Raw genomic sequence first — 61,720 nt, 5'->3', positions numbered from 1 at the left:
ATAATGTCCTGTCATGTACAGCACATGTTACTGCAGCTTCAGCAACAAATATAGATGGCTGTTAATGCCCAGATTTACGTGAGCATTTTGCAAAAGGAAACAGAAACTGCTGGCATCCGTGCATAGGTGATGATCAGATATTTAAATGGAGCCTAGAAATGGAAATAGCCACCTGATATTACTCTAGAGGACAAACACAATTTTTAAATTCAGAATCTTAAACCCCTGTTATTCAGAGCTATGCCTGTATTGTACAAAGTGACAGGGTGTAGAAATATGTCAAAGAAGCTGCCAGGGAGCCCATGTTGCTGGCCTCAGGTGCTATGGAGGTTTTTCTAGCAGTAAGTTGGAGGCTAATCTGCTTCACTCTTGAAGTCAAGGAGTGACTCACAGCTTCCAGCCATTGCAAAGTTTGCTGTGAACCTGCTAGGAAGCTGGATACTGGTGACTCCCTCCAAACTCCGAAGCAGCATACAAGTATTTATATGGTAACTGGGAAAGTTTCATGTCTCTGACAGTCCCTTTCCCCAGAAACCTGGGGGATAAGCCATGACAATAACCATAGGCAGATCACCTTCAGACACTTCAAAAAGATGAGTAGGTGTTGAATTTGTGGTGAGGACTATCAGAAACAGAAAGACAGAAGCTTGCTTCTTAAGAAGAAAGTACAAATGACAAATTGGCTTGGGTCCAAAGTTCAGCCTGCAGTGAGCAGGAACACCAACGACTTAACTAGCAGCAAGGTAACAGTAATCAAGAACTAGTTTATGGCTGCCCAACCCACAGAGCATCCGCTCTAATGAGCCTGTAATAAAAGCCTTGGTGCTTCTCAATGGGAAACTGGAGTTCGCTCTGCTCGGATGTGAAACACCTACCAGCTCAACGCACAGTCAGCGCTGAACACACCACATTTTTGGCTGAGTGATGCCAGAGTGTGACCATTTCAAACCGTAACATAGAGCACTGCAGCTTGCGTCTAGTATAGCTCAGAGGAGTAGAAAGCACACTGTGCTGACGCAGTGTTCACTGCATAAACCCCTGTTACCAGCTGAAGTATGAAAACTGGAAGTATTATACAGACGTGATGGTCACAGGTAGCCACACAGAGGGCATCTAAAACCCCATCTGATCTACGTGAAGTTAGCTTTCATGAGGTTTATTTGACCGCAACCTACAGAGAGGTGTGCAAATCTCAAAAAGCTTATTTTTGTTCTTTAGCCATGAGGTGTCCTTGGAGTTAAACCCTGACATATGCCATGATACAGAGGAGCATGATTTAATTTCTTCCACTGAGGAGGTGTGGCTGTTGCTCCGTAGAGGCCAGAAATTAAATAAAAACTACTGACAAGTATGAGAGCTATTCTGCCACACTCAGAGGGTGGTTGCGCACTGAAGAGTAGCAGAGCATGTTCCTGGATAACAGGTGACAAGTCAGTCACTGGGGTACCAGGGCATACCCTTGTCAAAAGATTTGTACCTGCTATAATAATGAAGCTTTCTCTAATGTGTACTCCTGAGCCACTGAATTCTGCAAAGAGGAACGTAAGACCCTCTTTCTGTCTTGTTAATGCACCCTGTATAACATAAGGCTCATAAAAAAGACTCCATATGAAGTGTCAGTTAAATATTGGCTTGGTTGGTAGAGTCAGTCAGGGCACAAGTGTTGACACTGATGGTTTGTCTAGTTGTTGCAGAAAACTGTTGTGTGTGTGACAAACATTTGTTTTTTATTAATTAAAATAGATTTATTTTTATTTGTTGCAAATAGAGAAAGAAGGGAGGAGATGGAACAGAATGGGAGGAAAAAACCCTTTTATGTTGCTGTTAATCTGTAAGTTGAAATAGAGTAATATAACGAATGATATTTCTACATCCAGTGATATGGTTTATTACAGGGGTGGTTTTTTTTTTATTTTTCAGAATGCCTATGGCTAATTCTTTTCAAATTACAGAAGGATATGGGCAAGATTTATGACTGGAATAAAGTGGGTGAATTTGAGTCATGAAGAACAGCTGTGAGAAGTGAACATAGAAATAATATCCCAGTTCCATACTGAGAAAACTTAACTGAAAACTAGATTATTGTGTCACATCATCTGAGGTCAGACTGTACAGTAAAGACCCTTAGTGCTTGTTTGCCCACCAACTGGCAGCATATGGTTCTCCTATACCATTTCTTTGATATTTTTACTCTAAGATGTTCCTGCACTCCAAAGACCTGACTGGTTCTCATGGTGAAGTTCTCTGTCTTCTGTAACTTGCCCACAGTAGTGGCATTAGTCAGTCTTATTTAGTCCAGCCCCGTTAATCTGTGCATCCAGTTTCCTTCTGGCATCTTTACTGACCTCCATAACCTCTGTTTACTCAAGCTCCTACTATGCCTGTTTCCTTGTTTTACTACCATCAATTTGCTACTTCCTCTACTTTTTTTTTTTTTTAATCACCTCTCGGTCATGTCATCTGTATGGAGGAGTTCCTGCCTCCTTTTCCCATTAGATTCTTTTGCTGGTGTGGATCATCAACATACTGACCGTAATAGTCCATACTGTGATCTTTTACTTCAAAGAGGTTATATTTCTGTTTGAGTCACAATCTGCAGATCTACATCATCCATTTACTAGACACAGCAGTCTTTATACTCTCCGCAGCTCCTCATCTCCCTAGCCACCTTACTGATGCTACCTCTAGCCAATAAAAACTAGTTGGTACTTCTCTATTAATGCTAAATGGCAAACATAACATGGTCTTTAGCCCTTTCCTAAACTAAGCTTGTTTTATTTGAGTTATCAGGATCAACTACTCTCTTGATTTTAACATCCAAGATGTACTTCAAGATGTTGATTCCACAGCGCTCCACTTCTTCCCTCTTCCAGTTGTTGCCATTTCCTTTCTTATGTACTAGGGCCAAGCTTTATATTGCCATAAATTTTTTTTTTTTGACCAACTTGTGAAAAAGCAAAAATGCCTGAAGAAATGAATAACATATTTCAAAAGTGTACATGCAGATGTATGATTTTTGTGAGAAAGGATTGCAAAGGGTATTACATAGCAACATGCAGAAAATGAAATAAAAAGGCTGAAGAGCTAGAATTACTTGCATATTTTATGGTGCGTTAGGATTCTAATCTCTTGTTGCAGAAAACAACAAGAACTAGAGAGAACCAGAGTAAAATTATCCCTACATCAAAAATCAGTCTTTGATGAAGTTGAAGCCCAATCCAGAAATTAAGCAGATGCTTAAATTGGTATTAAAATCTGAGTGGAAACCATAGAAAGAACTTGAATGCAAGATTAATTTGATTATGCTGGCCTGACCCAGAGAGAGGACAGGCAGCCATGATAAGTGTTAGAGACCAAACACTATCTTCCATATTACAGTCATCCATCCTAGAAATGATCACAATATGCATCTCCTGATAGACACGTTCCTCACGAGCAGAGAGGGATGACTTTTTTTAGCACACTGAACTTGGGAAAAGAGCATTTGGGGGCCCTTGCATGGTATGAAAATGCCAGGGTCTCTCACTATTTTGATTAAGAGATCTGTGTGCCTTTCAGACGAGCCTTTTCAGAGTAAGCTCTCCTGCCTGATCTCAGCTCACACCAGCTCATCTTTATGCAAAGCCTGATTTCCTGTAAGCAGGTTAATGCAGTCTTGTTTAAATTAGTCAAAAAATCCATAGGTGGCATGAAGTTCATGACACTCACATGGATATTACGAGATTATGTGGATCTCTGCAGAACTTCAAAACCAAGGGCGATTCAAGAAGGAAAAGTTACACTTGCTGTTCTCTCAGTCTTGGGAGAAATCATTGGAGCAATTCTGGTGTAAGGCTGTTTCCACTGTGTCTCCTAGTATTATAAAAATCAGCCCATGCATTGAGCTGTGCACCTCTGGACAATACTGATCTCAAAGTCCAAGGTAAGCACTTGAGAACTAGGAACAAAATGTCCTTTGTTGAGTAACCTCAGTAGAGAAGGTGATAAAGCCTTGAGACTGACAGTGTTCAGGAACAAGAACAACTCTCTACATTGATGCGTAATGAATGCTCCCTTGATAAGCAAGACTGGCGAACTGGTAACAATGGATGAGGAGAAGGCTGAGATAATCAGTGACTTCTTTGCCACAGCCTTTGACACAGTCCCCCACAACATGCTTCTGTCTACAATTGGAGAGATATGGATTTTATGGGTGGACTGTTGGGTGGACGAGGAATTGGTTGCACGGTTACATCCAGAGGATATTGCTCAATGGCTCAATGTCCAGATGGAGACTGGTGACAAGTGGTCCCTCAGCGGTCTGTACTGGGACCAGTACCCTTTAATATCTTCCTCAACGACATAGACAATGGGATCAAGTGCACCCTCAGCAAGTTCACTGATGACACCAAGCTGAGTGCTACAGTTGACACACCTAAAGGATGGGATGCCATCCAGAGGGACCTGGACAAGCTCAAGGAATGGGCCCATGTGAACCTCATGAGGTTCAACAAGGCCAAGTACAGACTCCTGGGTCGGGGCAACCCCCAGTATCAGTACAGACTGGGCAATGAAAGGATCAAGAACAGCCCTGCCAAGAAGGACTTGGGGTACTGGTGGATGAAAAGCTGGACATGAGCTGGCAATGTGTGCTCGCACTGCAGAAGGTCAACCATATCCTGGACTGCATCAAAGGAAGAGTGGCCCACAGGCCAAGAGAGGTGATTCTGCCCCTTTACTCCGCTCTGGTAAGACCCCACCTGGAGTACTGCGACAAGCTCTGGAGCCCTCAGAACAGGAAGGACATGGATTTGTTGGAGAGCATCCAGAGGAGGGCCACAAAAATGCTCAGAGGATTGGAACACCTCTCCTATGAGGACAGGCTGGGAGAGTTGGAGTTGTTCAGTGTGCAGAAGAGAAGGCTCTGGGGAGACCTTGTTGCAGCTTTCCAGTACTTAAAGGGGGCTTAGAAGAAAGTTGGGGAGAGACTTGTTAGCAGGGCATGTTGCGATAGGACAAGGGGTAATGGTTTTAAACTAAAAGAGGGCAGATTTTGACTGGATATAAGGGAGAAATTTTTCACAAGGAGGGTGTTGAACCACTGGCAGCAGTTGCCCAGAGGGGTGGTAGATGCCCCATCCCTGGAAGTATTTAAGGTCTGGTTGGATGGAGCTCTGATCAGCCTGGTTTAGTTGTAGATGTCCTTGCTCATTGCCGGGTGGTTGGACTAGATAGCTTTAAAAAGTCCCTTCTGACACTAAGATTCTGTGATTGAGACAGCCTTTTTGTCAAAATTGTTTCCTTTCAGATATACCTTTCCATTTCCAAATTCTAATAGCTTCCTCACTCCCCAACAAGAGAGATATCTGAACTGAAGAAAAGGAGCCTGAAAATCCTTAGTCTTGCAGTACATTAGGGATTTTGTCATTGCCATTGGTGTCATCTGTGAGGCACTCAGATACTACTGATAAGTAGCAATATCAGCAACTAGTTCGCCATAGATGTGTGCAAGTGTAGGAAATATCATCATCCAGTGGAAGATTTCTGTTCCTTCTCTCCTACACTCCTCCAGCAGAAAGACAATGTAATAGTAATGATTTTTTCATTCATTGTTTCCATCACAGCTAACACAATCAGTGAAACAAAATCCAAGGTGGTAAGAGTGGAAGGGACAGGAGAGAGAAATATGTCAAATTACTTAGCTAGGAACTGAATCCTTGGACATTCCTGAGATGGTCCAAACCCAAAACCTTGAATCTGAACTTCCTCAGACCTTGGAAAAACAAGAATCTGTATGTGAACTTTGTGGTTTGGCCCCTCTCTTAGACCCATCCCACCTCATGATTCACAGAGGCAAGAAAGTGCAGGAGGATCATTACATGCCCTACAATCTTAAAAGAAAATAAATGAATCAGTTAAACCAAAAAGAAAAACAAGTGTGACAGGCTTATTCTCTTCTGGGTTTCCTGTGTGTCAAATCCTGCTTTGAAACACAGGGCCTGAGAATACGTTCAGTTTGTCAGAGCAAGCAGAACCTTGTTGTTTTCTCAAAAAGACAAGGATGAAAACATATAACATTGGCTTTTAAAGCGTATGCCAGACACCTTGGGGGGGGGGGTGGTGGTAAATAAGAAGCAAGAGCAGAGAAAGCAAAGCAAAAAATGATAGGAGTTTCTTTTCTTTAACCAGCACAGTGTTTTCCATGTCCTTATTTTCCTAATTCAACAGTTCTAGTGCCCACAATTCATAATATTAAATCGCAAACTGAGAGCATGTTAATGCGAGATGAACTAACTTGAGAAACCCAGCTCATAATTACGAATATTTGTGAGGTACTTGAATGCATGGGAAGGGCTTTTTCTCTCTGTCTGCCTGCAAAGTATTCCTCTAGTGTCAAACTGCCCAGGCCTGGAGTCTTTGCCCGTGTAGTACCCTGCCCTTATTCATGATGGGCACGGTGGAGCTTATCATTCCTATAGGGCAGCACTCAGTCCCATGTCGGCGTGAGCATTCGGAGTGGGAAGCACTGAAGGATCACTGCGATGGGGTGTGCTGTAAACATGCAGCTGATCGTCAGTGAAGATGGTCAGAAATGTTCCAGGGGAATGTGATACCCACCCCAAAACGCTGATTAATCAAAATCAGAACATTCTGTGGGAATGTGTCTGTTTTAACAAATCTTCCGACAAAACACAGGCACATTTCCAAACTCGCCTGCCAGGCAGGTTTCAGTCAAAAGCCTGCCCCGTTTCATGCCAGCTTGCCAACCCAGCTCCTTAGCAGTCTGCCCAGCAGTCTGCTGGGGAGAAAAAATGCCAGGCCTTCAGACTTCCCAGTGCTAGGGCAGCCTGTTGAACACAGTGCCTCGGGGCTGGGGGACGCTGGGCTTGCAGGCTGTCCATCACAAAGCTGTATCGGTTATCAGCCTTAAAGACAGGCAAGACCAGGGCAGCCTGCCCTGAGAAAGGCAAGAAAGATGTTTGCCTGGGACTTCGGTAACGGGAGCAGAAAATGAGAGGTGAGGAGGAGTAAAGCTGCAAGAAGGACAGCAAAGAGATGTTTATTTTTGCCCTGGTTAGTCCTGCAACTGGCCCTATTTTGGGGGAGTTCCAGTTCTGGATCTGACACCCATTGAGGAGGGGAGCACTAAATTGGCTCCTCAATGTACTGGGGAGGACAGAGCAGCAGAGGCCCTTTTTGTCATATGCTGGGCTTGTACGAATCCCAGCTTATTGATGTGTACTGCAGAGTTGCTGCATTGCATGTGGATAGTAAACCAAGTTTGTCCCGGCAGCAGAAGACACTCAATGTGCCTGCTATGCTGCACAGGCCTGTGGTTGCCCCAAGAAACATCCCAAATGTTAGTGGCAATTCAACCAACCTGTCTCTACCAGTCCTTTTTTTTTTCTCTAAAGAACAACTCAGGAACATAAAAGGGAATAGGGCATATATTGGGTGAGGCATTCTGGAAGCAGTAGTCTACCTTTGTTTGTAACTTTGAGGTCTCTTACTGTGTCTTTCAAACTTTAAAAGATGTATTCTTGTCATGTAATGAAAGAAAACATGAAGGATCTCCACAAAACTGGTGGGTAACAGTGGGGTTCTGTCAGCTCTCAAACTACTCGGCTCCCCATCGCCCGCTTGCCTACTTGATCCCAAGTTTTCTCCAGGAACCCAGTTCACAAATTATGTGAGTAGGTCATCCATGGCCTGGGGTAGAAATGAGGACTGAGAACCTGTGGCTGAGAAAATGGTCTTGCTAAACACTTCATTAACCTTTCTTTTTAGTAGGTTTTATTGTTTTCTTTCTATTCTGTGAGGGAACAGATTTTATTCTAAGGATAATATCTGAGGAACAATAAACAAAAACGACAAATTGGGGATTTGGATGAAAAGTGTTGTTGTCCATTTTACTGCATCCCTGCTACTGGCCACTGGAACTAACACCAGCTCATCTCCATGAGAATTGTTGACAGAAAACTAAAACAGCTTTTTGTTAGAGAATAATGTCAGTCTGGAAGGAATTGTCCATGCTGATTCTTCTGAGACTTGATGACATTTGTTTATGGCTAATTAGCCCAAGCAGAGTTTAGCTTAGGTATAGTAGGCAGGACTACAGCTTCACCAACTACCACTTAGCTGACTTTTGTATCAAAACTGTCTTCCTAAGCTCATATAGCTCAAGATAGCATGTGTCGTGCCTTCTAGACATATATTCAGTTTAAAAGGGAAAAAGCTCATGGTTGAGAAGACTATTTGTACCAAGGAAATAACATTTTTCTTCTCACACATGTTTTGAGCCAAACACAAGTAAAATAAAATTAAAAACATGGCCTTGTCCTTATGACTTACAAGGACTATGGAGACAAATTCTAGGCTTATTTTCACCAATTACATAGAGACCATTTGGGACTTGGCCTAGAAAAAGAAACAATCTCTTACTCTTTCCATGTTTACTCACTGTTAAATACCCTCAGGAAGTCTTGCTTCATTGATACCTTGTTTTCTTCTGATTTTTTCTAGTGACATTTGAGACAATATTTAGTTTCTTGATCTTTTTGTACCCCTTGTCACCAGCAACACAAGCCTGGTCCCCTTGACCTAATTCTGGACCATGATTCTCTCACCACTCGGTAAGAAGTTCACAGCTAGTGTTTAACACCTCAAACACAAACCCATGCGGCTACATCAGGTTTTGCCCCTGGGCAAACACCAACTCTCCTCAGCTCTGTCCTTCTCCCTGTCTGGTGTCTCCTTCTCTGTTTGAACATGAAAGGCACCTCAGAAGCTAACTTAACAAATCTTGAGATTTTGCTATAGGATGTGTCATCACCAGCAGACATAAAGGACAGATTCTGCCATGTTCTGAAGGAAGGTTGGGTGGCTTGCAAGAGTGTATGCCATGTGCAGGCAGTAATAATAGAGATGTCAGGGAAAAAACTTCCATCCCTTTATTTTGTTGCCCTGCCACAGCTCAGCTTTTAGAGATAATTCAAATAATTTCTCTAGTTGGTCTAACATAAAAATATTTCACTGGAAAACTGGATAGCTAGCAATACTATCTAAAGCAAGCTTGCCACTAATGCTGCAGGCTTTTTAAACCATTACTTGACTTACTGCATTATTTCAAACCTTTGCCCTATGTTTCAGACAGTTCAATGTAAAAGCAGGTTTACAGTCAAGGTCAATGTTTTCCTGTGTTGCTATGACTTGTGTTAGCAGCAGCTCTGAAGTCATAAATGAATTAATTTTTCTGGAGAAAAGATACTTGTAACTCTTTAAGTGTTCCAGCGACATAGGTGTATGGAACTCAGGATTCCCTTTTCTCTAGTTCCAGTTTAATTTCACAATAGATTTTATCCACGTCTACCTTTCTAACATAAGAGATTTGTACTGAATATTGTTGAGGGATTGGTGTGTATGCATGAAGAACAAGAGTATGGTAGTTGAAATAGATTAACACACTAGACTTCAATCTCCTATCTAAAGAAAAGGCACAGGCATTAACAGATAAGATACCTGTGAAACAGCATTGCTGACAAACTGCTGAGCCTTGCTGGCTTCATTGCACTACATATTCTCCAACCCCACTCTCTTACTACATTCAGATCTTTTTTGCATTTGCCATCTGTTTCTTGCATGAAACAAAATGAAGAAAACTATGTATATATTATTGTGTAAGTCTCCATCATACTTATTTTTAGAGAACTATTTTTGAGCTAGCTAATAAGTAGTTTTCTGCATGTGGTGCTCTATGAGGGAATCAGGACAGTTCAGAACTGAATGAATGCAACATGTTTGCACAAATCCACAATGACTATCTATTTATCCCAGGTAACACAGGATGTTCTTCACAGTTGGGTCCAGCCTGCTCAAAGCATAAACTGTCCTTGAAGTGAGTAGTGAAACACAGACACCCTTCTCCCATGGTGACTGTCCTGATGGCTATGCTATAAAAGGCAAGCTCACTTTTGCTCTTTGTGTCTGCTCTGGTGTCTTTATAACTCTTTTTCTGCATATTAGGCCACTTGCTACCCACCCAGTTGGATGCCAGTTTTAGAACTCTGCAGTCCAGGAGTTAGGAAGCCACCAGTGCAACAGGGGTTTACACCAGTAGTAGTTGGTAGACATTTTTCCAAATGTCTATCAGACAAAGCCCTGCTCTGGACTTGAGTAGAAGAGGTCCCAGTTTCCCACATCTCTAGGTCCCAGTTGGACTCATCTGCAAGAATGACACCTCCCTGATGCATGCACAGAAGGAAAAACTTTAGTCATCTGAGCATGTTAAGGGTGAAAAGGAATTATGGCAATGTTATTTCTAGTCCTCCAAGGTTACCAAGTAGCTAAGCAGAGAATTTGAGGAGCAAAAGTTTGAATTAAGCCATCTGCCTGACTTTAAATTATGAAATCCATGCAACAATGGCTGTTGAACAACGAGGATCATGATTTTCCATGATCCCTGGGAAGGATGTTTTCTAGACTCTTTACAGTCCCTGAGAGCGTGGGTCTAAGACTCCATTCTCTCACAAGGCTATGATTAGCCTGCCCAGTGCTTGCACAGCTTTAACGTACAACGACCATAAAACAGTAGCACAGACATCCCCTGCACAGAACAAAGGCTTCTTCTTGTCTTTCTGCTAATCATTGTTGTGTGACAAACTTTTTATAGCTCTTGATGTCTTTAAGTTTACTACTCAATTTTCACATCAATAGAACACATTTCCAACTATTTTGCAAAGCATAGTGGCTTCAGCAAATGACTCACTGATAATTATTGTGATAGGAGAGCCAACCGCTCAGTATTTTAATACGCATTTTACTATTCTTAGTTGTTATGCTGGCTGTAAAAATCCATCATGCAATGTTAGCTCTCAGCATCATAGCTCAAAGCACAACATCATAGAAAAATGTCTGTCCTCAGTGTTTGTCTGCCTTCAGTGATCAAGCATACTAGACTTCCAAACATTTTGGTGCAAATCAAGTGAGGTACATTTCTTATAGATTTAGTGCTGTCACTTAAGTAAGGATTACTCACAAATGTAAATCATCAAAGTCAGTAGGATGACTAATATGAACAAAGATTAAATGGCAAGACCAAGTCTCAAACATATATAAGAAATGACTGCGAAAAAACATCCCACTGGTTTGTTTACACATCTCTCACCTTGGAGTATGACAAATGAAGCAAAAAAGGAGATGACTGAAAAAGTAGTGGTGAATAGTGTTAGGTCATATTTAAAAAACTCTGCCTAAGAGTTTTGACTTTCCCTTGTCTTGGCTCTGCTGGAGACCAACCTGGTGGTGGTAAAGTTTTTGACTTGTATCATCGTTTTTCAGTAATCTCATTTAGATGACTAACTGAATCAGGCTTCTGTTAACTCTGTCATTTGGTTAACTTTTATGCAAGGAAATTTTCTTTTGTTTTGTCGATAAGATTGCTCATATCCATGTGGACAGAAAACTGTCTTAAAGGGGAAATATGAAAACATGGCGGGTTTTTTGTTTGTTTGCTCGTGTGGTGGCAGGACGTTTCATTTGCTGGGGCTTTAGAACAGAACCTTTCAGCAATTGCTTCCAGTCACTGTAGACCTGGATAGCCTCTGGACATGAGGGACTTTTGGGCCCTCTGTAGTGGAAGCGGTCTTACTTCTTCTCAAGAAATCATCGCTTCACATCAGAAATCCTGTAAACTATTGGTCTGTCTCATTTAATGGGAATGATTCAAATGTCAGCAGCAAAGCAGCTCTGAGTAACTACACGTTTCAGACCTCTCTGGTCCTTGGCAACCTCTGAGCAAGGTGCCATGAAGCTGGAACTTAGCACGCTGCCTGGTGAGCTCATTTCACCACGGGCTGAAAACAGCTGTTCCCAGTGGCATTGCAACGTCACTTGTCTCCCTCCTGCACTGTTGGCCGTGAGAAATTACTGGTCTCCCTACCTGTGTGTCATCTCCCTCTTCCTTTCAAATGTGTGTGGGTGTAAGGTGTGCCTCGGCTCCTCAGCCATTGCAAGGTGCCTGCTGCTTTCCTTCTCCAGCACTTTTATGTGATGCGCTCCAGATTTCCTGCTCATCACGTCTGCTGCTCAGTCACGTGTAGAGGGAAGCTAGGACTCATCCTTTTTTTTTTTTCCCGGGGATATTCATACCATTTCCTGTTTTTTATATACATACTATACACTTCATAAAATGGCACATTTTCACATTCTTGAGGGCTTTCCAGTGATTTTTTTTTTTTCAGTCTAATCTTGATAATGAATGGTGATAGATGTTTCTACTTTCCACAGTTTTGGCAGCACTACCTCAGAGTTTCAGAAATGGCAGTGTTATATGCATTGGTGGCATATGTGTTCATTAATTAAAAGAACCTTTTTGAAAATACTTATTCTCTTTGTGTTTAAAATATTCAGGTGAAATCAGATACTTCCTCCAGTCCTGAAGATACTGCTCTTCTCTAGATTGCCTCTGAATCTAAGTAGCGTAACATACTAGTGGCTCTGAGAGCAGAATTGCTATCTGTGTCCTAAGAAACGGGACATTTTTGTTTGCTTTTAGACTCGTCTGAAATATTTTGACATCATAACCTTCTTAACTTTTGTGCTTTACATTGTAGCTCTGCTTAAGAATATGAAATTCATTCATAGTCATCATTTAGTTTGCTTTTGCACTTTCATGTCATGTGAAGGTTATGAATGACCCATCAATCTTAAGTTGGCTGTTGCAGTGCAAAAGTATCATGTAAATTTTCTTTATTTAGTCCATGCACTTATTGTGCAATTTTTGGTGTTTCTTCACATTTAACAGCTCCAGTAAACATTGCCTCACTTATGTCTGCCTAAGTTACAATGTGAACATCTATTTCTCTTGGGTTTGCTTTTAGCAAGAGTACATTACAGCACAAATATTTTTCCATTACAGTTTCCACAAATATTCCCAGATGCATGGAAATATTTTGATTAATACTTTGAACTGTAGTCAAATGACTTGCCTTTTTCTTTAATGTATTTTATTTCTGGCTTTGATCTTTATAAAATCACAGTATAATCTCTTTTATGGAACTTTCACTACTACTCATCTTGACCAGGAAGCCCTGGAGGACTTGGTTAGTATTAAACATTTTTGGGCACTGATCACATTAAATATATAAAAAGATAAGTGAATATATTTTTCTGTGATTGCATTGCTATGTAGTAAACCTCCAACAGATACAAAGAATGTAATGCAAGGAAACAAAGGTTTATAGCAAGTCGACATACCTTCAGTTAACTCCTCTGTGTGTTTGTGTGCATGTGTCTGTATACCCACACACACATATATAAAAATCATTAAAATATGTTTAAGAGATCATAATCTTAAAAAATATTTTATTCTTACTTTGCTCCAAACTATATGTTATTTCAATTATTATGTTGTACTGTATGCGGACTATAATAAAGGTGAAGAATTAAAGCCTTTCTTCTTTGGAGGCACTGGGACTTTTACTACTGATTCTGAATTTCAAGCTAGGTCATGCTCAAAGCTTGTATTACAGAAAGCCCAAGAAGCATGGACACAAGTGAATGCAAAGGAGTCAAGAAGTGTTAGAGATGACACACATTATATTTTTGTTAATTACTGTTATATTTTTGTTAATTACTGTTATATTTTTGTTAATTACTTCTCAGATGCCCCTTTTCTAGATCCTCCATGTAGTACTATGACTCAGTATAGGCTCAGCAATACTCATTAAGCTAAAATGAGAGGTAGCGTTAAGAGGGTTTAAGTCATGTGGTAATAAATACTGATGAATCTAGAGGAGTTGAAGTTAACATTGTGCCATTCAAAAGCAAGTATAAATCCTACCATGTTAGAGTCAGCTGAGAGTTTAGCTAAAGATCTTCATGACCTACTTCATCCCTCAAATAGGAAAAATCAGCAGAGGTGGATAATCATAGAAAGGTTCTCTTCTTAGAGTTTTCCTGAAAACCTTAGGCTCCCTTTGTGCAAAATGCTAGCTATGGCTTTCATCCATGCTATTTTTTTCTGTACCTCAAGAGAGGAGGAAAAATGATGAATATCATTCAGCCACATCAGCATTCAGTCCTCCACCTCACCTCATCCTTGGATTTACCAAGCACCACTCCAAGGTTTGGAGAGTAAGAACAGATTTTGCTGTAAAAGCTTTTGACTCTCCTGATCTCCACAGAGCAGAAGTGACATGAAATGTAGAAATTATCTTTGTTACAAATCTGGGAGAAAGATCAGGTCTGGTTTTATGGCTGATTATAATAAGTGACAAACGTATAAGCAAATAGGCGGCTCAACTCCATCTGGAATATTATTTCCAGGACTGTCCACCCACGTAGGAAGGATATTATTGCCTTGGAGACTTCTTTCTGTATTTCAAGAATCTAAGTGATGAAGGCAGATTTGAGTAACTGCATTTATTTTTTCTAGATACGAGATTTAAAGTTGTTAACAGTATACGCCCAGGATTCATCACAATTATTTTCTATGGTGAAAATGGCATGTACCTTTCCATTTAAAAAAATTGCCTGAAGTTGTGGAATTTACTTTAGTTTTTGACAGTCATGGGGCCTCTCAGTGCATTGCATTAGCACAATACACATGGTACAGGACCTCATGTCTGCTGCACAAGTTTCCTTGCATAGGTTCTCCAGTGCACCTAAGACCTTCAGTAGACCACTGATATTTATGAGCAAGCAGGTCTTCGAGCTCATTGCTAGAGGTCATGCCTGATGTTTCCAGTAGCATGCTGGCTGTCTTTGTAAGTGTGTGCATCCACTGGCAAGCAGAAGCATGGCAGAAAAATTGACCGTGCAGTCCTCCAGTCGGAGGCAATGGTCCATCTGTTGGACTTGGGCTGCTTTTGCATCCCTGCTTTAGTTATGGTGGACTCCATAGTCTGTTACCATGAACAAGGCTCCATATCATAGAATCATAGACTCTTTGGGTTGGAAGGGATCTTTAAAAGCTGTCTACTGCAACCCCCCAGCAGTGAGCGGGACATCTTCAACTAGATCAGGTTGCTCAGAGCCCTGTCCAATCTGACCTTGAATGTTTCCAGGGATGGAGCATCTAGCACCTGTGGGCAACCTGTGCCAGTGCTTCACCACCCTCGCCAAAAATTTCTTCCCTCACTGTTCAAAACAGGGAAGTGGGGAAAATCAATGAGAGTGAAAGTTATTAGACTCACGTAATAAATAATCTGGGAAGATATACGCAAATGAATTCAAGGCACTTAGATTTATTGTGGAGGGATTGTATGGGTAAGTGTCATAAAAGGTCGAGGGCTGAGATAAACCAAGAAGTATTCAATGAACTCTTCTGGTGTCTGAATTTGCTTCCAGAGGGCTATCTCAGTCAACATATAAATACGGGATGACAGACTAATGTAGCAGGGCTATGTTAGTGAGGACTGTGCTATTTTGGTACGAGTTTAACAGAATGAAATCAGGAATCATTTATGTTCTGGAACTAGGATTTAATAACGGAAATTTTCTGTTGCCTCCATAAATTTTACTTGTGAAAGAAAAAAGTGACAAACCTTCTGCGAGGGAAAAAAAAATAAGCGAGATTTCGCCGACTTTAATCAAACGTGTGTACATTCAAAGACATTCTGAGAGAAGGAAGGGGTTTCTCGGTGGCCATGTGTCATTTTCTAAAACGGAGGTTAAACACGGGTCAGACCAGCACCGGACTCGCCTGCTGAATCTCCGCTCCCTGCCGTGCCCCCGGAGAGACGTGGGGCTTGAAAGCGCCGGGGGGGTGGGGGGGGGGGCGGGGGGTGGTCCGTGGGGATCGCCCCGAGAGGGCGAGGGGCGGCGTGGGCGAGTTTCTCCTGCCGCCTCGGGGGTGAGGGCAGAGACGGAGCCGGCGGAAGAAATTTTTCGGAAGGCTTCACCCTTGACCGCCAGTGAAGGCAAGCAGCGGTCGTGCCGGCAGGGAGCACGCCCAGCGCGGAGCCCGGCCGCCGTCAGCGGGCTCCTTCTCCCCTTTTCATTTTTCTGCTCCCTTTTACGATTATTATTACCATTTTCCGCCGGTCAAAGCCGAAGCGCGAGCCACCGACGGACTACCCGTACGCGTGGCTAGGTGGCAGGTACGTGCCTCGGGAGCACAGCTCACGGCTCTTGTGCAATTGCTCTGAGGCGACAACGCTCCCGCCGGGGCTGCGGGTTTGATTTTTACACGCCGTACAGATACAGTCTGATGACGCCACGCACCGAGGCAGCGGTAAGGCTGCGAGAGCCCCGCCGCCCTCCGTTTCCCCCGGCAGCGCGGGCGGCGGCGCTCAAGCCCCCGCCGCCGAGCCCCGTTCAGCCGCCGCCGTTGCCGGGCACGGGGCGCGGTACCGCCGCGCTGCGCTCATGCTGAGGCTGTGCCGGGCGAGCGCCCCCCTGCGCGCTGCCGCGGGCCGCCGCGACCGTTACGTAAGTGCCGGCGCCCCCCCGCGCCGCGCTCCCCCCCCCCCACCGCGGCGCCCCCCGCCCCGCCGGCGGTTATGCAATCGCCAGCACACAGACCTACTGTACCACACACCGCCCCGCGCCCCGCCCCGCCCCGCCCTCTGCCGCTCCCATTGGTCGTCCTCCGGTAGCGCCTGGCGCCGATTGGGGCGGTGCCGCCGCCAGTCACGGCGCGGCGCGGCTGGCATGCGGGCTATGAGCGCCGCGCCGCGCAGCCCTGACCTACTAACACACATCCCTCCGCGCCTCCGCACGCTCCCGCCCGGCCACTCCGCAGCTGCCTGCACAGCGCGGCATCGCATCGCGCCACCGCTCGCCTCGCCTCGGCCGCGGTCCGGCGCGGGGCGGGGGATGCTCGGCGCCCCGCGTTGCGCTGCAGGTAAGAGGGCGCGGGTACAGGCGCGGAGCGGTGCGCGGTATAAAGTTCGAGTGTCCACCCGGGCTGCGGCGCCCGCCGCGCTTCGGCTGGGGGCGTCTGTTACATAACGCGAGCCCAGGCGGCCCCGGCTGCCGCCGGGCGGGGAGGGGTCCGCCGGGACAGCCGGCTCTGCGCGCTGGCGGGCGGTTCGGCGGAGAGGTGGCGGCGCGGGAGGCAGCCCGGAAGATAGCCGCCGAGGGCTTTCCCTCGCGGGGTTGCTCGTTCCCGGCGTCCTGCACTAGCCTCCTCCGCTCCCCCCCCGCTTCTCCCCACAGCGAGCCCGGGGCAGCGCCGCCGAAGCCGCTCTCCCGCGATTGCGTAACGTGCCGGCGGGGAGCGGGCTGCCGCGGCGGCCGCCGTGCGGGGCGGAGGGCTGGGTCCCGAGCGCCAGCCGCGCCGCGGCCCCGAACCCTGCTGCCGCTGCCTGCCGCTGGGCTGCCGGAGCCCGCCGGCGAGACACCCCCCTCCTTTTTCGGGCGGCGCGGGGGGATACGTTGCCCGCGGGCAAGCGAGATTAATGGCCCCGGCCCGGCCGCCGTCCCCACGCCGTGCGGGGCTGCGCTCGCCTCAGCCCTTTTCGTCACTTTTTGTCGCTGTTTTTCAGGCGCTGCGGGACCCGATCGCATAATAGTTCCTGGAAATGTTGCATTATGTAACCACAGAATTTGCTGGCAGCGGGGCTGGGAAGAGGGAGCTAATTATGCGATTTTATAATCTCGCTACAAAGAAGCTAGGGTAATCTCGCCCTGAAAAAAAGCCCACCTCCCAAAAAAACCCAACAAACCACAACCCAGCCCGTAGCTGTAACAGATTTTGCTAAAGGGCTTTTAATAAGGGAAGTAGACAACTGGGTGAGTGGGGAGGCAAGGCGCGCTCGCCGGCTGCGTGCCGGGTGCCTTAAAACGAGATTTGTGTTGGTCTATATTTAGCCCCATCGCATTTTAGCAATTGTGCCTTCATGTGCTATTTCTGGTCTTTTCTCCAGAGCTGTGCGTGTAGACGTTCGAGGCCATTTGCTGGGATTTTTAACTCCACGCCTTCAGAGACGTTTTGATAAGGCTGTATTTTTAGGAAGGCGTTTCGCCCCAGACGCCGAGCCATCTCTCCGGTACGGGCTTTCACTTGCCATTTCTTTCAAAAAACAAAAAAACAAAAATACCCGACAGCCCCCCCCCAAAACCAAAACCACCCCACCGCCCCCCCCAAAAGCCAGGGAACGTCTAATTTGGGAGAGGAAGGTGTTTAGGTGTCAGCCGCACTGGAGGAGAGGGATAGAGCCGTCCCTCCCGCGCCTTGACGGCCGCGGCGGGCGGGGGATCGGGTGCCGCCGGCTCCCGGTGGGAGGGGGCGGGGAGCGGACCTGGGCCCCCGGGGGGCAGCCGCCAGCACCGCAAGTAGGTCAGTGTGACAGACCCGGCGGGGAGCGGAAGCCGGTACGCGGATCCCGATACCGCGCCCACCTTTCCCCTTCGGCTTGCGCCGCGCGCGGGGGTCGCCGCCTCCCCAACGGCCGTTTGGGAGCCGTTGGTGGCCGTTGGGGCGCGGCGGCGGGCGAACGAGGGTTGGGGGCGCTGGCGCTCCCCCTCAGCCCTTTGTTCTGGGCTGGGGCGGCGGCGGCGGGGGGGGGGCGGGGGGGCGGCGGCGGGCTGATAGCGCGGGGCCGTGCTGAGGGGGGAGCGGGCCGGGCGCCATGCGCCGCCGGTCACGTAGGGGGCCGCCGGGCAGGAACCGGGAGGCCTTTGTGGCGGCTGCGGTGCGGGGCCCGAGCTGCGGGGAGGCGGTGTCCGCCGGCTCTCCGCAGCTCGGGCCCCGCACCGCACCCAGCGGAGCGTCCCCACACCGGTTCTCTCTCCCCCCTTGTCCCACCGTCGCCTGCAGGCAGGGAGCGCCAGACAAAGCACCCCCACACACTCCCGCGGCCCGAGTATTTTCGTGTTTCTCCTTACGTAACGAACAAGCAACAACCGAAAAAAAAAAAAAGAAAAGGCCATTGCCCAATTCTGTTATTTTGCCAAGTCGCTTCGATGTTGCAGTGGCAAAAGCCGTGGCTGGACGTCCCGTACTCTGAGGTCAGCTTGTGCTCTGTCCTCGATGGGAGCATAGCTTTGAAAGTTGCTGATGATAACTTGGCTTTCAAGAGGAGATGATTTTTGTCTGTGACTAAAACGGTCCTCCAAGGAGACAAAACCAACATTACCTCCAAAGTCCAAACGAGTACCCAGCCACCGTCTTTATGTTTCGTATACTTGCTGTAGATAGTAGTAGCAAGGTATTTTAAAAATGTGACATTCTTGATAACATGCATAAACTTTTCTGCTATTTGATAGTTGGGGTCAAGTACAGCTTTGATCGTGATGCTGCTGTCTTAGAGTTCCTGTTATGTTAAAAACAACCCCCCCCTTTTTTTTTTTTACTTCTCCTTGCAACTTGAACGACTGCACTCAGTTTCATTGTGTTCAATTCTGTGTTCGTAACCTACTTTGAGTCATCTTTGCTCTCCTCAGTAATTAATTCAATCCAGAGCCTCGTTTAAAATATTGCTATGTGCATCACTTTTACGGTCCTTATTCAATGACAGTGTTGACTTTGATGGGAAACTTGAATGAATAAGGATTTGGGTTTTGGTCCGAAGACCATCAAGTTCAAGAATTACTGAGTAAAGATCCTTAATATCACTGGCACTAACAGTTATTCTTATAAAAGTTCTTGTGTTACAGATGTCTTTGTTGAAGTGCTAACACTCTTTAGAATGATCTGCCTCTACTTTCCATTTTTATTGTATATTTTTAACTCATCTTATTCTCCAAAGGACTCTTAACTAGCTTTTAAAATCCAGCTTTCTGGATTTGACTTCAAAGCCTCAAGCTTCTCCTGTGTTTTTTTTCCATGGCTTTTTTTTTTTTTTTTAAAGGAACTGATCTGAAAGGTGTCAAAAGCTTAGAGTCTTCCCATGAGGAATATGAACTTACATGACCCACTCACTGCTTATCTCTTCCTAAGAAGGAACAGTATTTGCCATGCTTTGGCCGAAATTTGTAGAATGTATAGACTTTCTTTCTATTGCCATAAAGTCTAAACAGAGTCTGTGAAAGGTATCAGTACCATGCTGCTTTTTTCAATCCTTTATCTTGAAATAAAACTCATAAATAAAATAAACCTTTAGCTCATTTTAAATTGACTTATTTTAACAAATAGTTATGCAAACAATCCTTATGCAATAGTTTTTTCCAGACAGCAATCTCGCTGCTGTTATAACATCACTATGATGCAATAATATGAACAATAAAATCCTCTGTTTGAGTCTTATTACACACTGTTAAGCAATGTATCTGACTCATCAGCTTAATTGACTCTTCTAGGTGACCTTGCCATGATCGTTACAGCCAGTTACGAGATATAAATGTGCTTAGGATATGTAATAGAAAAAAAATGCAAATAGATGGCCAATTCCTGCAGTCTATTCTAAAAGAAAATGACAGTTGATTTCTGTGTTACAGTATTTCACAGTGTTTGAAAATTAGCAAAAAAAAAATCTGATTTTTTTTTTTTTTTTAAATCAAGGTATATGTAACTGTCTAATACTGATGCTAGGCATGACTGTCAAAAATAAGATTATGCAAGCAAGGGCATACTTGGACTTGACTCAAAATGTGATAGAAGCAACATTCTTAAAAGCTTCTTGTATTAAAAGGTAGATCTTTTAAAAAGGCAGATCTGAAATGAATTACTGTTAAGACCTCATTTGATATCCTGGTTTTTTCCTAATTCATGTGTTGAATTGATCCATATTCAAATTAGCATACTGTGAGACAGAATCTAGTGACAGATATTACAGAAATCTACGTTCTGTCAGAAAGAACGCTCTATTTAAGGTGGGAGAGGGGGTGTCCCTTTCCTGAGTTGCTCCATCTTGGCATAATTTTCAGCTGTCCTGAAATATTTGAATAATTAACAGTTTTTTGCCACAAAGGTGGCTGCACAGCAGTTAGCGGTATAGGTGCCAGTGCTGCAAGACCTCCTCTTACGAATGGAACGCAACCCAGCAAAGAAAATGGTGCTCAGTATGTGCAGTGGTCTTCCTGCCCGGACCATCTCACAGAATTGGAGCTCTAAAGATGGCTACTTCTCTCTTCCATTTGCAGTGAGTGGTAGATACCAACATTTTACAAGCGGTGGTTGCTCAACATGTTTGTACTTCTGTTGTTATATAACAAGATTCATGTTTGGAGCGTCAGCTGGGATTAATTGACATAATTCTGCTGCCTTTAAATAGCACTATACAAATTTAGGTCAGCTGAAGGTCTGGTCCATGCTTGGCATTTTAAGATGACAGTTCAATAATAGAAAGCCATTTGTTGTCACAATAATTAACATTTGATTTTTTTTTTTTAACGGTTCTTAACTAGGGGAAAGCTGAGTTCATATTTCAAGAACATTATTACTATTAAGCTATAGCTTCTTGCAGTCTAGTTTTTCCTGCTGTCAAGTAGATATTGGAATGAGGAGAAGCATACTGTCATAGTACTGTAACTTCAGTGACTGTTGTTCCTATTGGGGTTTTATTAAAAATACTGGCAAGTGATGTGATATTTAAAATGGCATGACTTGCATACACACACTATATATATTATGTATATGTAATTAAATGTTTCCATAAGTTATACACACATTTCCTTTCTTTCTCAGTTTTACAGTTTTTCCTGGCACTTTGAGTAACATTCTTAGATTTTGTTTTCCCACCCTTGAATCAGAGAGTAAACAGCTTGTTTGGGAAAAATTCAACAGATCTGATAGAATCATACTGTCTTCCTAAGGAAACGGAAGAAAATATAGGTCAAATTTGCACCTATTAACCTTGACTGACCTTTTTGAGCAACATCTACCTTTAATACATGTTTTATGCTCTCCAAATAATAATTTTATTTGCATAATTTGTGTAATTTACCTTTGGGAAGCAGGCTGTACTTTAATGAGTTAATTTGTAGTTATTAAGATAAACAGTAACTTAAGTAATTTTCCTAACAACGAAGGCCTTTTGTAAAAATTACGTGTGACATCAACTTTCTGGGTACAGCTGGGAGGTGGGTAATAGGAATGTGCAGTAATGTTCCAGGTTCCATGTCAATCTTATTTGTGTTTTTATATTTGATTGAAAAGTGTCACAATAAATGATTTTTTATGTTCCCAGTGGGCCATATTGTGTAGGCATCTCCCAATTTCTTCTTTCATTGAGATGATCGACGCTTTAGCAAAAATGGGTCATCTTGTACAAAGCTATCATCATCAGTGTTCCACTGACCTAATTACATGTTGATCCTGAAACCGTAAGCACTTACGATGCCCATGAAGTTGTAAGAAAAGGGAACTGTGTACAGGATCAATAGTTCTGCATTGCTCCATGCTGTCGTAATGGATTCATGGCCTCTATGAGTGCCTCTATATAATGGCAGTAATTGGTGCTAACATTGGTATTGTAAATGCTTTTCCCCTTTGTGACTGTGGATAAGCTGTCCATCATAGCATAAAATGCAGTTGCCTAGTTTTTCTCCTGAAAGTTTGAACTTCCTTTGCTGTACATTGCCTAGACTCTCTTGCCCACAAATCTATCCTAGGGATAATGTCACTCTTCTGGTTGAGCCAGTATTAAAGATTTTTTTCAACAGGAACATAATTTTACTTAATGGTGCTAGGTAAAAGGCAAGAAAAAGTATGTTGAAGGGTTTCAGTGGAGGCTGGAATGGGGCCACATCCTCTGTTGAAGAGGATTTCTGAATTATGATAGACCTGATAAGTGCAGAATTTCATGGCATAACTTTTGTCTGTGAAAAGCAGTAGTGGTAGAGTGGCTCCACGCTATTGCAGCAGTGTTGAGGCAGGCTGCGTATTCACCACCTAACCTTAAACTAAGCCTCTTGTCTTGCATGTACAATGCAGATGATACTTTTTCTGAACGTCATTAAAGTCTTGAGAGAGATAGCAGCTGTTTTTAAAACACTTTGAAGATAAATTCGAAATCTGGAATGCAAACTCGTCATTTTGGTATCAATAAGCAGGTTCTACAGCAGCTCTTCTGGTATGTAGACAGATTTTCAAAATAGATAACCTGTGACAGAATGGTAGCAGTAGTATAATTAATGACACCTATGCAAACATGGACAACAACAGCTAAAAATACACACAGACACATATCAGTATGAGCTTTTATTGTCTTTTCTGCAGTTTGCCATATAGTGGTGATGGGGATAGAGGCGTGGTTCTTTTTTAAAACAAGAAGTTGTACTTAGCTGTTATTTTCTTACATTTCTGAAGGACTGAGAGAGAAACTTTTTGGCCACATGGCAGTACAGAATTGAATTGTGTTTGAGCATCCAACTGCTAGAAATGGGATCTCATTCAATTTCATAGAATCTCTCAAAATGTTAGAGCAATATCACAGAATCATTAAGGTTGGAAAAGACCTTTAAGATCATCAAGTCCAACCATAAACCCAACACCACCATGCCCACTAAACCATGTCCTGAAGCGCCACATCCACACCTTTTTTGAACACTTCCCGTGATGGTGACTCCACCACATCCTTGTTCCAGTGCTTGACCACTCTCCCCATAAAGAAATTTTTCCTAATATCTAATCTAAACCAAACCTCCCCTGGTGCAACTTGAGGCCATTTTCTCTCATCCTCTCACTAGTTACTTGGGAGAAGAGACCAACACCCACCTCACCACAACCCCCTTTCAGGTAGTTGTAGAGAGAATAGTATTAAATGTAATAGTTTAATTCTATTGAGTATAATATTCTATTAGTTATCTCATTCTAGGATATGTTTGAAAAATTATGCTTGGACATAGCATGAATTATTTTGCTAAATACAAATAGTAACACGCAGTTACTCTGCGGGGAAACACATACATGGGGAGGCCCATGTGCATTCTCTAAAGGGGAAATGACTTATGTAATTAAATCACGCAGAAAAGAGAGAGAGAGGAAAGATTGTGGTCCTGTCCTTCAGCCTTTTGAAACATTTCAATTATTACAGTGTGAATGCACAACTCCCCGGGATCAGATCCTTAATATACTATTTTGATACAATAAGATCACTTAAGGATTTTTTGAAGTCCATGGATAAATTAACTTTTCATGATCTCTGCATACATAATTTCTTGCTTCAGTAGCATGAGTTCTATACAACAGCCTCATTAATACTTGGATCTGGGATTGTATCCTGCTTCTATTGAAGCCAATGGCAAAATTGCTGTGGGAGCAAGACTGGGTCTGTAATTAAGTTAATAGGGTCGAGTGTTATTACATTGTCGAATTGGCACTCAATGCCATTAACATCAACCAACTAAAAAAAAAAAATCTTTAACAGTGACTAATGTAAGGCAGTATTAAATGTTGGTTTTATAACACTTTATGAGGGAGTGATAAAGCAATTGAAAAATTAATCATAAGGGAAAATATTGGAATTTGAAATATAGTCAGAGGAATCATTACAGTTCATTAATTTATGTGTAAATACTGATGTTTTGCAGTGGAATTATAAAATGCAAGCAAAGTGAAATGGCTGGTTTCATTGAAGGCATTTTGCCATTATCATCAGATGGAATTTAATTTGTTTACAGACTCAGCATTGGGCTGATCCACATGGAGAAATATTAATAAACAAGGGCTTTGACTCCTGTTTGTAAAGCAGCAATTCCAGTTACCATGATAGAAATGCTCTGGGAAGATGTGGAAAGAGCTAAAGATTTGTTGTTGTTTTGTTAGTTCACTAAAGTAATGGCATTAGAAGTAACTACATAAATAGCAAACCAGTAAGACTATGTCCGTGGATTACATGTCTATCTTGACAGCTTTACTGATGGACTGTGGCAGAGAGTAAAGTTGAATACTGCACGCAAAAACATGGTTGTTTTGATACACACAATATTTGCTATAGACTTGCATGCTACTTACGTTCTGTCTGTTTGTGCCAGGAACAATGTGTACAGGAGGGAGGACTGGCCAAAACAGGAGTTATCAGTGCTACAGCAAGCAGACTGTACGCTGGAATAGCCCGAATTGCAGAAGTCCCGTGGAACAAGGGGCATGAACTCTGCAGGTTGCTGGGTTGCTAAGTGCAGATCAGTGCCATTGTTAGGCTACAGGAGATTATGTTTGGACATGCAGTTGAGTTTTTACTGATACGTAGATGGGCATACTGATGAACTATGCCATCCATGTACATTCATTTAGGAAAAAATCCCAAAGCAACAACTTTTTGCTGCTGCTGCTGCTGCTCCATCCATCCATCCATCCATCCATCCATCCATCCATCCATCCATAGTGTTTTTCCTAGATTGCAGCATTGGACAGTCACCAGCGTGGGATCACTTTGAGCTGGAGAACATACAGATAGATACAAAGTCATAGTTCTTACTGTGAAACAGTCTTGTTCAAGAGTAAAACATATTGCTTCTCTATCATGTGCAAATGGAAGATTGGAATATAAGAGGGGGGAAAAAAAAAAGTTGTATTAAATCTGTGTAGGTTTATTTTCATTCTCTAAAGTATGTACACATCCTATGTTTATAACTACTTCCTTGCTGTTGCTACGCTTTCAACTAAGTGTTGATGTTCCAGGGCATATGGCAGATAAATATATAGAAAATAACGTTATATGCATATTAGTATCCTTTTTCTAAGAGAATAAATAATCTTTATTTGGGTTTGAGTGTAGCTCTCTAGCACTGTTAAATTCAGTAAGACCTCTACATTGATAAGGCCCTGAAATTTCACAAAAGTTGTTTTGAACCCTTTTGACTTCAGTGAGAGTTGGCTGAGATGCATACTAAAAAACAAGTGATGATTTCATAGGTATTCAGTACATGTTATACTGCTTCCTGCTTTGTGCCATAGAAGGTGCATGCATTTCCTCAGAACACAGAAGCTGTTAATGATACAAGTGAACACAGTGACTGTAGTATATCAAGACAATTACAGATCAATAGCTGTGCGTTCCGAATGCTACAGGTTAATGAAATAAAATCCCAGTATTTTTCTTCTTTTAATGTAAAGTCATGTTACAGAGATTGAGTATTCTACGAATGCCACAAAAATTCAGGTGGCCTTGTGTTATCTTTTTCTGTTTTTAATTTGTGTGTTCAACAATTTTTTTTTAAATATTGGTTTGCACTAGATTTAAAAAGGTACGCATATTAATTAAAACACTGATTACATGTAGCAGTGAAATGGACAGAATGGCTATACAGTTTCTTCAGCAAATCAAATTATACTGAATGTTTGGACAAACTGATGTTGCTATGTTGTGGGGCTTATTTTTGCTTTTAAACCCGATCCAGCTCCTATTTAACTTGACAGAAAACTCCCTTTGACTCTAGTTTGAATTTTGGATCGGGATCTAAGTATGTAATTACCTGTGTATTAGAGATACATTTCTCCTTTACAAACATGGCAATTTGTGGTGCTGCTTTTGCACTAAAATGTTAGATGCTGTCTTTGGTGTGGCTGGCTTCTAACTATTTTCCATTAAGGCTGTATTATCAAAGACAAATAGTTACATGTCAGTAATTAACCATGGATTTTAGGAAATTCTACTTAGCTGTTCTATTAAATGTGTTAATTTTTCATGACAGAAGAATTGGCATGGTTTGATGGAACAGAACCCAGCTTGAAACCTGAGTCTTTATGACCCTGCTTAATTGTTATTACATCACTCACTACTCTTTGCCTTCTGGAAAAGACAAGAGAAACTGGCGGAATACAACTCATTAATTCTTTTATAACTTTCCCAACTGATAATGTTAAAATTAGTTTCATTAGTCATTGTAAAAACATTCCCAGTAAATAGTGACATTAATCTGAAGTGGCTGATTTTGGTTGGGTTTTTTTTTTTGTTTTTGTAATACAGGCAAGAATCATTGCTGACTTGATAGTAAATTCTAAAAAAGCACTTGGCATACTACATTTATTTTACCAGGAACATGACTGACTGTGAAAAATGAGATATTGAGAAGCTATATCTCGGATCAAGACCAAATGATCTTATGAGAATAAAGTATTTTTGATAAAACAAAGGCCAATTTAAATGCTAAGTTCAAATTTAATGATTAAAATGCCTACAGCTAAAGATTAAGATAGTTTTCCTTTGTTAATGGTAAGACTTTTAGATCTAAACTTCCACTTAAATGCAAGCACAGTTTTCTAAAGGTGCACATGTCTCAATGGTATTAAGCTTAATGGTATTAAGACTATTTTTCAAATGCAAATTATAACTAAATGTTATTTCTTTAATGTATTTTTCAACACTGATTTTAAAGTTTTCTTTGCAGGACACAAGAAAAAATATTATGTGATCTTTTTTCTTTTTATTTTTTTTTAAGTTAGGTGTTTGTCCCAATTATGTGTGTGCATTTACTAGTTTGAATTGATATGATTGATCAATAAGGCATTTTAAAATTCCAAGCACGTGTGTGTGTATAAATGTTCATATAGAGAAATATATATCTATATATATTTTTTTTATAGTAGGCAAAACCAATAATTAAATCTTTAATAGCTTTAATGGATAGTGGTGTTATTTTAAGACAATAGAAAGCACTCCAGCTTCTCTAAATCAGCTTATGTTATTTTTAATCTATGAAGGACCCAAATATATAGCATTTCTAAATCACACACCACAGCTGTTTTCAGAAGAGGTGCTTTAATGTGGAAGAACGGGATACTTTCCAGTGCTGTTCATCAACATGCCTGGTGTCCAGCAGTGTTAAGTGTTGGAGGTTTAGGTTGGTCAGTGATATCATGGAAAGTTCTGTGACAACATTACTGTAGGATCAAAACGCAAATATTTTTAAATTGACTTTTCCTTGGATCATATTGTATTTGTTTTGGAAGCAAATCTGCTACCTAGGTATCATAAAGCTTAGAATATCAGTTGTTTCAGTGTTGAGCTGTCTTCATATTACAGCAGGTTTAATGAACCAAATGCTAGTCTAAGCTTTTTATCAAAAGCTACTTTTGTGTGTCCTGAGCCAGCAATTCCTAAATAGTAATCAAATTTTCTACTTATTCTAGGTTTTTAAGAAGATTCCTGTCTCTCTCAAGAAAATTGGTTCTAGACACTTCTGAGAATATGAAAGAAAAGGAAGAATGTGTGTGGATTTAAAATTACTGTATTTATTAAGTTGTGGAGTGAGAAGTACTGGGGAGATAGCTTGCTCTGTTGCTTACTGTAGATCTACTACAAATTGTTTCTGATGCAGCTGAGGAAAATGCAGACCCTTAAAAAGGAACACGGACCTGTTGACACAAGTAGCAATGTGGACAAAATCATGGTACTTAAGTCTACTTTAGCCGAAGTGTCTGAAGAATTGTCTACAAATGAAGATATACTACTTACTGAAGCAAGTAGTGGAAAAAGCAAATCTTCAGCTTGCCGGAGAAAGCGAGAATTCATTCCAGATGAAAAGAAAGATGCTATGTATTGGGAGAAAAGGCGGAAAAATAATGAAGCGGCCAAAAGATCTCGTGAAAAGCGACGACTGAATGACCTCGTCTTAGAGAATAAACTAATTGCTCTGGGAGAGGAGAATGCCACTCTGAAGGCGGAGCTTCTTTCGTTGAAGCTAAAGTTTGGTTTAATTAGTTCTGCAGCCTATGCCCAAGAGATACAGAAGCTCAGTAGCTCAACAACTGTGTATTTCCAAGACTATCAGAGTTCCAAATCAAATATTAACTCATTTGTAGATGAACATGAACCATCTATAGTTGGTAGCAGTTGTATTTCTGTCATTAAACATTCTCCTCAAAGCTCAATGTCCGATGTGTCTGAAATATCATCTGTAGAGCATACTCAACCAAGTCGTATACAAAGCAGCTGCAGAAGTCCCGAAAATAAGTTCCAGATTATAAAACAGGAGCCCATGGAATTAGAGAGAGAGCCAAGAGATGATAGAGGTTCATACAAAGCATCCATATATCCAAACTACATGGGAGCTACCTTTAACGTGTACTCACACTCTCCTCCTCTCTTGCAAGTTAATAGGTCCTCCAGTAACTCTCCCAGAACATCAGAAACTGATGATGGTGTAGTTGGAAAGTCATCTGATGGAGAAGATGAACAACAGGTTCCTAAGGGTCCAATCCATTCCCCAGTTGAACATAAAAATGTTCATGCAACAGTTAAAGTTCCAGAAGTGAATTCTTCAGCTTTGCCTCACAAGCTTCGAATTAAAGCCAAAGCCATGCAAGTTAAGGTGGAAGCAATGGATAATGACTATGATGCAACACAGAAATTGTCATCACCCATTGACATGTCCTCAAAAAGACATTTTGAGCTTGAAAAACATGGTGCACAAAACTTGGTGCATTCTTCTCACACTCCTTTCTCGGTTCAAGTGACTAACATCCAAGACTGGTCACTTAAACCAGAACTCTGGCATCAGAAGGAACTCAATGTAAAAATTCAGAGTGGTTGCAAAACTGGAGTTGTTGAAATAAAAGACAATATCTACAATGTCTCTGAGTCAGAGAACCTGTATTTGAAGCAGGGCATAGCAAACTTATCTGCAGAGGTTGCTTCGCTTAAAAGACTTATAACTACACAACAAATCTCTGCATCAGACTCTGGTTAAGTTACTACTGAATAAAGGCTTATTGTTTTAAAGGATGTCATTTGCAGTAGATCAATATGTTTTGTATTATGCTGAATTTTCACTGGACTTGTGATGTCATTTCACTGTAATGTTCACATAATGTCTGATTGGTGTCCTTTTGTGCACAAATTATTATGAAGACTAGGTTGTGTTATGATCACTATGCCTTGTGTATAGTCAAGTAGCCTGTACAAAGGCTGTATATAGTGAACTTTATTCTCTTTCTGTTCTTCTACTATAAAGCGTGCAAGTTACCAGTTACAATAAAATATTGGTGACAAACACAGAACTCCTATTCCAGTTCAGTTGATTTTATAAACTTGTAAATAAGTTGTTAATTAAAAACTGGCTTTTTCTTACACTGTGCTCAACTTCACTTACGTGTTTGGTTTTTACAGCCTAACAACCAAATTACAATTTACAACATGTATAACCCTTCTGGCCACCTTTCTCCTTAACATGTTTTTTAGAAAAGAATAGAAATAAAGTTAATATTTATAAATGGAACAGTACCAATTTATAGCCTTAGCCTTCTTTAACTTATTTATTAGTAGAAGTTAACCAAAAACCACACAAATTCTAACCCAGTAACTAATATCAACAGCAACCTTTTTTTTTCCTTCTGTCTCAAATGAGACTGTAATGAGTTTCCTGAATGGTTTATTGTGACGAACCATTTTTTCAATATTATAAGTTGGTGTTTTAGATGAAATTAGTTAAGTTGGATTTGTGCATCTGCAAAGTTTTCAGAGCCTTGCAGTGATAGAATTGGACACCACCATCTTTGTCAAGGGGTGGCTCATGTGTGCAAGGGGTGCAGGCACAGAAAGAAGTATGCACGAAGGCTGCATAAAAGAGTTTGTGCCTCTTGCATACTATGGTTCTTTCTATGGCAGACCATGAGCCACCTGTAGATCAAGGATAAGGCTACTGGATCTGTAAACTCTGAGCTGAACTAGGCAAGTATCTACATAAGAGACAGGCAATAGTAGTAGTAGAGTTAAAGGAGACCATCTGCTATCTTATTTCCCAGTGTGGGACATAATGCAATTTTAAGTATGAAGTAAGTCTTACCACCAATTTGGCCTTGGTTTCAATGGCTTAGTTAACTGAACTGGAATACCCTGGCTCACTACAGGGCATTTTGCAAGAGCTTCTTAGATGTAAAATAGAGACTATGTGAAGAACTGCACAATCCAGATACTAGCAGCCCCCTACAATTTATGGAGATAAGTTCTTCACTTGACGGTTGGACAGGGTGCGGTGCTCCTTGTCTTTGAGAAGAGCCATTGAACCATGGAGACTAGAACTGCATCACATGGCCTTGGGTTGGCTTACCAAAGTCTTTCATTTTAAAATAAAAAATAATTTATAAATAGAGCATAGACTTGCCAGAGGTTCTTTTCATGAAGACTTCCCCCTTCTGTTAATGTACTAATAAATCAGACTAACAAATAAGCTTTTTCAGAACAGGCTTTCTATTAATTGCCATACTGTATAATGAATGGAACCTTTCCATACACTTAAAATACTAATTAAGAAAACAATATGTAGGTATTGTTTTTTTGAACTCATACTTGACTTGAGTGAGAGGAAGTTTGTCAATTTTTTGGGGATATGAAGAGGAGTCCGAGTCACTCCCGATAGCTCTGAAGCTTGGTCCAGCAGTCAAGGCAATGGCAAAACTCCCTGATGTCAGCAAGGCCAGGATTTGATTCTGTACCTTTTCAGGAGCTGATGATTCACAGTCAGTCATGTTCTGGGAGGACCTTGGCACAGAAATCACTGGTACTTTCTGAGCTTTTTTGAGCCTTCTAACTGCTGTGCTGTATTTGTGGCATTCAGAGTTAATAAACTGTTATTCTTTTTTCATGCCTTAATAATACAATAGACCCCATATCTGGGCTCTGTATGTATTTGGTAATTAATATAGATGACATTTCAATGTTACTGAAAATAAGCTCAGGATTATTGCATGAAATGTAAAAATTTGCATTGAATGATGGGGATATGAGACATGAGGCAGTGATTGCTACTGTCTCTTTGCTTGCTAAGTATCTTCTGTAAGCAACAATAAAATTCTTTAAATATTTTGCATATTATTTATCACATGTAATGTGTTCAAGGAGAGGACTTAAAACTCTCAGTGTTGCCATCTGTGTAAGCCTAGATCTATTGGGTTTTTTTTCCCATTTCTTGTTACAGTTGTTTGTCATAATGGAAGAATGTTGTCCTCTTTCTAGCTCATTATATATTTTGTGTATCTGTTTTGTGCAATTAATACTTAACAGTAATGATGTAGTTAATTTGTTGAAGGATGTCATTGCAAGAAAGTTATAGCATGGAGCTTAGGAGCACAATCAGATGTTATTTATACTCCCTTTATACCTTAGTGTTATGCTTCATTTGAAGAAAAATAAATAATTTGTCTTTTGTTCAAAACCAGATCTAATTACAACATGATTTTCTATTACATTCATTGTCCTGGACAACACAGAGCTGTACAGTTGATGACACATCTTCCTAGGCTGAAGTTACTATTTCTGCAGCTAATATTCAGAGTATCTGCCACAGATGACGTAAAGTTACAAAATGCAGGAGTGTGGGTGGTACATACAAAGCCCCGTTCTCAGCTACAGTTGCAAACCGGCCAGATGAGACTCTCAACTGCTCCACTGCAGTAAATGTGTTGTAAATGTGGCCTCACCCAGAGACCCTTGCCCTCCTCACCCATCTTTAGCCTGCTTTCCTTCAGGACATGGTACCCTGAAAGATGGAGAGTCACACTGACTGGGGGGAGGGAGAGAACAAAGTGGGACTCTGCTCCCCTGTTCCAACTTTCAGCTGGCACCAGAGCTACATACCTATATGATCATAGGAGCCAGACCCTTCCACCCTGCCTTCCCTATACTGTAGAAAACAGAATCAGCCTCCATGAAAAGAATATCCTTGGCTGGTCTACTGATCTCTCTACTGAAGATTGGAAGGTTGGCCAGAGCACAAAACGAGATTTACCTCAGTGGATGTAAACTGGTATCACATCCTCTAAGTTATTAAAACTCTTGTAAGCTCAGCAATTAACTGACAAAACCACATAAAAGATGCTGAAAGTGGAATCTGTCTCATGTGAAGGAACAGGGATGACTAGAAAGTAACTGAAAAATGCCTGTAGAGTGTGCCTTCAAATGAGAATGTTAAAGAAGACCACATGCAGGAAGTGGGAACTCCAGAGACTTATCAATACAAATTGTCATTTTTCATGGGAACACAGGAATTGCCATGCTAGATTAGTTTTGCTAGCCCTGAATCTTGCCAGTGACAATTGTTAGCATGAAGGGCTTCATGGAAAGTTTTAAGAAAAGTCCACGGCAAATAATTGTTGATTATCAAGGAAAGTTTTTTCCTAGTGACATCAACTGCTGGCTAATCAACACTATGAAGTGTGAGTATCAGGTCCTCTGCTAAATATGTCTAACTTAATTCTGTATAAACACAGTCATATATCCTCATGTTCCATCAACACCTACATTTTCATAGGTACAAAGATTGAATGTGGATATGCCCACAAATATACTGAACCCATACATGATGATTTTCAGAATCCTCTCAACTTTCTGCCTTCAGTAAAACATACATATTGTGTTGGATATATTTATATTCTACTAATATTCTGTACAGCCAAATATCCCCTTGTACATGAATAGGAGATAGGTAACTGGCAGTTCGTGGTTAATCTCATTATTTTGGATGTTTCCATTACAGCACTTATGTCCATGTGAGCAGTTTATGAGACCGAAAACATTTATTTTCTGTAGAACTTAACAGAAATGTAAAATTGCACCATAAAGACATTTCTGAAGTTTTATTAAAATACTAACTTCTAAAAATCTTTTCTACTTGCTAGTATTTAAATATGCTGTTGAAAATAGGCAGTGTACGACCAATTTAGCAGAAAACTCACAGAGAATCCAATTAATATGGCCTTTATTAACACCATATTGTTTTAAAAATACTTTTACAGTTTGTTGCACAATACAAACTTGGTAACTACAAGAATATGACAAAACAATTTTTTGGCACATATTGCATAAGAACAAGTAGCACATATTGTTCCATTACAGTGCCAAATTAAAAGTTAAAAATCCTAGGCCAAATCCTAAGGCTTTTAACTCAGTGTTAGATTCTGCTTTCCTTAATGAAGCAGACATTTGATGTGTGCAGTAAGGGAACTTACTCAAGATGAGTAACATTACCAAGACATAATCTTTACAGTTCACTTGTGGCACAGACTCCTACTGATTTTCCTATCACTAAGGCTAACTTCCTTGTGACACAACAGTGATATATGAGTCACTTTATTCATATCACTGGAGTTATACAGAACTTGCTCACGTACAAAAGAGAAGTCAGACAGATATTCAACTATTATTTATTCAATGACAGCTCTAAAAGGACACGGTGAATTATAATCAAAAGCTCAGAGTAGAGGCGCAGCATTTATTTGCTTGAAAGAGAAAGCATCAGAAGACATTTGGATTTAGGACTCCAAAAAAGAGCAGGAATGCACCTATGTTTTTTATGATCTGACCAGCTATTACCTGTGTGCCAATCCCAATGGTTGTGACTAGAGTTATGGTAATTCCTCCATCCTAAACACTGTGGAGCTCCACAGGATTACAAACAGAAGTGTTCAGGAGGACCAAATGCAGGGCCTACAAATCTGCCATGATTTTATGTGGGTTTTAATCTCCTCCACTCAAGAATCCTTCATGCTTGCACTGCATCTGAGAGAGGTTTAGTCTGAGAAAGCCTGTATCAATCCAAAAGTTCTGGGGAAGCTAAGTGGCCATCTACTGACATTCAGATAACACGGCCAATTTTTCCTCCACGGTCCTTTATTTCCTCTGCAAATGGATGCAAGACTTAAAATGTCAGGCAGTTGTTACACTTCTCCATGCTATTCAGAGTCTTGGATGTACGAATGCCTGAATGGCCATCTAAGTTAATAACTTACATATGTAAAAGGATCAGTCTACCCCGCTATGCCAGAGCTGGCATCCATTACATTTACGTTTCTAAGGCATGATAGTAAGCATGTTTCTTTCTAAAAATTTGGACATCTAAAAATTCTCTTAAGTTTTGGGTATAAATATACTGAGGACATATTGCATTGATTTCCATGGGATTTGTGTTACGCTGCCCTGAAAGCCAGGACATTAGTGGCCTGTATAACAACCAGAAAATAGCAAAGCATAATACTGTATCATATAAGATATCTGAAAAGATGATAAAGTGCAATGAGAGCCATTGTAGCAGAACACACTGTTCTTGTCTCTGGGCCTTGTTCCCATTAAGGATTTAGAAATACTAGAGGGAGTTTAGAGGAGAACAAAAGTGAAATAATAAACTCTCAGGGGCTGATCCATGAATTGAAAGCAAACATTAAACTAGAAGTCCACACATCAATAGCCAATATTTGTGCACAAAGTATTCCTTTCCCATTCTCAAAAAAAGCCTTGGCTGCACGTCTTTTAAAAGCCTGATTGCTTAAAAAGTGAAGAAGCACTGCTGAAAATATTAACGTAGGCAAAACTATATTGGACAAGAGACAATAACAATTAGAGAACTTCCATGGCCTGTCAATATTGTATGGGGCTGGAAGGAATTCTTTATATTTTCCCATTTGATGTAAGAATAATGAGATTACTTTAAAAGGGAAGATTTTTAGATCCTTTAATCAGATAATGTTTAGGAAAATGGAAAAAAAAAAAATGGAGAAAGGCAAACGATGATGATTGGATGGTATTGACAGGTAGTAAAATGGAATAGTCCCAGCTGGCCGGGACCCACAGCGATCATCTGGTCCAACTGGCTGACCGCTCCAGGGCTGACCAGAAGTTGGTTAAAGCCTGTTACGAAGGGCGTTGTCCAAGTGCCTCTTTTTAAGGCCCTGGCAGGCACCGGGCATCGGCCACCTCTCTAGCAAGCCTGTTCCAGTCTCTGCCCAGGCTCTTGGTAAAGAAGAGGGTTCCCAATGTCACGTCGGAGCCTCCCCTGACACAGCTTTGAACCATTCCAACGCCTGCTGTCGCTGCATCCCAGGGAGAAGACATCAGCACCTCCCTCCCCGCCTCCCCTCCGCAGGAGGCTGCCGAGAGCAATGCGGTCACCCCTCAGGCTCCTTCTCGCCACACTGGAGAGCCCCCGAGTCCTCAGCCGCTTGCCATGCATCTGCCGAGCATCTGCCGAGGATGGGTCCTTTGCCGGCAGAGGAGAAGAAATGCCAGCGGCAAGGCTGGGTCTGGAAGAGCGGGAGGAAAGGCTGTGCTGGAGGGCAGCAGCACGGTCACCTTTCCATGGCTGCTCTGCCGCCGGGCAGCCCACCGCATGTGCTGGTGCCGGGCGTTGTCCCTGCGCCGGTGCAGGACTTTGCGCTTGCCCTTGTCGAGCTTGTGGGGGCTCCTGCCTCGGCAGGGTACGACCCCGGGCTGGTGCAGAGATGCAGAGAGCAGCGGCTGCGCGCAGGAGCAGGGATTTGGGTGCTGCTGCAGCCAGGCTGCCCCGGGCAGTGCAGGCTGGTGGGAGAGCAGAGCCCCGGGACGTGGGGGCAGGGGGTGCGGTGAGGAGGAGGCCAGGCCTGGGGTGCTGAGCGGTGGGGCATGGGCTGGCCCTGGAGACCCCCCGGCTGGAAACATCTGCCCCGGGACAGCTGCAGAGATGCAGGCCTGGAGCTGGGCAGCGCGTGCCTTCGGAGGGAACAACGGAGGAGGACCTGGCAAGTGTAGAAGGAGCCGTCAGCGTTAACAGCCCACCCCTCCTGGCAGAAAGGTGAAAAAGGACAAAGGGCCCCGAGCGCCGGCGCTTCCCCCAGCTGATGGCCCAGTCCTGGCTTGGCCATCCCCCAAAGTACCGTGCAGGGTCACTGCTGCGGTGCTGGCCTCTTGTTGGCTGGCGAGTCCTCAGAGCTGCCGGTCCTTCTCTTTGGAGGTCGCCATGGCCCCCCAGGAGAGTGATCAGTGCCCCGGCTGGAAGTGGAGGGCCCGGGCACAGCCTCCCCTGGCTCCTCCTGGGGCTCTTCTTGCTCCATGGGGACGGCAATGGGCGCAGAGGGGTGGCTGCCAGGACCCCGAGCAACGGCAGCGGACGAGGTGCTGGGGATCTCGTCGGCGCTGGGTCTCTCAGGGCTGCCGGAGGGGGCTGGGCCGGGGGCGAGAGACCCTCCTCGGGAGGCAGCAGGGCCAGGGGCACCAGCAGGGCCGCCCTCCCACCCCCCGGCAGCACGGACATCCTGCCGGCCCAGCAGACGTTGGGCCTCTCTGCTGCACTTTCGCACGGCGACACGGATAAGCTGTTCCACAAATGTCGCCGTGCGGTTATTGAGGTAGGGGCTCAGCAGCGAGACCAGCAGCTCTGGATCCACCCCATAGTTCATCAGGATGTCCATGAGGGCGTCCTCCACCCTGGTTGCCTGAAAGGCCCTGTTGCCAAAGATCTGCCTCAGCCTCTGTTGGACCCAGGGCTGCAGGGTGTAGAGGAGCGTTGGGTAGTTGTCGAAAAGCATCGCCCAGGTCTCGGGCTGGAGACCGCCCACAAGATGCCTGGGAGCCTCTTCGGCATCCCATGGGTCGGATGCTCCAGGGCGGACGACGACTGCTGGTGTCTCAGGTGGTGAGATGACATGTTCCACGTAGTCGTCGTCCGCCCGCACCGAGTGCAAGATGGAGAGGATCCCCCTCTTGCAGAGGGGGCACTCGGCCTTGGTCTCAGCCCACCGCAGGATGCACGCGTAGCAGAAGCGGTGCAGGCACGGCATGACAAAGCTGGCCTCCTCCCAGCTGTCCAGGCAGATGGGGCAGCGGTCCTCCAGCTCCGTGGCCATGCTGTGCAGGTGCTGCGGTGGGCTGGGGGGAGCTGGGGATGTCAAGCGGCTCCCTCTCCCCGGCGCTGCAGCAGCGGGTGTCGCGCTAGAAAAGGAAAAGAGGCCACAGTCGCTGGCTGGCCCGGGGAGGGCTTGAAGACATGGCCGGAGCCCTGAAGAAGGAAAGCCTCCCAGCCCACCACCTGCAGGGTGAGGCGTCCCCTCCCAGCTCACCTCTGCTGCTGCGAGCGTGCCGCCTGGCTGCCCCGGCTGCCTGAACCTGCCAGGGCCGGGGAAAATCCTCCGAGGGCTCTGGGGTCGGGCACGGAGAGCTGCAACACACAACTCCGCGAGCACGACACCAGCACCAAAGGCCTCGCTCAACACTCCAAACCGCACGAACTCGCTCGGATGGAGTCTGGGCACGAGCCGGCTGCGTGAGACAAGGGGTGCGGTTATAAGGAGCGAGGGACACCGGGTCACAATCCATCGCTCGGGGACATCACAGTCCATCGCTAGGTGACATCACAGTCCGTCGCTTGGAGACGTCCCAGTCCATGCCATGGTGACAACGGAACCCATCGCCTGGGGACTCGGTGACAGCAGAACCCATCGCTCGGGGATGCCACAATCCGTTGCTTGGTGATGTTACTATGGGCCACCCTCACCCATGGCACTTGCCCCGGCAGCGCTACATCCCCAGCACACGCGCCTGGGGTTACCGCAGCACCACTGCCCACTCCATGCCCCACCTCTTGTCCTGTGCTCGGCATCGCTCTTTCACGCCAGTCCCGCAGGCCTTGTCCGTGTCTTCCCCGGGCCCCGTCAGGTCGCTCTGGCCAGGGCAGGTGTCTCCGGGCACGTACGGCGAGAGGGTTCACTCGGTAACACCTCGTGCCTCCTTGGGAGGCTGCAGGACAAAGTCCCACAGGCTCTCCCCACACCCCAGCCCTGCTGGCCAGCCCTCTGAGCTCCCCCGTTTCCTCCCATGGGGCATGAGAGGCAGCACTTGGCTCGCTCTGGCGGGTCTTCTCCCATCTGTCTCCCCTAGCCAGAAAGCACAAGGGTGATCCCCTGTGCTCCGCACCCAGCAGGCCTCATCCGGGCACCATACTCTGTGGGGTCCCAGAGACAGGCTGACAAACCAGAGGGGCTCAGGGGAGGCAAGGTGGCTCTGTGGGGCTGGGGCTGGTTCAGCATGGAGCAGAGAAGGCATCGAGGCACCTCACAGCACACCCAGGTGCCTGTGGGGAAGGCATCAAGGGGATGGGGACAGGCTCTTCCCAGCTGTGGGAAGGTGAGAGACAGTGGCACCTCCTGAAACTAGAGGGGTTCAGGCTGGAGATAAGGAAGAAAAGTCAAAATCCCTGTGAGGATCATGAAGCACTGGAGTGGTTGGCCCAGAGAGCTGGTGGGATCCCTGAGCCTGGAGGTCTTCAAGACCGGAGCAGCCACCACCCAGAGCACAACTGTCGCAAGCCCGTGAAGGAGTGCTGGCTGAAGGCCTGGAAGAGCAAGCGTTGCCAGTGGGAAATACAGCAAACGTTTCCAAAGGTGCAACAGTTTCCACAAGGTTTCACCTTTCTGGTTTCATTTGGTTTAGCAGCTTTCACCAACATTTATTTAGGATAGAGTAGAATAGTCTCAGCTGGCGGGGACCCACAGCAATCATCTAGTCCAACTGGCTGACCGCCCCAGGGCTGAAGAGAAGGTCCTTCTGCCTGGCGGATGACAACTGGTTTTGTCATGGGTGTCTGCCCACCGTCTCTGTAAGGAAATGTTTCTTAATGTTAGAAGGCCTGCTCGTCACCCAGCGTGGTGTGTACCTCTTCAGCTCACGCATGGAGTACTTTTGCTGAATGATGCAGTGACTGACATTGTCAAAAGCCTTTCTAAAATTCAGAAAAGCCACATCCACCACCTTCCCTTCACCCACGACGCAGGTGACCTTATCTTGGAAGCAACTCAGATTTGTGAGACAGTTCTTTCTCTTTGGGAGCACCTGCTGTCTGTGCCTTCTGATGGCATTGTCTCTGATATGCCTTTCAGTAGCACCCAGTAGTATCTTCTCCACCATTTTTCCAGGTGCTGAGGCTAGACTAACAGGTCTGTAGTTCCCTAGGTTTTCCCTCACACCCTTCTACTAAATTGGAATAACTTTGGCCAGCTTCCAGTCAGTGGCGACCGCCGCAGCCTGCCAAGACGTCTGGTAGATGGTTGCGAGGGGTCCTGCCATCATATCCACTAGCTCATTCAGTACTCTGGAATGAATCCCATCAGGTCCCGTGGACTTATGAACATTCACCTGATACAGCTGGCCCCTTACAATTTCTGCGTCCACAAATGGAAGGTAACTGTTCCTGCAGTTGTGGACCTTCAACTCAGAGGACTGGCCAGCCCAAGGTCTGTCATTAGTATTAAAGACTGAGGCAAAAAAAGCACTGAATGCCTCCTTTTTTCCTGCACCCGTATTTGCCAGGGGGCCATCTTCAACAAGTATGGTCCTATATTTTCCTTGAATGTCCTCTTGCTATTAACATACTTTAAAGAACTGGCATACACTGGCCAGTTTCAACTCTAATTGAGCCTTGGTCTTTCATGTCATGTCCCTGCATTTGCGAACGACATCTCTGTGATCTTCCTGCGAAGCCTGACCTTGCTAACGAGAGAACACCCAGTCTCTCTTTCCTCCTCGGCTCAAAGATGAGTTCCCCGTTCAGCCAAGCTGGTGTTCTGCCCTGCTTGTTTGACTTGTGACACAATGGGATGGCCTGCTCCTGTGCTTTTATACCGTGGTTCTTCAAAACTGACCAGCACTTGTGGACTTCTAAGCCCTCAAAAGCAGATTCCCAGTGGATACTGTGAAGTAGCTCCCTGAGTAACTTGAAGTTTGCTCTCTTGAAATACAGGGTAGCAACTCTGGTGAACTTTTTTGTCATTACACTAAAAATTTTGACCTCAATCGCTTCATGACTGCTGTAGCCAAGACAGCTGCCTACCATCACATCTCCCATGATTCCTCCTCTATTCACAAATGACAAGCCTACGAGGGCACTTCTCCTAGTTGGCTCCCTGAGCACTTGTGACAAGGAATTATTTTAATCAGACTCCAGGAATTTTCCAGACTTGCTTGTCACAATAGCATGGTATTCCCAGTTGATGCCTGGGAAGTGGAAGTCTCCCATAAGGACAAGGGCTACCAATCCAGAGATTTCTCCTAACTGAGGGCTAACCGTCCAGAGATTTATCCTCATTGCGTATAGAATAACTCACCAGTGTTAAGTGTTAACAGGTATGGAAGAGGGGTACAGTCTTTTGGTTTATGCGTTAATCTACATCATTTTCTAGATCAACAACAAATTTCACTGTAAATCCTAGCAACACGGTGAGAGATATATGGAAGTTAAAAAGAATGCCTCGTATCTGAGAGGCCACTATGGAATTTTCTATGTCTACGCTGTGTCTCTGGTTTGTGGTTTACGTAATATCTACGCCCTAGTCTCTTCAGGTACGGAAAAAATTAAAGTGTGGCCTGTAGACGACATGCATAGAGAACAACTCATCTGCAGTCTGAATTCCTTGTAAACCACTCTGTTTTGTCAAAAGTCTCTCATCTTCTTAACAAGTGCAGGATTATGGTTGAGAAGGAAACTGACTTCTCTACTTTAAAAAATGCTACAAAATCCTCACCTTTATGTATTATGATCACGCTTGTTGTGGTAAACTGTTAAGTAGCATGTCAGATTGTACACAGTCAGCTGGGTCTCAGAAGATTGCTTTATAAGTAGGATGTGATACAATGAATTTAAGCAGTAAGAAAAGCCTGAGATCGTCCTGGAGCCGCTTTATCACTATCTGTTACAGTCTGTCCGTAAGACACTTGCTGATCTGATGCCTTCCCCGGCTGGCTTGCTTTCATGCGAGTCTGCAGTGTTTGTTAATGTTTCTTTTCCTTCTGATAATCCTGCTCACATAACACTTACGCGATAATGCTCCTTGAGGAAGACTCTCTCTTTTGGTTCATGTGTGGCCACAATAGGTTACAGAGAGACTCCAGAGAGACCATGCCAGAGTCTCCTCTCTCTACACTATATCTTTATCATGTGTCTGGAAGTGGACTTTTTTCCTAAAAGAACGTCGGAGTGCATCAGTGTAACCAGGGCCCAAACCACACTGCTGCTGCTCAAGAGTGATTACTGCATGTCCCCCAGTCGTTGACTGAGATGTTTTTTCCCTCCTGTTGATTCCCATGAGCAGATCTCCAAAAGCTTCCCTCAGTAGCAGTAGCTATCTAGCTGAAGCTGTTCCATTTTCCCACCCATTGCAGTTAGTTCAGATTCCAGATGCTCAAATTTTCCATAAGTTGCTGAAGCTGTCTTCTAAAGTAAGGAAATCACAGCATCATTAGTTCAGTCCCGTGAGCAACCCTTAACCAACATCTCGCATTAGCCAAGGCCAGTACTCTTAACTTCAGCATCCTTGCTCAGTTTGAAATGCTTCTTTCTACAGTTACCTGCATCTTTACTGTGTTTATCTGCATCTCCTCAAAAAGCATTTATGGGTTTCTAAGCATAAGCGAGTAATCCTAACTCATTTTTTAAAATGAAAATATTTAGAGCTGAGCCTAAATAAACTGGACCTCCTTATTTACTCCTGTCCTTCAGAATATGTCTCTCAATATCAGTTTGAATATTATAGGGTATTCCTGTAAGCACAGAATGCTTTCCATCTAATTTTTTTCCTGACTTCTGTGTAGTTAGGTAATCTCAATTCTACTACCTTATCGTGGCTTTAATTTGGCATAAATTTTCTGGCAACATTGTATTACTTGATATTTACATCAGATGAAGGAAATGGGATCCAGCCTTCAGCGAGGATCTCATTTTGTTATGGTAGAATCTTTTTGTGCAATGTAATAGGAGTAATAGGGAGAATGTTTAAAGGCAAAGCAACAACAGTGTATTCTTCGTCATGTAAATGTGGCTTGGTAACTTGGGCCATATTTGTTATTATTATACAAGTCTGTCTTTACAGAACATGGCGTAATACCTAGTTTTCGGTATTATTTTCTTGGATTGTCTGCCTCAGCTTTGTTAAATATTTTCTGCACCATCTCTGAAAACGCTTGGCTCCAAAAACTGCAGTTAATTATGTTGTAGTTAATTCATAGGAAAAAACCTTTTTGTTGCCACTTGCATCCTTTAGAACACGAAGCAAAATGTGCTCCTTAGAGAGGCAGTCCTCAAGAGAGGTGCTCAAGGGTTGGGACTCGAGACAGTTTTGTTTTGTTTTGTTTTGTTTTGTTTTGTGTTTTGTTTTTTTTTTTAAGATTGCATACACACACTTTTTTTACTCACTCTCTTTCCAAGTATCCCTGATTCAGCTGAGGCTACAGGGCAGTTGCCTGCATATGGGGAATGGTGGTTTTCCTGAACTGTAGCAGATTCTCTCATTGGAATTTCAATCAGGTCCATTAAAGCACTTGGGTAAAGGAAAAAAAGAAATAAAACTACAGATGCCGATATTCTTTATTTAAATTTAAGGATGACTAAAAGTACAATTTTTCCCATTTGATGTAAGAATAATGAGATTACTTTAAAAGGGAAGATTTTTAGATTCTTTAATCAGATAATGTTTAGGAAAATGGAAAAAAAAATGGAGAAAGGCAAACGATGATGATTGGATGGTATTGACAGGTAGTAAAATGGAATAGTCCCAGCTGGCCGGGACCCACAGCGATCATCTGGTCCAGCTGGCTGACCGCTCCAGGGCTGACCAGAAGTTGGTTAAAGCCTGTTACGAAGGGCGTTGTTCAAGTGCCTCTTTTTAAGGCCCTGGCAGGCACCGGGCATCGGCCACCTCTCTAGCAAGCCTGTTCCAGTCTCTGCCCAGGCTCTTGGTAAAGAAGAGGGTTCCCAATGTCACGTCGGAGCCTCCCCTGACACAGCTTTGAACCATTCCGACACCTGCTGTCGCTGCATCCCAGGGAGAAGACATCAGCACCTCCCTCCCCGCCTCCCCTCCGCAGGAGGCTGCCGAGAGCAATGCGGTCACCCCTCAGGCTCCTTCTCACCACACTGGAGAGCCCCCGAGTCCTCAGCCGCTTGCCATGCATCTGCCGAGCATCTGCCGAGGATGGGTCCTTTGCCGGCAGAGGAGAAGAAATGCCAGCGGCAAGGCTGGGTCTGGAAGAGCGGGAGGAAAGGCTGTGCTGGAGGGCAGCAGCACGGTCACCTTTCCATGGCTGCTCTGCCGCCGGGCAGCCCACCGCATGTGCTGGTGCCGGGCGTTGTCCCTGCGCCGGTGCAGGACTTTGCGCTTGCCCTTGTCGAGCTTGTGGGGGCTCCTGCCTCGGCAGGGTACGACCCCGGGCTGGTGCAGAGGTGCAGAGAGCAGCGGCTGCGCGCAGGAGCAGGGATTTGGGTGCTGCTGCAGCCAGGCTGCCCCGGGCAGTGCAGGCTGGTGGGAGAGCAGAGCCCCGGGACGTGGGGGCAGGGGGTGCGGTGAGGAGGAGGCCAGGCCTGGGGTGCTGAGCGGTGGGGCACGGGCTGGCCCTGGAGACCCCCCGGCTGGAAACATCTGCCCCGGGACAGCTGCAGAGATGCAGGCCTGGAGCTGGGCAGCGCGTGCCTTCGGAGGGAACAACGGAGGAGGACCTGGCAAGTGTAGAAGGAGCCGTCAGCGTTAACAGCCCACCCCTCCTGGCAGAAAGGTGAAAAAGGACAAAGGGCCCCGAGCGCCGGCGCTTCCCCCAGCTGATGGCCCAGTCCTGGCTTGGCCATCCCCCAAAGTACCGTGCAGGGTCACTGCTGCGGTGCTGGCCTCTTGTTGGCTGGCGAGTCCTCAGAGCTGCCGGTCCTTCTCTTTGGAGGTCGCCATGGCCCCCCAGGAGAGTGATCAGTGCCCCGGCTGGAAGTGGAGGGCCCGGGCACAGCCTCCCCTGGCTCCTCCTGGGGCTCTTCTTGCTCCATGGGGACGGCAATGGGCGCAGAGGGGTGGCTGCCAGGACCCCGAGCAACGGCAGCGGACGAGGTGCTGGGGATCTCGTCGGCGCTGGGTCTCTCAGGGCTGCCGGAAGGGGCTGGGCCGGGGGCGAGAGACCCTCCTCGGGAGGCAGCAGGGCCAGGGGCACCAGCAGGGCCGCCCTCCCACCCCCCGGCAGCACGGACATCCTGCCGGCCCAGCAGACGTTGGGCCTCTCTGCTGCACTTTCGCACGGCGACACGGATAAGCTGTTCCACAAATGTCGCCGTGCGGTTATTGAGGTAGGGGCTCAGCAGCGAGACCAGCAGCTCTGGATCCACCCCATAGTTCATCAGGATGTCCATGAGGGCGTCCTCCACCCTGGTTGCCTGAAAGGCCCTGTTGCCAAAGATCTGCCTCAGCCTCTGTTGGACCCAGGGCTGCAGGGTGTAGAGGAGCGTTGGGTAGTTGTCGAAAAGCATCGCCCAGGTCTCGGGCTGGAGACCGCCCACAAGATGCCTGGGAGCCTCTTCGGCATCCCATGGGTCGGATGCTCCAGGGCGGACGACGACTGCTGGTGTCTCAGGTGGTGAGATGACATGTTCCACGTAGTCGTCGTCCGCCCGCACCGAGTGCAAGATGGAGAGGATCCCCCTCTTGCAGAGGGGGCACTCGGCCTTGGTCTCAGCCCACCGCAGGATGCACGCGTAGCAGAAGCGGTGCAGGCACGGCATGACAAAGCTGGCCTCCTCCCAGCTGTCCAGGCAGATGGGGCAGCGGTCCTCCAGCTCCGTGGCCATGCTGTGCAGGTGCTGCGGTGGGCTGGGGGGAGCTGGGGATGTCAAGCGGCTCCCTCTCCCCGGCGCTGCAGCAGCGGGTGTCGCGCTAGAAAAGGAAAAGAGGCCACAGTCGCTGGCTGGCCCGGGGAGGGCTTGAAGACATGGCCGGAGCCCTGAAGAAGGAAAGCCTCCCAGCCCACCACCTGCAGGGTGAGGCGTCCCCTCCCAGCTCACCTCTGCTGCTGCGAGCGTGCCGCCTGGCTGCCCCGGCTGCCTGAACCTGCCAGGGCCGGGGAAAATCCTCCGAGGGCTCTGGGGTCGGGCACGGAGAGCTGCAACACACAACTCCGCGAGCACGACACCAGCACCAAAGGCCTCGCTCAACACTCCAAACCGCACGAACTCGCTCGGATGGAGTCTGGGCACGAGCCGGCTGCGTGAGACAAGGGGTGCGGTTATAAGGAGCGAGGGACACCGGGTCACAATCCATCGCTCGGGGACATCACAGTCCATCGCTAGGTGACATCACAGTCCGTCGCTTGGAGACGTCCCAGTCCATGCCATGGTGACAACGGAACCCATCGCCTGGGGACTCGGTGACAGCAGAACCCATCGCTCGGGGATGCCACAATCCGTTGCTTGGTGATGTTACTATGGGCCACCCTCACCCATGGCACTTGCCCCGGCAGCGCTACATCCCCAGCACACGCGCCTGGGGTTACCGCAGCACCACTGCCCACTCCATGCCCCACCTCTTGTCCTGTGCTCGGCATCGCTCTTTCACGCCAGTCCCGCAGGCCTTGTCCGTGTCTTCCCCGGGCCCCGTCAGGTCGCTCTGGCCAGGGCAGGTGTCTCCGGGCACGTACGGTGAGAGGGTTCACTCGGTAACACCTCGTGCCTCCTTGGGAGGCTGCAGGACAAAGTCCCACAGGCTCTCCCCACACCCCAGCCCTGCTGGCCAGCCCTCTGAGCTCCCCCGTTTCCTCCCATGGGGCATGAGAGGCAGCACTTGGCTCGCTCTGGCGGGTCTTCTCCCATCTGTCTCCCCTAGCCAGAAAGCACAAGGGTGATCCCCTGTGCTCCGCACCCAGCAGGCCTCATCCGGGCACCATACTCTGTGGGGTCCCAGAGACAGGCTGACAAACCAGAGGGGCTCAGGGGAGGCAAGGTGGCTCTGTGGGGCTGGGGCTGGTTCAGCATGGAGCAGAGAAGGCATCGAGGCACCTCACAGCACACCCAGGTGCCTGTGGGGAAGGCATCAAGGGGATGGGGACAGGCTCTTCCCAGCTGTGGGAAGGTGAGAGACAGTGGCACCTCCTGAAACTAGAGGGGTTCAGGCTGGAGATAAGGAAGAAAAGTCAAAATCCCTGTGAGGATCATGAAGCACTGGAGTGGTTGGCCCAGAGAGCTGGTGGGATCCCTGAGCCTGGAGGTCTTCAAGACCGGAGCAGCCACCACCCAGAGCACAACTGTCGCAAGCCCGTGAAGGAGTGCTGGCTGAAGGCCTGGAAGAGCAAGCGTTGCCAGTGGGAAATACAGCAAACGTTTCCAAAGGTGCAACAGTTTCCACAAGGTTTCACCTTTCTGGTTTCATTTGGTTTAGCAGCTTTCACCAACATTTATTTAGGATAGAGTAGAATAGTCTCAGCTGGCGGGGACCCACAGCAATCATCTAGTCCAACTGGCTGACCGCCCCAGGGCTGAAGAGAAGGTCCTTCTGCCTGGCGGATGACAACTGGTTTTGTCATGGGTGTCTGCCCACCGTCTCTGTAAGGAAATGTTTCTTAATGTTAGAAGGCCTGCTCGTCACCCAGCGTGGTGTGTACCTCTTCAGCTCACGCATGGAGTACTTTTGCTGAATGATGCAGTGACTGACATTGTCAAAAGCCTTTCTAAAATTCAGAAAAGCCACATCCACCACCTTCCCTTCACCCACGACGCAGGTGACCTTATCTTGGAAGCAACTCAGATTTGTGAGACAGTTCTTTCTCTTTGGGAGCACCTGCTGTCTGTGCCTTCTGATGGCATTGTCTCTGATATGCCTTTCAGTAGCACCCAGTAGTATCTTCTCCACCATTTTTCCAGGTGCTGAGGCTAGACTAACAGGTCTGTAGTTCCCTAGGTTTTCCCTCACACCCTTCTACTAAATTGGAATAACTTTGGCCAGCTTCCAGTCAGTGGCGACCGCCGCAGCCTGCCAAGACGTCTGGTAGATGGTTGCGAGGGGTCCTGCCATCATATCCACTAGCTCATTCAGTACTCTGGAATGAATCCCATCAGGTCCCGTGGACTTATGAACATTCACCTGATACAGCTGGCCCCTTACAATTTCTGCGTCCACAAATGGAAGGTAACTGTTCCTGCAGTTGTGGACCTTCAACTCAGAGGACTGGCCAGCCCAAGGTCTGTCATTAGTATTAAAGACTGAGGCAAAAAAAGCACTGAATGCCTCCTTTTTTCCTGCACCCGTATTTGCCAGGGGGCCATCTTCAACAAGTATGGTCCTATATTTTCCTTGAATGTCCTCTTGCTATTAACATACTTTAAAGAACTGGCATACACTGGCCAGTTTCAACTCTAATTGAGCCTTGGTCTTTCATGTCATGTCCCTGCATTTGCGAACGACATCTCTGTGATCTTCCTGCGAAGCCTGACCTTGCTAACGAGAGAACACCCAGTCTCTCTTTCCTCCTCGGCTCAAAGATGAGTTCCCCGTTCAGCCAAGCTGGTGTTCTGCCCTGCTTGTTTGACTTGTGACACAATGGGATGGCCTGCTCCTGTGCTTTTATACCGTGGTTCTTCAAAACTGACCAGCACTTGTGGACTTCTAAGCCCTCAAAAGCAGATTCCCAGTGGATACTGTGAAGTAGCTCCCTGAGTAACTTGAAGTTTGCTCTCTTGAAATACAGGGTAGCAACTCTGGTGAACTTTTTTGTCATTACACTAAAAATTTTGACCTCAATCGCTTCATGACTGCTGTAGCCAAGACAGCTGCCTACCATCACATCTCCCATGATTCCTCCTCTATTCACAAATGACAAGCCTACGAGGGCACTTCTCCTAGTTGGCTCCCTGAGCACTTGTGACAAGGAATTATTTTAATCAGACTCCAGGAATTTTCCAGACTTGCTTGTCACAATAGCATGGTATTCCCAGTTGATGCCTGGGAAGTGGAAGTCTCCCATAAGGACAAGGGCTACCAATCCAGAGATTTCTCCTAACTGAGGGCTAACCGTCCAGAGATTTATCCTCATTGCGTATAGAATAACTCACCAGTGTTAAGTGTTAACAGGTATGGAAGAGGGGTACAGTCTTTTGGTTTATGCGTTAATCTACATCATTTTCTAGATCAACAACAAATTTCACTGTAAATCCTAGCAACACGGTGAGAGATATATGGAAGTTAAAAAGAATGCCTCGTATCTGAGAGGCCACTATGGAATTTTCTATGTCTACGCTGTGTCTCTGGTTTGTGGTTTACGTAATATCTACGCCCTAGTCTCTTCAGGTACGGAAAAAATTAAAGTGTGGCCTGTAGACGACATGCATAGAGAACAACTCATCTGCAGTCTGAATTCCTTGTAAACCACTCTGTTTTGTCAGAAGTCTCTCATCTTCTTAACAAGTGCAGGATTATGGTTGAGAAGGAAACTGACTTCTCTACTTTAAAAAATGCTACAAAATCCTCACCTTTATGTATTATGATCACGCTTGTTGTGGTAAACTGTTAAGTAGCATGTCAGATTGTACACAGTCAGCTGGGTCTCAGAAGATTGCTTTATAAGTAGGATGTGATACAATGAATTTAAGCAGTAAGAAAAGCCTGAGATCGTCCTGGAGCCGCTTTATCACTATCTGTTACAGTCTGTCCGTAAGACACTTGCTGATCTGATGCCTTCCCCGGCTGGCTTGCTTTCATGCGAGTCTGCAGTGTTTGTTAATGTTTCTTTTCCTTCTGATAATCCTGCTCACATAACACTTACGCGATAATGCTCCTTGAGGAAGACTCTCTCTTTTGGTTCATGTGTGGCCACAATAGGTTACAGAGAGACTCCAGAGAGACCATGCCAGAGTCTCCTCTCTCTACACTATATCTTTATCATGTGTCTGGAAGTGGACTTTTTTCCTAAAAGAACGTCGGAGTGCATCAGTGTAACCAGGGCCCAAACCACACTGCTGCTGCTCAAGAGTGATTACTGCATGTCCCCCAGTCGTTGACTGAGATGTTTTTTCCCTCCTGTTGATTCCCATGAGCAGATCTCCAAAAGCTTCCCTCAGTAGCAGTAGCTATCTAGCTGAAGCTGTTCCATTTTCCCACCCATTGCAGTTAGTTCAGATTCCAGATGCTCAAATTTTCCATAAGTTGCTGAAGCTGTCTTCTAAAGTAAGGAAATCACAGCATCATTAGTTCAGTCCCGTGAGCAACCCTTAACCAACATCTCGCATTAGCCAAGGCCAGTACTCTTAACTTCAGCATCCTTGCTCAGTTTGAAATGCTTCTTTCTACAGTTACCTGCATCTTTACTGTGTTTATCTGCATCTCCTCAAAAAGCATTTATGGGTTTCTAAGCATAAGCGAGTAATCCTAACTCATTTTTTAAAATGAAAATATTTAGAGCTGAGCCTAAATAAACTGGACCTCCTTATTTACTCCTGTCCTTCAGAATATGTCTCTCAATATCAGTTTGAATATTATAGGGTATTCCTGTAAGCACAGAATGCTTTCCATCTAATTTTTTTCCTGACTTCTGTGTAGTTAGGTAATCTCAATTCTACTACCTTATCGTGGCTTTAATTTGGCATAAATTTTCTGGCAACATTGTATTACTTGATATTTACATCAGATGAAGGAAATGGGATCCAGCCTTCAGCGAGGATCTCATTTTGTTATGGTAGAATCTTTTTGTGCAATGTAATAGGAGTAATAGGGAGAATGTTTAAAGGCAAAGCAACAACAGTGTATTCTTCGTCATGTAAATGTGGCTTGGTAACTTGGGCCATATTTGTTATTATTATACAAGTCTGTCTTTACAGAACATGGCGTAATACCTAGTTTTCGGTATTATTTTCTTGGATTGTCTGCCTCAGCTTTGTTAAATATTTTCTGCACCATCTCTGAAAACGCTTGGCTCCAAAAACTGCAGTTAATTATGTTGTAGTTAATTCATAGGAAAAAACCTTTTTGTTGCCACTTGCATCCTTTAGAACACGAAGCAAAATGTGCTCCTTAGAGAGGCAGTCCTCAAGAGAGGTGCTCAAGGGTTGGGACTCGAGACAGTTTTGTTTTGTTTTGTTTTGTTTTGTTTTGTGTTTTGTTTTTTTTTTTAAGATTGCATACACACACTTTTTTTACTCACTCTCTTTCCAAGTATCCCTGATTCAGCTGAGGCTACAGGGCAGTTGCCTGCATATGGGGAATGGTGGTTTTCCTGAACTGTAGCAGATTCTCTCATTGGAATTTCAATCAGGTCCATTAAAGCACTTGGGTAAAGGAAAAAAAGAAATAAAACTACAGATGCCGATATTCTTTATTTAAATTTAAGGATGACTAAAAGTACAATTTTTCCCATTTGATGTAAGAATAATGAGATTACTTTAAAAGGGAAGATTTTTAGATTCTTTAATCAGATAATGTTTAGGAAAATGGAAAAAAAAATGGAGAAAGGCAAACGATGATGATTGGATGGTATTGACAGGTAGTAAAATGGAATAGTCCCAGCTGGCCGGGACCCACAGCGATCATCTGGTCCAGCTGGCTGACCGCTCCAGGGCTGACCAGAAGTTGGTTAAAGCCTGTTACGAAGGGCGTTGTTCAAGTGCCTCTTTTTAAGGCCCTGGCAGGCACCGGGCATCGGCCACCTCTCTAGCAAGCCTGTTCCAGTCTCTGCCCAGGCTCTTGGTAAAGAAGAGGGTTCCCAATGTCACGTCGGAGCCTCCCCTGACACAGCTTTGAACCATTCCGACACCTGCTGTCGCTGCATCCCAGGGAGAAGACATCAGCACCTCCCTCCCCGCCTCCCCTCCGCAGGAGGCTGCCGAGAGCAATGCGGTCACCCCTCAGGCTCCTTCTCACCACACTGGAGAGCCCCCGAGTCCTCAGCCGCTTGCCATGCATCTGCCGAGCATCTGCCGAGGATGGGTCCTTTGCCGGCAGAGGAGAAGAAATGCCAGCGGCAAGGCTGGGTCTGGAAGAGCGGGAGGAAAGGCTGTGCTGGAGGGCAGCAGCACGGTCACCTTTCCATGGCTGCTCTGCCGCCGGGCAGCCCACCGCATGTGCTGGTGCCGGGCGTTGTCCCTGCGCCGGTGCAGGACTTTGCGCTTGCCCTTGTCGAGCTTGTGGGGGCTCCTGCCTCGGCAGGGTACGACCCCGGGCTGGTGCAGAGGTGCAGAGAGCAGCGGCTGCGCGCAGGAGCAGGGATTTGGGTGCTGCTGCAGCCAGGCTGCCCCGGGCAGTGCAGGCTGGTGGGAGAGCAGAGCCCCGGGACGTGGGGGCAGGGGGTGCGGTGAGGAGGAGGCCAGGCCTGGGGTGCTGAGCGGTGGGGCACGGGCTGGCCCTGGAGACCCCCCGGCTGGAAACATCTGCCCCGGGACAGCTGCAGAGATGCAGGCCTGGAGCTGGGCAGCGCGTGCCTTCGGAGGGAACAACGGAGGAGGACCTGGCAAGTGTAGAAGGAGCCGTCAGCGTTAACAGCCCACCCCTCCTGGCAGAAAGGTGAAAAAGGACAAAGGGCCCCGAGCGCCGGCGCTTCCCCCAGCTGATGGCCCAGTCCTGGCTTGGCCATCCCCCAAAGTACCGTGCAGGGTCACTGCTGCGGTGCTGGCCTCTTGTTGGCTGGCGAGTCCTCAGAGCTGCCGGTCCTTCTCTTTGGAGGTCGCCATGGCCCCCCAGGAGAGTGATCAGTGCCCCGGCTGGAAGTGGAGGGCCCGGGCACAGCCTCCCCTGGCTCCTCCTGGGGCTCTTCTTGCTCCATGGGGACGGCAATGGGCGCAGAGGGGTGGCTGCCAGGACCCCGAGCAACGGCAGCGGACGAGGTGCTGGGGATCTCGTCGGCGCTGGGTCTCTCAGGGCTGCCGGAAGGGGCTGGGCCGGGGGCGAGAGACCCTCCTCGGGAGGCAGCAGGGCCAGGGGCACCAGCAGGGCCGCCCTCCCACCCCCCGGCAGCACGGACATCCTGCCGGCCCAGCAGACGTTGGGCCTCTCTGCTGCACTTTCGCACGGCGACACGGATAAGCTGTTCCACAAATGTCGCCGTGCGGTTATTGAGGTAGGGGCTCAGCAGCGAGACCAGCAGCTCTGGATCCACCCCATAGTTCATCAGGATGTCCATGAGGGCGTCCTCCACCCTGGTTGCCTGAAAGGCCCTGTTGCCAAAGATCTGCCTCAGCCTCTGTTGGACCCAGGGCTGCAGGGTGTAGAGGAGCGTTGGGTAGTTGTCGAAAAGCATCGCCCAGGTCTCGGGCTGGAGACCGCCCACAAGATGCCTGGGAGCCTCTTCGGCATCCCATGGGTCGGATGCTCCAGGGCGGACGACGACTGCTGGTGTCTCAGGTGGTGAGATGACATGTTCCACGTAGTCGTCGTCCGCCCGCACCGAGTGCAAGATGGAGAGGATCCCCCTCTTGCAGAGGGGGCACTCGGCCTTGGTCTCAGCCCACCGCAGGATGCACGCGTAGCAGAAGCGGTGCAGGCACGGCATGACAAAGCTGGCCTCCTCCCAGCTGTCCAGGCAGATGGGGCAGCGGTCCTCCAGCTCCGTGGCCATGCTGTGCAGGTGCTGCGGTGGGCTGGGGGGAGCTGGGGATGTCAAGCGGCTCCCTCTCCCCGGCGCTGCAGCAGCGGGTGTCGCGCTAGAAAAGGAAAAGAGGCCACAGTCGCTGGCTGGCCCGGGGAGGGCTTGAAGACATGGCCGGAGCCCTGAAGAAGGAAAGCCTCCCAGCCCACCACCTGCAGGGTGAGGCGTCCCCTCCCAGCTCACCTCTGCTGCTGCGAGCGTGCCGCCTGGCTGCCCCGGCTGCCTGAACCTGCCAGGGCCGGGGAAAATCCTCCGAGGGCTCTGGGGTCGGGCACGGAGAGCTGCAACACACAACTCCGCGAGCACGACACCAGCACCAAAGGCCTCGCTCAACACTCCAAACCGCACGAACTCGCTCGGATGGAGTCTGGGCACGAGCCGGCTGCGTGAGACAAGGGGTGCGGTTATAAGGAGCGAGGGACACCGGGTCACAATCCATCGCTCGGGGACATCACAGTCCATCGCTAGGTGACATCACAGTCCGTCGCTTGGAGACGTCCCAGTCCATGCCATGGTGACAACGGAACCCATCGCCTGGGGACTCGGTGACAGCAGAACCCATCGCTCGGGGATGCCACAATCCGTTGCTTGGTGATGTTACTATGGGCCACCCTCACCCATGGCACTTGCCCCGGCAGCGCTACATCCCCAGCACACGCGCCTGGGGTTACCGCAGCACCACTGCCCACTCCATGCCCCACCTCTTGTCCTGTGCTCGGCATCGCTCTTTCACGCCAGTCCCGCAGGCCTTGTCCGTGTCTTCCCCGGGCCCCGTCAGGTCGCTCTGGCCAGGGCAGGTGTCTCCGGGCACGTACGGCGAGAGGGTTCACTCGGTAACACCTCGTGCCTCCTTGGGAGGCTGCAGGACAAAGTCCCACAGGCTCTCCCCACACCCCAGCCCTGCTGGCCAGCCCTCTGAGCTCCCCCGTTTCCTCCCATGGGGCATGAGAGGCAGCACTTGGCTCGCTCTGGCGGGTCTTCTCCCATCTGTCTCCCCTAGCCAGAAAGCACAAGGGTGATCCCCTGTGCTCCGCACCCAGCAGGCCTCATCCGGGCACCATACTCTGTGGGGTCCCAGAGACAGGCTGACAAACCAGAGGGGCTCAGGGGAGGCAAGGTGGCTCTGTGGGGCTGGGGCTGGTTCAGCATGGAGCAGAGAAGGCATCGAGGCACCTCACAGCACACCCAGGTGCCTGTGGGGAAGGCATCAAGGGGATGGGGACAGGCTCTTCCCAGCTGTGGGAAGGTGAGAGACAGTGGCACCTCCTGAAACTAGAGGGGTTCAGGCTGGAGATAAGGAAGAAAAGTCAAAATCCCTGTGAGGATCATGAAGCACTGGAGTGGTTGGCCCAGAGAGCTGGTGGGATCCCTGAGCCTGGAGGTCTTCAAGACCGGAGCAGCCACCACCCAGAGCACAACTGTCGCAAGCCCGTGAAGGAGTGCTGGCTGAAGGCCTGGAAGAGCAAGCGTTGCCAGTGGGAAATACAGCAAACGTTTCCAAAGGTGCAACAGTTTCCACAAGGTTTCACCTTTCTGGTTTCATTTGGTTTAGCAGCTTTCACCAACATTTATTTAGGATAGAGTAGAATAGTCTCAGCTGGCGGGGACCCACAGCAATCATCTAGTCCAACTGGCTGACCGCCCCAGGGCTGAAGAGAAGGTCCTTCTGCCTGGCGGATGACAACTGGTTTTGTCATGGGTGTCTGCCCACCGTCTCTGTAAGGAAATGTTTCTTAATGTTAGAAGGCCTGCTCGTCACCCAGCGTGGTGTGTACCTCTTCAGCTCACGCATGGAGTACTTTTGCTGAATGATGCAGTGACTGACATTGTCAAAAGCCTTTCTAAAATTCAGAAAAGCCACATCCACCACCTTCCCTTCACCCACGACGCAGGTGACCTTATCTTGGAAGCAACTCAGATTTGTGAGACAGTTCTTTCTCTTTGGGAGCACCTGCTGTCTGTGCCTTCTGATGGCATTGTCTCTGATATGCCTTTCAGTAGCACCCAGTAGTATCTTCTCCACCATTTTTCCAGGTGCTGAGGCTAGACTAACAGGTCTGTAGTTCCCTAGGTTTTCCCTCACACCCTTCTACTAAATTGGAATAACTTTGGCCAGCTTCCAGTCAGTGGCGACCGCCGCAGCCTGCCAAGACGTCTGGTAGATGGTTGCGAGGGGTCCTGCCATCATATCCACTAGCTCATTCAGTACTCTGGAATGAATCCCATCAGGTCCCGTGGACTTATGAACATTCACCTGATACAGCTGGCCCCTTACAATTTCTGCGTCCACAAATGGAAGGTAACTGTTCCTGCAGTTGTGGACCTTCAACTCAGAGGACTGGCCAGCCCAAGGTCTGTCATTAGTATTAAAGACTGAGGCAAAAAAAGCACTGAATGCCTCCTTTTTTCCTGCACCCGTATTTGCCAGGGGGCCATCTTCAACAAGTATGGTCCTATATTTTCCTTGAATGTCCTCTTGCTATTAACATACTTTAAAGAACTGGCATACACTGGCCAGTTTCAACTCTAATTGAGCCTTGGTCTTTCATGTCATGTCCCTGCATTTGCGAACGACATCTCTGTGATCTTCCTGCGAAGCCTGACCTTGCTAACGAGAGAACACCCAGTCTCTCTTTCCTCCTCGGCTCAAAGATGAGTTCCCCGTTCAGCCAAGCTGGTGTTCTGCCCTGCTTGTTTGACTTGTGACACAATGGGATGGCCTGCTCCTGTGCTTTTATACCGTGGTTCTTCAAAACTGACCAGCACTTGTGGACTTCTAAGCCCTCAAAAGCAGATTCCCAGTGGATACTGTGAAGTAGCTCCCTGAGTAACTTGAAGTTTGCTCTCTTGAAATACAGGGTAGCAACTCTGGTGAACTTTTTTGTCATTACACTAAAAATTTTGACCTCAATCGCTTCATGACTGCTGTAGCCAAGACAGCTGCCTACCATCACATCTCCCATGATTCCTCCTCTATTCACAAATGACAAGCCTACGAGGGCACTTCTCCTAGTTGGCTCCCTGAGCACTTGTGACAAGGAATTATTTTAATCAGACTCCAGGAATTTTCCAGACTTGCTTGTCACAATAGCATGGTATTCCCAGTTGATGCCTGGGAAGTGGAAGTCTCCCATAAGGACAAGGGCTACCAATCCAGAGATTTCTCCTAACTGAGGGCTAACCGTCCAGAGATTTATCCTCATTGCGTATAGAATAACTCACCAGTGTTAAGTGTTAACAGGTATGGAAGAGGGGTACAGTCTTTTGGTTTATGCGTTAATCTACATCATTTTCTAGATCAACAACAAATTTCACTGTAAATCCTAGCAACACGGTGAGAGATATATGGAAGTTAAAAAGAATGCCTCGTATCTGAGAGGCCACTATGGAATTTTCTATGTCTACGCTGTGTCTCTGGTTTGTGGTTTACGTAATATCTACGCCCTAGTCTCTTCAGGTACGGAAAAAATTAAAGTGTGGCCTGTAGACGACATGCATAGAGAACAACTCATCTGCAGTCTGAATTCCTTGTAAACCACTCTGTTTTGTCAGAAGTCTCTCATCTTCTTAACAAGTGCAGGATTATGGTTGAGAAGGAAACTGACTTCTCTACTTTAAAAAATGCTACAAAATCCTCACCTTTATGTATTATGATCACGCTTGTTGTGGTAAACTGTTAAGTAGCATGTCAGATTGTACACAGTCAGCTGGGTCTCAGAAGATTGCTTTATAAGTAGGATGTGATACAATGAATTTAAGCAGTAAGAAAAGCCTGAGATCGTCCTGGAGCCGCTTTATCACTATCTGTTACAGTCTGTCCGTAAGACACTTGCTGATCTGATGCCTTCCCCGGCTGGCTTGCTTTCATGCGAGTCTGCAGTGTTTGTTAATGTTTCTTTTCCTTCTGATAATCCTGCTCACATAACACTTACGCGATAATGCTCCTTGAGGAAGACTCTCTCTTTTGGTTCATGTGTGGCCACAATAGGTTACAGAGAGACTCCAGAGAGACCATGCCAGAGTCTCCTCTCTCTACACTATATCTTTATCATGTGTCTGGAAGTGGACTTTTTTCCTAAAAGAACGTCGGAGTGCATCAGTGTAACCAGGGCCCAAACCACACTGCTGCTGCTCAAGAGTGATTACTGCATGTCCCCCAGTCGTTGACTGAGATGTTTTTTCCCTCCTGTTGATTCCCATGAGCAGATCTCCAAAAGCTTCCCTCAGTAGCAGTAGCTATCTAGCTGAAGCTGTTCCATTTTCCCACCCATTGCAGTTAGTTCAGATTCCAGATGCTCAAATTTTCCATAAGTTGCTGAAGCTGTCTTCTAAAGTAAGGAAATCACAGCATCATTAGTTCAGTCCCGTGAGCAACCCTTAACCAACATCTCGCATTAGCCAAGGCCAGTACTCTTAACTTCAGCATCCTTGCTCAGTTTGAAATGCTTCTTTCTACAGTTACCTGCATCTTTACTGTGTTTATCTGCATCTCCTCAAAAAGCATTTATGGGTTTCTAAGCATAAGCGAGTAATCCTAACTCATTTTTTAAAATGAAAATATTTAGAGCTGAGCCTAAATAAACTGGACCTCCTTATTTACTCCTGTCCTTCAGAATATGTCTCTCAATATCAGTTTGAATATTATAGGGTATTCCTGTAAGCACAGAATGCTTTCCATCTAATTTTTTTCCTGACTTCTGTGTAGTTAGGTAATCTCAATTCTACTACCTTATCGTGGCTTTAATTTGGCATAAATTTTCTGGCAACATTGTATTACTTGATATTTACATCAGATGAAGGAAATGGGATCCAGCCTTCAGCGAGGATCTCATTTTGTTATGGTAGAATCTTTTTGTGCAATGTAATAGGAGTAATAGGGAGAATGTTTAAAGGCAAAGCAACAACAGTGTATTCTTCGTCATGTAAATGTGGCTTGGTAACTTGGGCCATATTTGTTATTATTATACAAGTCTGTCTTTACAGAACATGGCGTAATACCTAGTTTTCGGTATTATTTTCTTGGATTGTCTGCCTCAGCTTTGTTAAATATTTTCTGCACCATCTCTGAAAACGCTTGGCTCCAAAAACTGCAGTTAATTATGTTGTAGTTAATTCATAGGAAAAAACCTTTTTGTTGCCACTTGCATCCTTTAGAACACGAAGCAAAATGTGCTCCTTAGAGAGGCAGTCCTCAAGAGAGGTGCTCAAGGGTTGGGACTCGAGACAGTTTTGTTTTGTTTTGTTTTGTTTTGTTTTGTGTTTTGTTTTTTTTTTTAAGATTGCATACACACACTTTTTTTACTCACTCTCTTTCCAAGTATCCCTGATTCAGCTGAGGCTACAGGGCAGTTGCCTGCATATGGGGAATGGTGGTTTTCCTGAACTGTAGCAGATTCTCTCATTGGAATTTCAATCAGGTCCATTAAAGCACTTGGGTAAAGGAAAAAAAGAAATAAAACTACAGATGCCGATATTCTTTATTTAAATTTAAGGATGACTAAAAGTACAATTTTTCCCATTTGATGTAAGAATAATGAGATTACTTTAAAAGGGAAGATTTTTAGATTCTTTAATCAGATAATGTTTAGGAAAATGGAAAAAAAAATGGAGAAAGGCAAACGATGATGATTGGATGGTATTGACAGGTAGTAAAATGGAATAGTCCCAGCTGGCCGGGACCCACAGCGATCATCTGGTCCAGCTGGCTGACCGCTCCAGGGCTGACCAGAAGTTGGTTAAAGCCTGTTACGAAGGGCGTTGTCCAAGTGCCTCTTTTTAAGGCCCTGGCAGGCACCGGGCATCGGCCACCTCTCTAGCAAGCCTGTTCCAGTCTCTGCCCAGGCTCTTGGTAAAGAAGAGGGTTCCCAATGTCACGTCGGAGCCTCCCCTGACACAGCTTTGAACCATTCCAACGCCTGCTGTCGCTGCATCCCAGGGAGAAGACATCAGCACCTCCCTCCCCGCCTCCCCTCCGCAGGAGGCTGCCGAGAGCAATGCGGTCACCCCTCAGGCTCCTTCTCGCCACACTGGAGAGCCCCCGAGTCCTCAGCCGCTTGCCATGCATCTGCCGAGCATCTGCCGAGGATGGGTCCTTTGCCGGCAGAGGAGAAGAAATGCCAGCGGCAAGGCTGGGTCTGGAAGAGCGGGAGGAAAGGCTGTGCTGGAGGGCAGCAGCACGGTCACCTTTCCATGGCTGCTCTGCCGCCGGGCAGCCCACCGCATGTGCTGGTGCCGGGCGTTGTCCCTGCGCCGGTGCAGGACTTTGCGCTTGCCCTTGTCGAGCTTGTGGGGGCTCCTGCCTCGGCAGGGTACGACCCCGGGCTGGTGCAGAGATGCAGAGAGCAGCGGCTGCGCGCAGGAGCAGGGATTTGGGTGCTGCTGCAGCCAGGCTGCCCCGGGCAGTGCAGGCTGGTGGGAGAGCAGAGCCCCGGGACGTGGGGGCAGGGGGTGCGGTGAGGAGGAGGCCAGGCCTGGGGTGCTGAGCGGTGGGGCATGGGCTGGCCCTGGAGACCCCCCGGCTGGAAACATCTGCCCCGGGACAGCTGCAGAGATGCAGGCCTGGAGCTGGGCAGCGCGTGCCTTCGGAGGGAACAACGGAGGAGGACCTGGCAAGTGTAGAAGGAGCCGTCAGCGTTAACAGCCCACCCCTCCTGGCAGAAAGGTGAAAAAGGACAAAGGGCCCCGAGCGCCGGCGCTTCCCCCAGCTGATGGCCCAGTCCTGGCTTGGCCATCCCCCAAAGTACCGTGCAGGGTCACTGCTGCGGTGCTGGCCTCTTGTTGGCTGGCGAGTCCTCAGAGCTGCCGGTCCTTCTCTTTGGAGGTCGCCATGGCCCCCCAGGAGAGTGATCAGTGCCCCGGCTGGAAGTGGAGGGCCCGGGCACAGCCTCCCCTGGCTCCTCCTGGGGCTCTTCTTGCTCCATGGGGACGGCAATGGGCGCAGAGGGGTGGCTGCCAGGACCCCGAGCAACGGCAGCGGACGAGGTGCTGGGGATCTCGTCGGCGCTGGGTCTCTCAGGGCTGCCGGAGGGGGCTGGGCCGGGGGCGAGAGACCCTCCTCGGGAGGCAGCAGGGCCAGGGGCACCAGCAGGGCCGCCCTCCCACCCCCCGGCAGCACGGACATCCTGCCGGCCCAGCAGACGTTGGGCCTCTCTGCTGCACTTTCGCACGGCGACACGGATAAGCTGTTCCACAAATGTCGCCGTGCGGTTATTGAGGTAGGGGCTCAGCAGCGAGACCAGCAGCTCTGGATCCACCCCATAGTTCATCAGGATGTCCATGAGGGCGTCCTCCACCCTGGTTGCCTGAAAGGCCCTGTTGCCAAAGATCTGCCTCAGCCTCTGTTGGACCCAGGGCTGCAGGGTGTAGAGGAGCGTTGGGTAGTTGTCGAAAAGCATCGCCCAGGTCTCGGGCTGGAGACCGCCCACAAGATGCCTGGGAGCCTCTTCGGCATCCCATGGGTCGGATGCTCCAGGGCGGACGACGACTGCTGGTGTCTCAGGTGGTGAGATGACATGTTCCACGTAGTCGTCGTCCGCCCGCACCGAGTGCAAGATGGAGAGGATCCCCCTCTTGCAGAGGGGGCACTCGGCCTTGGTCTCAGCCCACCGCAGGATGCACGCGTAGCAGAAGCGGTGCAGGCACGGCATGACAAAGCTGGCCTCCTCCCAGCTGTCCAGGCAGATGGGGCAGCGGTCCTCCAGCTCCGTGGCCATGCTGTGCAGGTGCTGCGGTGGGCTGGGGGGAGCTGGGGATGTCAAGCGGCTCCCTCTCCCCGGCGCTGCAGCAGCGGGTGTCGCGCTAGAAAAGGAAAAGAGGCCACAGTCGCTGGCTGGCCCGGGGAGGGCTTGAAGACATGGCCGGAGCCCTGAAGAAGGAAAGCCTCCCAGCCCACCACCCGCAGGGTGACGCGTCCCCTCCCAGCTCACCTCTGCTGCTGCGAGCGTGCCGCCTGGCTGCCCCGGCTGCCTGAACCTGCCAGGGCCGGGGAAAATCCTCTGAGGGCTCTGGGGTCGGGCACGGAGAGCTGCAACACACAACTCCGCGAGCACGACACCAGCACCAAAGGCCTCGCTCAACACTCCAAACCGCACGAACTCGCTCGGATGGAGTCTGGGCACGAGCCGGCTGCGTGAGACAAGGGGTGCGGTTATAAGGAGCGAGGGACACCGGGTCACAATCCATCGCTCGGGGACATCACAGTCCATCGCTAGGTGACATCACAGTCCGTCGCTTGGAGACGTCCCAGTCCATGCCATGGTGACAACGGAACCCATCGCCTGGGGACTCGGTGACAGCAGAACCCATCGCTCGGGGATGCCACAATCCGTTGCTTGGTGATGTTACTATGGGCCACCCTCACCCATGGCACTTGCCCCGGCAGCGCTACATCCCCAGCACACGCGCCTGGGGTTACCGCAGCACCACTGCCCACTCCATGCCCCACCTCTTGTCCTGTGCTCGGCATCGCTCTTTCACGCCAGTCCCGCAGGCCTTGTCCGTGTCTTCCCCGGGCCCCGTCAGGTCGCTCTGGCCAGGGCAGGTGTCTCCGGGCACGTACGGCGAGAGGGTTCACTCGGTAACACCTCGTGCCTCCTTGGGAGGCTGCAGGACAAAGTCCCACAGGCTCTCCCCACACCCCAGCCCTGCTGGCCAGCCCTCTGAGCTCCCCCGTTTCCTCCCATGGGGCATGAGAGGCAGCACTTGGCTCGCTCTGGCGGGTCTTCTCCCATCTGTCTCCCCTAGCCAGAAAGCACAAGGGTGATCCCCTGTGCTCCGCACCCAGCAGGCCTCATCCGGGCACCATACTCTGT

General features: G+C 46.9%; 1 protein-coding gene across 1 annotated transcript; it reads left to right on the top strand.

Moving 5' to 3' along the window:
- Positions 1-28,119: 28,119 nt before the first annotated feature.
- Positions 28,120-29,496, top strand: NFIL3 (nuclear factor, interleukin 3 regulated; the record flags this gene model as incomplete). Its single annotated transcript, XM_082013095.1, has 1 exon — positions 28,120-29,496. One exon carries the CDS (start codon positions 28,120-28,122, stop codon positions 29,494-29,496), a length of 1,377 nt encoding a protein of 458 aa, XP_081869221.1.
- Positions 29,497-61,720: the final 32,224 nt, after the last annotated feature.

This window comes from Phaethon aethereus (genome assembly GCF_964289735.1).
Source record: "Phaethon aethereus genome assembly, chromosome: Z".
Classification (NCBI taxonomy): Eukaryota; Metazoa; Chordata; class Aves; order Phaethontiformes; family Phaethontidae; genus Phaethon; species Phaethon aethereus.
This window is presented reverse-complemented; position numbering and strand designations above follow the sequence as displayed.